The sequence below is a fragment of the Hyperolius riggenbachi genome, chromosome 1 (genome assembly GCF_040937935.1).
Source record: "Hyperolius riggenbachi isolate aHypRig1 chromosome 1, aHypRig1.pri, whole genome shotgun sequence".
NCBI classification, from domain to species: Eukaryota; Metazoa; Chordata; class Amphibia; order Anura; family Hyperoliidae; genus Hyperolius; species Hyperolius riggenbachi.
Genome location: NC_090646.1, coordinates 134,002,849 through 134,074,937, shown reverse-complemented (window position 1 = coordinate 134,074,937; position 72,089 = coordinate 134,002,849). Strand labels below are relative to the sequence as shown.

The 72,089-nt window shown below is 45.4% G+C and overlaps 1 protein-coding gene across 1 annotated transcript; it reads left to right on the top strand.

The window, feature by feature from the left end:
- The first annotated feature begins 41,692 nt into the window (after nt 1–41,692).
- Nucleotides 41,693–67,302, top strand: LOC137561498 (uncharacterized). Its single transcript, XM_068272833.1, has 4 exons — nt 41,693–41,821; nt 62,787–62,948; nt 64,802–64,921; nt 67,149–67,302. Exons 1-4 carry the CDS (start codon nt 41,693–41,695, stop codon nt 67,152–67,154), a joined length of 417 nt encoding a protein of 138 aa, XP_068128934.1. The 3' UTR covers nt 67,155–67,302.
- The last annotated feature ends 4,787 nt before the right edge of the window (nt 67,303–72,089 follow it).

Below are 72,089 nucleotides of genomic sequence, written 5' to 3'. Positions count from 1 at the left end.
ATATTAATTCATTCACACCAAAGTCACCTTATAAAATCTTTAGGATGCAAAAGAACAATTCCTCTAAGTGGCAGAAAAAAATTATCAAACAAAAAGTTGGCAGAAAAATTGATAGGTGTTGAAATTTTTGGCAAACAAAATTCTCCCAGCAGACAGGAAATTTACCTCTAACTGGTAAAGATGGTGGGGAAGTTTTAGATATTGTCAAAACAATTCACTACTCTTGCATGAGAATCTCTTTTCACGGTTGCCTTTTTCACCAAATGACAGTTGTTGGGATTCAGCATCTTGATCCTTTTGTTGTAAAATTATCAATGCAGAACTGGTATGTTCTGCACAAGCTATAGTACAACCTGATGTAATATACCGGAATTGCTAAATATAATTTTGCCTTCTTAAAACAGAAAGTATTTGCAATAATTCAGCTCTTAGTGAGCAAGTACAGTTTCCCATGATGCAGGGGGCAGATGGGACACAGAGGCATGTTCCCTGCTGCAGGACATGCCTCTGTGCCCCCCCCAAATTTTTTTTTTAGCGACAATGATTGTGGCTATTTTGGAGGGTAAGGGAGGAGAGAGGTATTTCCTGTTTATACGCCCACAAGGGGTGCTTCAGAAGGTTTTTCAAAGCTGCCATTGGGCATCTCCCTCTGTCCCTGGCCATGCCCCCTGCCGCTGCCCCGCCTCCTCTGTGAGAGCAGCTCTTCCAGCGTTGTGACTCCAGGGGTCACGAAAATGAAAGCAGAAGACTGCAGGCGAAAGGAGCAGCGGAGATGGCGGCTACCTGATCCGCCCCCTCCCCCCACCCCGGATCAGGTAGCATTGATCTTTTTTTAATTTATATCCCCACCTCGGGTTCCCTTTAAAGCCAGACACAGATCCAGAACCGCTGGAGTATAGTGAGCCTATAGCTTATACACAGGTCCGGATTTACACCATAGGAGCCTAAAGGCACAGATGTTCTGGCACACTACGATTTGCCTTCCACAAACCTACAAACCCCCCACTGAGCCATGCTGCAAATGTGCTGGCTGACCCTGCTCTCACTTCTCCCTTACTTCCCCTGCCTGGTATAGGTAGTGTACCTTTGGCTACTGAGTGTACCTCTGGCTACCTAATAATAAGTAGATAGAGGAGCCACTGACTGATGGGAGTTCTCATCAGTGGAATGCCGAGAGCTGAGTGAGTTACGTCTCATTTATGCTCCACTTGAGACTCTGCATAGGGAAGGAGGCACTCGAGGAAGTGAGTGAGCCACCTCACTATCATCAGTCGCCTGTGTGCATGAGCTTACAGTGCCTTATGGTGAATCTGGCCCTGTTTATACATTTTACAGAGCTACACCAATCCAACATGCATTTAACTGTTCCAGACTTTTTTTTAAAACTTTATATGAATGTATTTTAAAGAGAAACAGAGCCAAAGCCTGGGTTCAGAAACTGATAATTACCTAAGGAGAGGTAGCCTTTAGATTCCTAATAACTACGGCTGTGCTGATGCTTGAAGAGGAGCGCGGCCCCGATCAGATTACTGACAAGCCATTGACGGTAGTCGTTAAAGGGTGTGCAAGTGGCAACGGGGGACTGAAGGATGCCATGGGAAGCTTCATTAGGATCCAGAGGCTTCCCTCTTCTTAAATAAATTATTATTAATTATTATTACTATTATTTTGTACCCGCACTTTGGCTCAGGTACACTTTAAGGTTTATAGTTTTTCACAACTGTGGTCCTTCAAACCATGTTGGTTTTGCAGCAGGAGCTGTCATTACTAACTAAATACTTTTTTGTTGTGTACAGTGTTTTTTTTTAGAATCATTACAATTACAAACTAAAGAATGTGCAGTTTGATCAGAGGTGAATGTCACAGGTCACCTGATATGGTCGTGACCCATCACTGATCCCAAGATAACAGACTAACCAGCAAGCTCATGGTGACCCAGAACTAATTGGAGTGTGTAAGGGGCTACAAGACATCTCAGGCTCACTCCAACCTGAATTATTGCAAATTCTTTCTGTTTTAAGAAAGCAAACTTTTGTTTTTCTTAGCATTTTAGTAAGGGGGCTTTTAGGACCATTGTAGCCCCTCACACACTCCAATGAGTTCTGGGTCACCATGAGCTTGCTGGTTAGTCTGTACCTCTCGGTGTTACAAGCCCTACTTCATAGAGCCAAATTAATCCATGCCATGCACTGATGAAGATCAAACAATCCAAAACAGTCTGTATGCATGTTGGATTATTATGGCTCTGTACAAATTAACAAGCTGACACATCATTGCATTCCAGCGGAACTGGAGGTGTGTTTAGCTTCTAAGGGCGACAATGGTTAATTTCCATATATTCAGCAGTGATGCACTGGGAGACATCTCAGGCTCACTCCAACCTGAATTATCTCAAAGTCTTTCTGTTTTAAGAAAACAAACTTTTGTTTATCCCAAGATAACAATTTGGGAACCACTGCTTTTTTGCATTTATTTGTCAATTCTTTTGAGCCTGGTTTCTTTCTTTATCTGAGTCTATTTTCCTATTAATGGTGTTTTAAAAATAAACCCATATTTAAATAGCTTCCTTTGTTATTTTTAGAAAAATCTGAATGCTTTCCAAAAATAGGAATATCCAGGGGTTAAAAAAAAGCCGACAGATCTCTCATTATATCACCCTGTTACTTTTTTTCTGCAGCAGACAGTGTCCCAGTTTAACAGCCGGAAGGTAGAGATGCAGCCATGTGGTGATGGGGAGGAAGAGGATGGTACACTAATGCCATCTTTCACTGACTAGACTTAGAAAGCAAAATAGTACATGTTGTTGTAATGCACTTTTTGATGGCGTGCAAGGCAGTATCCCAATCGCTATGTGGCCTATCCATCAAACAACTGCAGCCATCAGTAAACAGGAATATCCAAATGGAAGGACAACCAGCCTGATGCAATGACCTGGAAGGAAGTGCTCCTTGTCAACACTCCCGTTTTAACACAATCCAAGCAATGCATAAACATCTGACCTTTGTGTAAATACATTTACAATTATGAGTGCAAGCAAAGTCCATTAAGGACATAGAACTTCCAATTCCTCATTTGTTTTATGACCATTGTTATGTAGTACGCTGGATGTTTACTCCCTGAATCCTACTCTTGATAGAGCTAGCCATACACTAGTCAATGCTGACCTAGGCCAGAAGACGAAGGATATCAGCCAAGAGACTGCAAATCTATTAAGAAATAGGAATGATCTTTCTGCCTTATAGCATTTGATTTCAATCATATTTCAACAAAATACTGCTCTAAATGCGGCAGTATTGTTACTTCTGCCCTCTTCTGATTGAGAAAAATTATAGCCTTTTATGGACAAGGACTGACCAGTATTCAATTCATTTTTTCTCATAAGTTTACTTATACTTTACAGCACTCTGCAGTTGAAATAAATACCAAAAAATAGGTGAAAAGTACTGTCAGAATTATTTTGAGTATTTTCTTGCTTGTTGCTGATGGCTTAAAAGGAATGTATTGATAAGGTGTAAAAATATCACTTAGGAGAAAAATTAGGAGAATAATCAGCCAAAGCCCCTTTGGGCTTTTCAATTCAGTTTTCAACTTAGTTGCTATTTTCACACCTCAGCAATAAAATGATTTGGAAGTCACCAGCAAGCAAGAAAGTACTCAAATTATTTTGACAGTATTTTTCTGCCTACTTTTTGGAACTTTTTAAATTGCAGAGTACTGAAAAGTTATCTTAAACAAAAGATGAAAAAAGTTCTCCTAGGAGAAAACTTAGGAATTAATTATTTAATAAGGCCTAACGTGACTAAAAAATAAATAAAGTGTTTTGAAGCACCTGTAAATTCTGTCTTTGAAAGAAATGAATATTAAAGTGGACCTAAACTCAGAACTCCTCTGTAAGATACACAACAGCATAATAACAAAAACATTTCTTTGCTACAGCTGATACAAATCCTAAAATAAATCTGCGCAGTTTCTACTTCCTGATTCATAGAAGCAGATATGAGTAAACTCTTTAAATACACCCAGGGTGCATTTATGTTATGTTTTCCTTGTGTCCTGTGCAAGAGTTCAGGTCCACTTTAAGTTTATAAAGCTCTTTGTCGGGAGGCTATGTAAACAGTATGGTGACTATCACAAAATAAGGTCAAGATTAGATTTAGCCCAGTGTCTGGAACATTGGCATCCTATAGACTTTCTATCTCTAGTCCACTTCAGCCAACACCACAATGGGAATTGCAGCCTAGAATAACATAGCCATGATGGTAAACAATGGTGATATTCACTAATCACCCATTAATAGGTACAAAGAACATTTATCAAAATTAGGAGCTCATGACTAATGCAAAAACATGCTGCTAAGTTGTACTTCTAAAGAGAGTTTTATCAGTACTTTGTCTGCACTTTGAAATTACAGGAGATAGATGGAGGGCTAATACCTGACTGACTTCTGTCAGTATTATTTCCATAACAGATTTGTGTGGTCCATTGGGATTTTATCTCTAAAGCTCAAGTGATTAAGCTGAGACTCTAATATTACTCCCACAACCAGAAGACCTTTGACATGGATATTCTTAATGAATATGATGATGCTGAGAGGACGTATTTCACTTTCTCCTACTTAGAGATTTATATTTAAATTTTTTGTTTTAACGGGAACCTGAGATCGGGCGATATAAAAAAAATATATACATACCTGGGGCTTCCTCCAGGCTGATGACTCCTCAGCCGTCCTCCTGTGCCTTCTGGATCCTCTGCAAATCGGCCTGTAAAGACCTTTGGTCTGGGGCGTACTGCGCATGTGCATCCTGGGAGTGTTCTGCACCTTGCAGTACTACGGGCGCAGAAAGCTCCCTGTGACAGGAGTGTGATGGGGAGCGCACAGCCAGACTGTGCATGCTTTGAATGGCCCAGACTGAAAGACTTAACGGGTCGAACCGTAGAGGATCCATGCGGTGTAGGAGGATGGCGAGGGAGCGATCAGCCTGGAGGGGGAGAACGCCCCAGGTATGTATAATTTTTTTATATCCCCTGTCTCAGGTATACTTTAAAGATTGTACTCTCTGGAAAGTCAGTAACAGACATTATTACATCTCAACTTTACTATTCTTGTAAATATCAGTCAAGCTGTTCTGATCTTATCTTCAAGAAATCAAGGTGTTGCAGCCTGAAAATATTGACCAATTCTTTATTGTTTGGAGATCAGTTGGTGTTCCTCTGAACTGACTATCGGGAGCTCGCCTACTAAGTACTTAAACAAGAGAATTCCACCTTTTGTAAAATGTCTTTTGTTCAACAGCAGTCTGTTTCCATGTGAGAAACACGTTTATTCTGGATTTAGATTGATTACACAAAGATCCTTGTGTCCTGTGCATTGAGCTGCCTAATAATTAATCAAATGTTTAAAAATCAATTAAAAATTAGATGGCAAGAGCCGCTTTCCTTATGAACTTTTTCACATCGAAAGTTTCATTTTCACTGACCATATAATGGGTTTTCAGAAAAAAAAATAGTGATTTTTCCATGAATGAAAATTTTCTTGAAAATGTTTTTGTTAGTTTAGTTGTCATTGATTTCAATACACGCGGTGAAACCGTGAAAATGTGTTTTCCCATGCTTACCTATATATTTTTTGCACATAATTTCATGCTGATAGACTCCAGTGCATTTTGAAAAGTGAGTTTTCTCTTGCCCACGTATTTTCACCCCTGCTTATCTGAGTGTTTTTCATGCTCATATATTTTTGCAATCATTCTCATCTACTTGAAAATGTATAATTGTCACTAACAATTCTGGCAAAACGGAAATGCCCATATTATTCCCACATTTTATTCAGTTCACGTCAGACAATGTATTTGGCAGGTGAACTCCCTGCTTCCTCTTTTTTTTCTCTGTTAGAATCTGGCCAGAAATGTAGCTGGAGCACATGTGTATCAATTATTCATTGTATTCTATAAAATGCACGATGCATGCATTGAATTGGTACAAGTATGCATGTTTTTCATTTCTTTAAAGGTAATATCTGAGCTGGAAAAAAAATGACACCTACTTACCCAGGGCTTCCTCCAGCCCCTAGCAGACACTATGTCCCTCGCCGCAGCTCCATTCTCAGCTGCTGGCTCCCAGTCCCCGACGGTGCAGAGGCTGACCTCACCCGGTTGTCCTCCACTGCACTTGCGCGAGTGCCGCAGTCAATCACTTGCACATGGTGCGGAGTGTATGGTGCAGGCGCAGAACTACCAGAACTACTGGTTGACAGCTGCGGTCGCGCAGGTGCAGTAGAAGACAACCTGGCGAGGTTGGCATCTGCACCATCAGGGGCCTGGAGCCAGTGACTGAGAGTGGAGCTGTAGAGAGGGACATAGCACCTGCTAGGGGCTGGAGGAAGCCCCGGATAAGTAGGTGTCATTTTTTTTCCAGCTTGGATATTACCTTTAAATGCATTCACATGAAGTTTGTACATTCTCTCTGTGTTTCTGGGTTTCCTTTGAGCACTCCAGTTTTCTCCCACATTTCAAAAACGTATAGGTAAATAGAAGGGATCCAAGCAGTTTTTTTCCTGCACTTTGTCCCGGTTTCTAATAGCTGTAGGAGCTGCCATGTTCCCTCCTCCCCTTCCATCTGCCCTTATTTATCCAGGGGAAGATGTGAATGTAATGTAAGGGAAATATGTGAATGTAATGTAATCAATTGTGACTTCTCTAAACTGTTTGAAGTAGTGTCCTATCTCTCTACCCCTGCTGATGAAAGCTTTTGTTTTCTCATTGCTACTGCTAATTACAGCAGTCCTTATCTGCCTGCTCTTTCCGAGGACAGCAGGCTACGAAGATAGGGCAATAAAAGCCTCTAACAAAAATTTAAATGTAAAAAGAAGAGGTAGATTTTTTCTTTTGTGATCAGCCACATTGCTAGCATACATTTCTATTGTGCTATTGAGATGCCCTGGGGGCTAAAAATGCTGCTCGTTTCACCTTAACCACCCTGGCGTTCTGATTAAATCGCCAGGGTGGCTGCGGGAGGGTTTTTTTTAAATAAAAAAAAAACTATTTCATGCAGCCAACTGAAAGTTGGCTGCATGAAAGCCCACTAGAGGGCGCTCCGGAGGCGATCTTCCGATCGCCTCCGGCGCCCAGAATAAACAAGGAAGGCCGCAATGAGCGGCCTTCCTTGTTTTGCTTATATCGTCGCCATAGCGACGAGCGGAGTGACGTCATCGACGTCAGCCGACGTCCTGACGTCAGCCGCCTCCGATCCAGCCCTTAGCGCTGGCCGGAACTTTTTGTTCCGGCTGCGCAGGGCTCAGGCGGCTAGGGGGGCCCTCTTTCGCCGCTGCTCGCGGCGAATCGCCGCAGAGCGGCGGCGATCAGGCAGCACACGCGGCTGGCAAAGTGCCGGCTGCGTGTGCTGCTTTTTATTTGATGTAAATCGGCCCAGCAGGGCCTGAGCGGCAGCCTCTGGCGGTGTTGGACGAGCTGAGCTCGTCCAGACCGCTCAGCAGGTTAAGTAAAACTAGCCCTAAATGATGGTAGAGACAGTAGACTTGTAATGCACATACATGGTACAATTTTTTCATTTTTTTTCATTAGACAATTTTGTTTTATTATACTGTTAGAATACAGTATTAAGATTTTTCCAACATTTCCGATCAGACTTTTATCGAAAAAATGAGATCATCGTTGACTTTTCTTCATAGAAAAAAAAGATTATTTTCAACTTTCATTTCATTTGATCATTTCGGTCAAATAAACGGGAATACTGAGCATTTTTATAATACTGTGTATGTGCACCATAAAGCCTTCTACAAACATCCAATGACTATCGTCCACCAGGGATCAGGCAACAGTTCCGGGCTGTGTCTGTACAGAGGCATCACTATTCTAGAGCTATGAAGGGGAGAGGAGGGGTGACATCATGGTACACGATAGAGTTGCATGGAGCAGGCGTGGGAGAGCGATGCCTCAGCTACACCAGGCAAATCGCTTCCTGACTCATCAAAGGGAATAGGAGGCCACTGTGCACATGCTAGATGCTTGGCAGAGGCAGTTCCGATCACCCCCTCCCAAATCATCCAGGGTATGAACAAGGCTTAAGGGCCCATTTGAGCCTTTTGCCGGTGATTTTGGCAAAACGCTCAAGCGCTAGCACTTTTTAAAGCGCTAGTTCAATAATACCCTATGGGCCTGTTCTCACTTGGGCGATTTGCGTTAATCGCCAGCGATTAACGCAAATCACCAAACGCAAACGTGTAGCCTGCACCATTTTCAGGCGATTTCCCGGCGATCGCATTTCAGTGCTATAGAAGCGCTAAACGCGATCGCTAAAAAATCGCCAAGTGTGACTGGCGATTTTTTCGCGTTCAACGCAAAAAAACGCCTGAGCAAAACACTAGCAAAAGCGCTAGCGTTTTGCGTTTACCAAGTGTCAATGGGGCCTTAGACTGTTGTAGGAACATTAGATTAATAGCCCACCTGAGAAACTGTTAGTAACACAAATTATTCAATGTACTCTTCTGCACTGAAGAAAGTGTTGGCACAACATACTCGGAATTGCATAGTAATACCCTGTTTTCTAATGCCCACCTTTAATGACCAGTTGCCATTACTAATCTTATTACTTCAAGCCTTTTTTCGTGCCATTAATAGGAAAACTTGAGCTCTGGACTGTGTCCTAACAGCTGGGATTTACCAGGGGTTTAGCAGTGCCTTAATGTTATCTGTCAGTGGCCTGCGTTTAGAAACTGTTGTAGGGCTGTGAACTTTGCAGCTCTCTGTTCCCCAGTGTCACTGAATGCTGCTTGCTTGAGCAGAGAGACCTTTCATGTCATCTCATTACTCCTCCTCAGGGACTTGCTACTACAACCTTTCTTTTCCCAAGCTGCACTAGATGATCATATATATAACATCTTAATACACATAAAAAGACACAAGTTTCAATGGGGTGAATGAAAACTGACACTTAAATTACTCTCTGTGGCTTCTTAATGACACTTCTTAATGACATGTTGAGTCTGTAAAAGCAAATGCAAAATTAAATACCCAGCACCACTTAAAATGCTACATGGAACTAATATACTTAGAAGGTTAAGTGTAAATTATGGTCAGGGCGGCCATTGACTTATGACAAGTATTATTGAGCTTGACTTACCAACATGTACTATGTATTTTACACATTCTCCACTGCGTAATTATTTCATTTCTGAAGATAGTACAATCTCCTCTGTGTAAGGTTTGTGACACTTCATGTAAATGTACATCACTTGCATTTCAACGTGTTTAATTTGTATTTGAACAAATCAACCCTTTGCAATTGGGCCTAGTCATTCCCGAATTCAATGTCAGCAAAGCACTACAAAGGCAGATTATTGGACATGCTTAACAAATGGAATGGAAAGCGTATAAAAATAAATACAAACACAGGTTTACACTGTTGAGTAGGTGTTGCTATTTTGATTTAAAGGGACCCTGAGCAGTAAAAATAAATGCTGCATGCTTGTTTCAGGTGTGTGATTCAGACACTACTGCAAGAGGTCAACAAGACTGTCAGGCAACTGGTATTATTTACAGAAAACCTGTAACCAAAAAAAGTTCCCCTGGGGGTACTCACCTTGGGTGGGGAAAGCCTCCGGATCCTATCATGGCTTCCCCCGTCCTCCTGTGTCCCACGGCGGTCTCGCTGTGCCCCTCCAAACAGTGGGGATGTAAATATTTACCTTCCCGGCTCCAGCCTAGGCGCAGTATCGGCTCTCCGCTCGGAGATAGTCGTAAATAGCCGATCGCTGTCGGCCCGCTCTACTCCGCAGGCGCAAGTCTCCTGTGCCTGCATAGTAGAGAGGACCCGACAGAGATCGACTATTTCCATCTATTTCCGTGCTGAGAGCCGCAACAGCGCCACCCACTGGAGGCAGGTAAGGTAAATATATCAAAGCTTGTCAGGCTTGTCAAGCGAGGATGGCAGGACACTTCGGGAGAGCCAGAACTGGATTGCCTGCAGCTACAGAGATGGGGGAAGCCTCATTGGGACCTGAGGCTTCCCCCTCCCAAGGTAAGTACTCCCCGGGGACATTTTTTTTTAGTACAGGGTCTCTTTAAAAGCAAATAAATATGGCAGCCTCCATATCAATTGTACTCTCATCTCTTTTTCTCTTTCTCTCTCTCTCTCTCTCTCTCTCTCTCTCTCTCTCTCTCTCTATATATATATATATATATATATATATGTATATATATATATACATATTTTTTCTAAATAAATCTAAATTGGATACTGGCAAGTATTCTGCTTATTTGACAGAAATTGGTAGAGGTTTTCCTAAGCTGATTAATCAGCATTTGTGTCCTCTCCTTATTTCACGCAGTACAGCAAGTGTTTCCCTTGAGTCTGTCAACGTTGACAGAAAAAGACCAAAGAAGTCATTATGACTTAAGTGAAATGTCATAACAAGGCTAAGTTGGTAACCTGTCTCTGAAAGATCATCTTCCCAGCAGGAAACCGACTTCTCTGGAACCAGTAAATGACATTGTTGTGATTTCTTCTGAGTGATCGAGACGATGGATCAACAGCACTCACATTTCACGTAATCCCCCTAGACACCAGCACAAGGCTGTGACTGCCCACTTGTATGTCATCCCTACATAATAATTCATTAAGAGGATACAGCTCCAGATAGATTTACAAAGCTCGTTTAAAGTGGAATGAAGTACAAGAGGGAAGTGCATTTATTTATTTAGTTTGAAAAGATACATGAGTACAGAATTCTCTTTATTTTAGGTGGTTGGCATGATTCTCTGCACTGTTTTTTGTAGGGCCAACCACATTGTATTAGGCCCTCTATAATAAAATGCTTTTTAAATCACCAACAAGCAAGTTTAAAGTGGTTAAAGTATGTTCTTGCATGTTGGTGATTTAAAAAGCATTTTATTGACAAGTTTGAAAATATCACTTGACACCTATATCACCTATGCTGGCCAGGAGGATAGTGAGAGAGGTGAAAAATAATCCAAGGATCACCACCAAGGCCATCCTGGTGAATGTAGGCTCTGGTGGTGACAATGTCTCAAGGCAGACAATCCAATTGACACTGCACACTGCTGGGTTCCATGGATGCAGACCAAGGAGGACACCACTTCTCCAGATAAGGCACACAAAAGCTTGCATTGGCCTTTGCAAATGCTCAACTGGACAAAGAAGTAGACTTCTGGTCTTCTGTGTTAGGGTTAGATGAAACAAAAATTGATATAGCAATAAAGGAGAAACAATGGTGGCAGACACCATGGCAGCATGCTAGTAAATGGCACAGTTAACTTAAAGAGACTCTGAAGCGAGAATAAATCTCGCTTCAGAGCTCATATTCAGCAGGGGCATGTTTGCCCCTGCTAAAACGCCGCTATCCCGCGGCTAAACGGGGGTCCCTTCTCCGCCAAATCCCCCCTAGCAAAATCCACGACCAACTTGGTTGTGGATTTTGCTCCTCCTGGAAGCAGAGCTAACGGCCGCAGCCCTGCCTCCAGTCGCGTCTATCAGCGGCGCATCGCCGCCTCTCCCCCGCCCCTCTCAGTGAAGGAAGACTGAGAGGGGCGGGGGAGAGGCGGAGATACGCGTCTGATAGACGCGCGTGAGGCAGAGCTGCACCGGTTAGAAACAAAAATTGAATTGTTTGGTCACAATGATGTTTCCTTCATTTGGCGTAAAAAAGGAGAAGCCTTCAACCCAAAGAACACCATCCCCACTGTCAAACATGGTGGTGGGAACCTAATGCTTTGGGGGTGTTTTTCAGCCAATGGACCAAGGAAACTAATCACAGTAAACCATGAAAAAAGAGCAATACATGAGGATTCTCAACGACAACATCATACAGTCTGCAGAGTAACTTGGTGTTGGGCACCAGTTGACATTTCAGCATAACAATGACCCAAAACAAACAGCAAGAGTGGTGAAGAAATGGTTAGCAGACGGCAACATTAACATTTTGGAGTGGGTGAGCCAGAGCCCTGACTTGAATCCAATTGAGAATCTGTGGAGGGAGCTAAAGATCAGGGTGATGGCAAGAAGACCTTCCAACCTGAAAGATTGGGAGCTCACTGCTAATGATGAATGGGCAAAAATACCTGTAGAGACATGCAAAAAGCTGGTCTGCAGTTATAGGAAGTGTTTGATTGCTGTAATAACAAATAAAGGATTTTCTATTGATTATTGATGCTCTGCATGCATCTAAGAGCTATGAATACTTTCTAAGAGCTGTATTTACATTCCGACCTGAAGTTGGATGTTTGGGCTGATGTTATTCATGCTGTGAAAGTGAATAAATCGACATTTTGAACCATCCTGTGCTGGTCACTTCTACTTTTGGAATCTATACATTTGTGAGAAGCCACGCAGACTAGACCGTGCACTACCAAGGCAAGTGAGGTGTGCTGTCTGAGGAGAACACTGTAAATGCCAACAAATACAAGGTAAAGCTGAAGCAGGCAATTTGGGCGTATGGTCCGGATTAAAACTTGGACACCACCATAGATCACAATAAATGTATACAATAAACTGTATGTATACAATATACTCATTCTGATTACTTTTTTGTCAAGTAAGCAGGGTGTTTGTAGGGAAATAAGATGAAAGGAAAAACATAGCTTACTTACCTTTTTTTTTTAGGTATGGCATCTCCTCCAGTTCCTTGGCGTCTGGAAGTATTGTTCTGGCTTTACAACTTCCTTCCACATGATGGCACTCCTGGCCAATCCCCTCCACCTTCTTGACACCACGCACACCTACACTCTCAACTCAATCTTGGGGTATCTTGGAGGTGTACATGTAAAAAGGACCCAGGTTCAAAAGGGCACCTGAGATAGCTGCGACTATATTATTGGTAAAATTACTTATATTCTATTAGTTAATTCAGATAGTAAAATATTGGAAATCCCCCCTGTGCTGCCTAGCCCTAAAACCCTCCTAGTGGTGCATAACACTAACGACCTCTGGGCACGGCCTAACCCAAACCATTACTGGTGGTGACTAATCCTAAAAATAAAACCCTCACCTTACACTAAGCACCCCCCCTCCTCGAAGGCACCTAACCCTAACCCCCCCCCCTCTTAATCTTGCCCACCAATAATATAACATATCAAGCACTGGTTTGAATAGTGGGTTGCCCTGGTGCCCATTATTTTATTATATTACTGCTGGTAACTGCTAATTGTGGCTAATAACATTGCCTCCTATAGCGGCACCATTTTACTTGCTTGATCTTGGAGGGTGTCTATGCATATGGCCAGCACTGCACTTACCCTCCTATAATTTTACCTGACTCTCCTAACCTCAAATACTAATGAATAGGGCTGCCTACATATTGGGACAGGGTCAGGGGGGCATATTCTTCAAAACCAGGATAAATACAATTAGAGCAAAACAGGTGCAGAGTGGAGCAGTTTCTTAGATCTACCGAGAAGAATCCTTTCACCGAGTATCTCCTCCGCTTTTACTACAAATTTCCTTGCACTGATTTTGATAATCCTGCTATTTGTCATACTTTTCTACATGTGCTGTCTTATTGTGCAGCAAAGGCACCCTAAACATGTCAGAAAGCATAGTAAGTGGAGTCCCTTTCCCCAAGTTGATAATTTCTGCTTACTTTTGACTCATTGCTCTGATGCTAATTGAAATGTGTTATGCTTTTAACCACTTGCCGACCGCCTACTTCATATTGGCGGCGGCAAAGTGGCAGCCCCAGGACCACGTAACGCAGAATGGCGTCAGGTCCTGGGGCACTCTTTGGCCGGGGATCGCGCGCTGGGATGCGCGCGCATCCGCCGGCAATAGGCTCCGCCCACCCGCGACGTCAACCCGCCGGCCAATCGGAAGCGCCGGCGGGTTGTTAACCCGACGATCCCCGGATAGGAAGCGTATAATACGCTTTGTAATGTTTACAAACTGTATTATACAGGCTGCCTCCTGCCCTGGTGGTCCCAGTGTCTGAGGGACCACCAGGGCAGGCTGCAGCCACCCTAGTCTGCACCCAAACACACTGATCTGCCCCCCCCCCCCTGCCCCCTGATCGCCCACAGTACCCCTCAGACCCCCCCCTGCCCACCCCCCAGACCACCATTTGCACACAATCACCCCCCTAATCACCCATCAATCACTCCCTGTCACTATCTGTCAACGCTATTTTTTTTTTTAGTCTCTAAACTGCCCCCTGCTCCCTCCTGATCACCCCCCCACCCCCCAGATTCTCCCCAGACCCCCCCAGACCCTCCCCCCCCTGTGTACTGTATGCATCTATCCCCCCTGATCACCTGTCAATCACCCGTCAATCACCCGTCAATCACCCCCTGTCACTGCCACCCATCAATCAGCCCCTAACCTGCCCCTTGCGGGCAATCTGATCACCCACACCAATAGATCGCCCGCAGATCCGACATCAGATCACCTCCCAAATCCATCGTTTACATCTATTCTCTCCTCTAAACACCCACTAATTACCCATCAATCACCCATCAATCACCCCCTATCACCACCTGTCACTGTTACCTATCAGATTAGACCCTTGCGGGCACCCAATCACCCGCCCACACGCTCAGATTGCCCTCAAACCCCCCCCTTATCGATTCGCCAGTGCATTATTTACATCCGTTCTTCCCTGTAATAACCCACTGATCACCTGTCAATCACCCCCTGTCACTGCCACCCATCAATCACCCCCTGTCACTGCCACCCATCAATCAGCCCCTAACCTGCCCCCTTGCGGGCAATCCTATTCACAGGTCATTTTGCGACATTTGGTTTCAAGACTACTCCTCACGGTTTAGGGCCCCTAAAATGCCAGGGCAGTATAGGAACCCCACAAATGACCCCATTTTAGAAAGAAGACACCCCAAGGTATTCCGTTAGGAGTATGGTGAGTTCATAGAAGATTTTATTTTTGTCACAAGTTAGCGGAAAATGACACTTTGTGAAAAAAAACAATTAAAATCAATTTCCGCTAACTTGTGACAAAAAAAAAAATCTTCTATGAACTCACCATACTCCTAATGGAATACCTTGGGGTGTCTTCTTTCTAAAATGGGGTAATTTGTGGGATTCCTATACTGTCCTGGCATTTTAGGGGCCCTAAACCGTGAGGAGCAGTCTTGAAACGAAATTTCTCAAAATGACCTGTGAAATCCTAAAGGTACTCATTGGACTTTGGGCCCCTTAGCGCAGTTAGGGTGCAAAAAAGTGCCACACATGTGGTATCGCCGTACTCAGGAGAAGTAGTATAATGTGTTTTGGGGTGTATTTTTACACATACAGATGCTAGGTGGGAGAAATATCTCTATAAATTGACAATTGTGTGTAAAAAAATAAAAAAATTGTCATTTACGGAGATATTTCTCCCACCCAGCATGGGTATGTGTAAAAATACACCCCAAAACACATTATACTACTTCTCCTGAGTACGGCAATACTACATGTGTGGCACTTTTTTGCAGCCTAACTGCGGTAAGGGGCCCAAAGTCCAATGAGCATCTTTAGGCTTTACAGGGGTGCTTACAATTAGTCACCCCCCAAAATGCCAGGACAGTGAACACACCCCACAAATGACCCCATTTTGGAAAGTAGACACTTCAAGGTATTCAGAGAGGAGCATAGTGAGTCCGTGGCAGATTTCATTTTTTTTTTGTCGCAAGTTAGAAGAAATGGAAACTTTTTTTTTTTTTTTTTTGTTACAAAGTGTCATTTTCCGCTAACTTGTGACAAAAAATAAAATCTTCTATGAACTCACCATGCCTCTCACTGAATACTTTGGGATGTCTTCTTTCCAAAATGGGGTCATTTGGGGGGTATTTGTACTATCCTGGAATTTTAGCCCCTCATGAAACCTGACAGGTGCGCAGAAAAGTCAGAGATGCTTGAAAATGGGAAAATTCACTTTTGGCACCATAGTTTGTAAACGCTATAACTTTTACCCAATCCAATAAATATACACTGAATGTTTTTTTTTTTTATCAAAGACATGTAGCAGAATAACTTTCGCGCTCAAATGTATAGGAAATTTTACTTTATTTGAAAAATGTCAGCACAGAAAGTTAAAAAAAGTCATTTTTTTGACAAAATTCATGTCTTTTTTGATGAATATAATAAAAAGTAAAACTCGCAGCAGCAATCAAATAGCACCGAAAGAAAGCTGTATTAGTGACAAGAAAAGGAGGTAAAATTCATTTAGGTGGTAGGTTGTATGACTGAGCAATAAACCGTGAAAGCTGCAGTGGTCCGAATGGAAAAAAAGGCTCTGGTCCTTAAGGGGTTTTATGACTGCAGTCCTTAAGTGGTTAATATTTATGTGATGCCCTCATTGGTCAATAACATTTTTGCTAGTTAACGATTTGTGAAAAAAAAAATATTTTTGCTAGTTGTATGTCATTTACAGGAAATAATCTGAGTCACTAATTCCATTGCACATACTTTACATAGGAGGAAGCAGGTCCCTCAATGTGCTTAATATGTGATTAGGATTCACTGATGACTTGTTTGACTTACATGTATAAATTCAACAGTATAGCTTATCTGGGATGCTGTGCTGTACCTCCTTATCTATAGGCCATGACTCTAACAAATCTAAACATTATTACAGTTTACCTCTGCACAGCTCATGTGACAACAGTAGTTGTCATTGAAAGATTGACGGGGCAAGAAATGCTGATAAACTGGATATTACTTAATAGATTACAGAGAGTAGGTTTACCTGTAGTGTACTTTAAGCCTAACTGCCTATCTATACTTCTTTGCCCCACCCAACCCACAAAAATGAAGACATCACCAAATATAATAGACACAATAAATATAGAAAGGTGTACTTAGCAAAACAAGCATAAGTTAAGCAAAAGAAGGGGAGGCAAGGCAGGTCAGGGAGTAGAATTTACCACAAGTGGTGACCATCGAATTATCTTCATCTCCTGCCTCCTTCTCAGTGGTATAGCTAAGGAGCTATGGGCCCCAGTGCAAGTAGTACATTGCCCCCCCTCCCCCCCAAGCACTCTATACATAACAATTGATGTGGTGCACAAAAAAACCTGCCAAGGACAGCCACAGTGTCAGAGGAGTAAGAAGGGGATGGGGAATAGTTTGTTAATGATTACTACTATTCAAAGCATCTATAGAAGTGACCAGTGGCGTAGCAATAGAGGGTGCAGAGGTAGCAACTGCATCGGGGCCCTTGGGCTAGAGGGGCCCCACACCCCTCAAACACAGTATTAGGTCTTTAGTCCTGGGCTGATATTTTTACTTCTATATAATATTATATTCATGTAATATAATATATAATATTCGCTTCTATAATTAATTTGAATAGTAGTGATCAGTAACACACAGTTTTCCATCCCCCTCTTGCACCTCTGACACTGTGGTTGTCCTTGATTTGCTTTGGTGTGCCGTATATAGCATGCTTGGGGGCCCCAATGCTAAACTTGCACCAGGGCCCACGACTTCTTAGCTACGCCACTGGAAGTGTTCATTACCAACACAGGACCAATAGAGAGCTAATACTGTGGTTGAGGGAGGGCTCCAACCTCTACATCCCCTATTACTACGCCTCTGCTCTTTCTTACTAAACTAATGGTGCCCATACATGGTACAATTTTTTCATTTTTTTTCAGAGTTAGATAAATTCGTTTGATTATCCCGTTAGATAAAAAAATCGCATAGTTGTTTTCGAGGTACCATATACGAATGTTTGATTACACTGAAAATCCGAGGAAAATGATTGAATATGCCGAAAATTCAAATTGAGAAAAAAAATCGAGAGAAAAAAATAAAGTATTTGATCTAATGGTTTATTCGATCGGAAGTGACTTTTTTTCAACCGGAATCTCATTTTTTCAGCTCGAGCTGTATTTTACCTAATGTTGTTACCTTTTGTTGTGACACCCAACATTAACAGTAATGAAACATATGTTTTCTTTCAGTACAAACATGCCTATACTCTAGCCATCTTCTACATCTTCATAACATACAACATGGCACCTGTATAAACAGATATTAAACAGATATTATATATCGTACATTGCAACATGCAGCAGACAAACTTAACAGGAATTGTTACAACCATTCACAAAAGTATGTACACCACTGGCAGAAGGGTTCCATAGAGGCCACATAGAAAGGCACAGAGACATTTTAAAAGGAAAATAAGTGAACACAAAGAAAACATAAGCTGCCACAGAGAGAGAGAGAGAGAGAGAGAGAGAGAGAGAGAGAGATAAAGCACACACAAACAAAGAAACAGAGATCGGCCATAAACAGAACTACATAAAAAACTTACAGCAACACACACAGCAGACAGAAACAGAAAGTAGAAGAGAATCCACATTAACCTGCTGGGCGGTCTGGACGAGCTCAGCTCGTCCAGTACCGCCGGAGGCTGCCGCTCAGGCCCTGCTGGGCCGATTTGGCTGAAATAAAAAGCAGCACACGCAGCCGGCACTTTGCCAGCCGTGTGTGCTGCCTGATCGCCGCCGCTCTGCGGCGATTCGCCGCGAGCAGCGGCGAAAGAGGGCCCCCCTAGCCGCCTGAGCCCTGCGCAGCCGGAACAAAAAGTTCCGGCCAGCGCTAAGGGCTGGATCGGAGGCGGCTGACGTCACGACGTCGGCTGACGTCGATGACGTCACTCCGCTCGTCGCTATGGCGACGATATAAGCAAAACAAGGAAGGCCGCTCATTGCGGCCTTCCTTGTTTATTCTGGGCGCCGGAGGCGATCGGAAGATCGCCTCCGGAGCGCCCTCTAGTGGGCTTTCATGCAGCCAACTTTCAGTTGGCTGCATGAAATAGTTTTTTTTTTATTAAAAAAAAACCCTCCCGCAGCCTGCCTGGCGATCTTAATAGAACGCCAGGCAGGTTAAAGGACTTCCGAGGCCAAAAAGAAGAAAATTACACTATACCTTTTAAATATCTGAATCCACGGAGGACGTCCAGCGCGTCCTCCGCACCGTACCGCCGTCATTGCTGCCTTTTTCTTTCCCCCATGGCTCGGCCCGACCCCACTGAACGGGTCGCATGGCTTCCACCAGTAAGATGGCCGCCGCCTTGAGCCGCGGCTGCGCAGTACGCTTTGCCCTTAGTGCGACTGCGCAGCCTTCAGCCCGCCTCCCGCAGCGTACAGATTCCGTAATGCTGCCCAAGCGTATGTCGGGCGCGCTCATCACTGCGAGCAGTGCATGTGAGGCCGCGCCCCCTTGACAGTACAGTATACGGAGACACGCTGGGGGAGCGAGCATTACATTCACTGTTGCAAGCGTGGATAAAGTAAGTTATTACCTTTGCCAAAGGTAATAACTTACTTTATCCACGCTTTGCCAAAGGTAATAACTTACTTTATCACGACATACGCTTGGGCAGCATTACGGAATCTGTACGCTGCGGGAGGCGGGCTGAAGGCTGCGCAGTCGCACTAAGGGCAAAGCGTACTGCGCAGCCGCGGCTCAAGGCGGCGGCCATCTTACTGGTGGAAGCCATGCGACCCGTTCAGTGGGGTCGGGCCGAGCCATGGGGGAAAGAAAAAGGCAGCAATGACGGCGGTACGGTGCGGAGGACGCGCTGGACGTCCTCCGTGGATTCAGATATTTAAAAGGTATAGTGTAATTTTCTTCTTTTTGGCCTCGGAAGTCCTTTAAAGAACTAGAGGGGGAAAACAAAGACATCCACAGGATAAACAGAGATAGACCCAGAAGGGGAAACTAGAGACTACAAGGGAACCCATTGAGAGATGCAGGCTAAAATAAGACACGCAGAGGTGGAGTCAGTTATTTTTTTCCCCCATAATAAGCCTTTCTATCAAAAATATTTCTTTGCTATACAAACACAACATTTTTGGAAAACAAACAAACAAACAAAAAAACAAAACACTACAATGATTACAACAAAGAAATAAGCATTAAATCGTCAATCATATTATTTTTAACAATACAATTAAAGAGACCTTTGAAACATTTCTAACAATCTGAAAGATCTTTTCATACAATTTAACAGACATATACAATTACAACACACAATCATCAACATTTTTCCAGCATGTCCGATCAGATTTTTCTTGAAAAAACGGGATAATCGTTCGAATTTCTTGATCGAAAAAAAAATTATTATCTTCGACTTTCATTTAATTTGATAATTTAGATTGAAAAAATTGGAAAATTGAACGTATTTATTGTACCGTGTATGGGCACCATAAAGGTGCTCATACACTAATTAATTTTCCCTGGCAGATTCAGTTACTTTGATCAAATCTGCTGGAGATAGATGCCCCAACATGGCATAGATTTCAATCAGAGAGGGATCTAACTTTTGGTAAACCAGGTGGCCACCAATTATATTTTCAGAAATACATACCGTATTTGGCGCCGTATAAGACGCACTTTTTCTCCCCAAAAAGTGGGGAGAAAAAGTCCCTGCGTCTTATACGGCAAAGGCAGGGAATCCCCGGCTTACGAAAACGCCCGCCGATACGAACCGCCGACCTGCCGCCATCGGGGATTCCCTGCCTTTGTCCCCGCTGTGCCTGGCTTCCCCCCTGCCTGCGTCTCCTCCCTCCCCCTTGTGTCTCTGTGGCCCCCCGTGCGAGCAGTGGAAACAGCTTACCTCCTTCATCTTGCCCGCACCGATTGAAGACATCCGGCTTCTCCGTGCGGCTTCCTCTAGTGCCAGGCTTCTAATGACGCGTCATCAATGACGCGTCATTAGAAGCCCGACACTAGAGGAAGCCGCACGGAGAAGCCGGATGTCTTCATTCTCCGCGGGCAAGATGGAGGAGGTAAGCTGCTGCTGCCGCTGTTTGCACTGGGGGGGCCACAGAGACACAAGGGGGAGGGAGGAGACGCAGGCAGGGACACGAGCCAGGCACAGCGGTGACACGGGGGCTAACAGGAGGACACGGGGCAGACAAGAGGACACAGGGCTGACAAGAGGACACAGGGGGCTCACAGGAGGACACAGGGGGCTTACAGGAGGACACAGGGGGCTGACAGGAGGACACAGGGGGCTAACAGGAGGACACAGGGGGTTAACAGGTGGACACAGGGGGCTAACAGGAAGACACAGGAGGCTGACAGGAGGACACGGGGGAGTCCAGGACATGGAAGGACAAGGGGGTCACACCAGAGGACACAGGGAGGAGACATGGGGCATACAGGGGGAGACATGGGGCATACAGGAGGACACATGGGGGACACATGAGGAACATAGGAGGACACCATTTGGGGGAGGACATGTACAAGATGCTCCTGATATATAACCGCTCCAGACCAGGTTTCAATTATTTTTTTCCCTGATTTTTGCCCTCTAAACCTGGGTGCGTCTTATATGCCGGAGCATCTTATACGGCGCGAAATACGGTAGATAAGCAAATAAATCCCTATGGAATGAGGGTTCAAGACTTTCCCAACATAAAAGCTCCCACCAACTTCCACCTATTTCATTGGTTATTCCATTTCTTATTTGTATTATGGCTACTATTTAACTATCAGTATGAGGACATGATTAACATTTATACTGTACTAACTGGCGTGATGTGTGCTATTATAAAAACGAAAAATAAATCTTGTTATGCGGTTCTACTGCATTTTGTATTGAGGTGCTATTTTAAAGGACTCCCAAGGCGAAGAGCACTATCTATTTTTACTTATCTGAGGCTTCTTCCAGCCCCTAGAAGTTCTTTGGATCCCTCTAACGCAGTGTGACGAATCAACGTTTATTCGTCCTAAAAAAGTAGTTAGAGCCTTATAAAATATTCCCTGTCGCCACTATTAAAAGTGACAGCAGAGGGAAAGGCTTGGTTTATAAGAAGATCAGGGGAGCCAGGGGTTAATACAGTTCCTCTCCCTGGTCAAATGCTAACAAACCCTGGCTCTTTGGTAGCTTCTAATTACAGCTTTTCTCACCTCCATGTGAAAGTGTTTCTTCAGCATCCCTGGAACTGTTATAGCTCATCCATCAGAGATTAGATGGACAGAAGCTAATAAACCGCCCCTTCCTCCAGACTGCTAGGAACCGATCACAGCAGGGGGTTCTCCCAGGATTACCTCAGCTGAAGGATCAAGGAGATTCCATCTCCCAGCTGACCTTTCTGTGATCTCACAAATATGAAATCCATCTTTTGCCATAAAGATGGCTTTCCAAATAGGCAACGGCCTTAAGAACCCGCTTATTCTGAAATTCGGAACCAACCACATGATTGGATGTTTCTGAATTCAAGGTAAGCCCTGCCAAAGCAGAGATATGCATTTTGGGGTCACCGTTCACTCTAAACCCCCCAAGTTTGGTATCAACGTTCTTGATAAATTCTGACAAACCTAAAAATGTTATTGGATTTAACACAACTTGCACGGTTTGCAGATGAGCACACTTATCATGATTCAGGTAAAATTTTGTCTCTCTGAGAGGGGCAGAGATCTCCCATTCCAAAGAGGTGTGTGATCCACGCCCCCTAACCCCTCCTTGCTGGAGTGGGGGCTATAACCAGACAGAGCCCAGAAAGCTCTGGGTCCTTTACCTTCAATCTGATGCCTAGTAACATCCTGGCAGCCCGCAAGGACTCGGGCAAAACCTCTATCTTTGAACTTTCTAACAAAGGCCTGTTGGCCACATGGCAACCGCCATTTTGGGACTTTCGCCAAAGACTTGCGATTGCCGCATGGACTACCAATAACGGTATTTGAACTGCATATAATCAGACATTCTGTTCTCTTTTCCTCTCTTCTCTCTGTCAATCAATCTGTTCTAAAATAAGCTGTGTGTATGTAGTTTAGAAATAAACTAACGATTTTATCGTTCAGTCTTGTGCCTGTTCTGGTCATCTGATTGCTGCTATAACGAATCTGCCCTCTGAAGAGTCAGTCATACTACCGCAGTGTTTTATGATTTGCTTATAAATTGTTGATTTGCTAGCTAGGTTGTAAATAACCGTTTCTTCCTTCTAGGATTAGCTAGTACCAGATTTCCTGTGCGAAATCGATAACTTTCGTTTCTCGATTGTAAATACAATTCGAGATTGCATCATATAGGGACCCAGTAACCTTTCTTTAACGTCACATTGCTCACAGTCTTTAAGCCGTCGGAAGTGACTATTCCCCGAACGGTGACTTGGGCGTGTTGAACGTGATTGGGCTGGCTACCGTATTATGATAGCGTTGGAGACTGTCCGCTCCATACAACCGGACAGTGGTGGCAGTGTATTTATCCGATTTCCAGCGCGAAATCGATATTTTTAGTTTACAGATTGTATATACAATCAGAATTGTACATGTATAGGCACCTCCAACCAATCTTAACCGTTTACTACGCACACGGTGAATTTGCCTCCAGCAGTCTCTAGTGCATGAGACCTGCATGGCAACAGTGGCCTAGTAATACGGGATTGGTGGATGTTTGTCCCATTACTTATTGTCGGCAGCTGCGCGACCAATCTTTATTGTCAGTCTGTTCACCGTACTTCCTGCGTATGCTAACGGGAGCAGATTAGACGGGATTGGCACGCTCTGTCGCCCTTTTCTTCTTACCTCTGACGATCCAGCAACCGGTCTCGTTGTCCGTCTGCGCCCGTATTTCCTGCGTACGCTAACGGGAGCAGATCTCGACGGGGTCGCGGGGCTGGATTGTCACATTGGTTGGCAGTGGTGGTGATAGCACACCCCAAAACCAGGCATAGCCAGCTTTTGGGAAATCAGAGCGCAAAGATCTGACAAACTCAGTTTTTGCAACCAGAATAATAAGACAGTGGTCACTAAGTATCCTGTCTTGCAGAACCGAAGTTCTGGGCACAAAACGGTACACATTGATAGCGAATAGATTGGTCTACATTTCCTAACTTTTTCTTTGCTATACCCTATTCTTTCTTATACTCTTCTCTTCTGAATGTCTGATTCAGTTCAGTTTCACCAGAATTGGTCAGTTCCTAACTTGCATGCCCTCTGCGAATCGCACGGCATTGCTGCTTGCAGCCCAAGCAAGGCTGAGCTGGTGGCATAACTCCAGAGATGGAATCCTTGTCGCCACCTTGCTTAATGCCTCTATTCCCTGCAGTCCTGATAACCCCGGAGTGGTTGGCAAACCTGACCGGCGAGGATCTGCGCTTGTACCAGGAGTTCCAAGAATGTCAGCGCCAGCATGAGGCAGAGATGCTCCAGCATGAAGCACGGATGCTCCAGCGTGAAGCAGAGCACCAAGAGCGACTGCGCCAGTGGGATCTCCAGGACAAAGAGCTACGGCTCCAGCGTGAATTGGAGTTGGCAAACCTGACCGGCGAGGAACTGCGCAGATACCAGGAGCACCGAGAGTGTCTGCGCCAGCGGGATCTCCAGATCGAAGAGCTACGGCTCCAGCGTGAATTGGAGTTGGCCCAGCTAACCCAATCAAATCAGCACTCTTCACTATGTGTTTCGGTGGAGAGATGCGAACCTCTACCCGTGACCCCCACAGCAAAACTTCCTGCCATGGAAGAGGGCACGGAACGAGACTTTCCTGTGCGCACCTCTGAGAGGGCGTACCATCAGGTTCCTGTACTTGACAGCCAGAGAACCCTGGTGCTGAACAGTCACAGAACACTGTCCCAGGACTTGGAAGGAGGTAAGCCTACTGCATTCGCTCCTCCTGGTCCGGTGAGCTTTGTGCCACTGAGACCTGCAGCTGCTGCTATTGCTGCACCCCAGTCTGACACACCTGCCATTCGCACGTGTAATCTTTGTGGCGCAACTGGCCACATAAAGTTCTTCTGTCCCAAGAGGAAGAGAACGACCGTCCCTAGCCCGAAGATGGCTAGCAACCCTGATCCGTCACCTGCATCACCCTCTGCACTGCCTGTCAGCGTGTCAGAGATGCTCTACGGTTCCGGAAATCTTCACAGTGCTCCAGTGGACGACCAGATCATCTTTTGCTCCAGTGCTCCAGAAGCAGATGTTTCCTTGGTCTGTTCCGACCTTGCCACAGAGGAAGATATTCTCCCACAAAAGCTCCTCACCCTGACTGAAGTCAGGCCCAACCACCACAACCCTGTTATCCCAGGTCCCGAGAAGGCCGGATGGGGGGTGGGTTTTCCAGAGTGGGCTGTTGCTGAGTTTCCCTCTCCTCCTGTGCTTGGCACTGATCTAGGCACGCTTGTGTGCCCTTTGGAATTTTCTGCTGATATGCAGGAGTTCCCAGCAGGACTCCCTGACCACCAGGTACTGTACAAGCCTTTGGGAAAACAGGGAGATGTCAAACCCTTACCTGCTATTGCTACTGTACCTAATGCCACTGGGCGGGAGGTACCCTCAGATTTATATGTACCAGCAACTGACTGTCTTTTATCTTTTTCTGCACCTGTTATTACTAATGAAATTGCATGTGTCAGTGATAATTGTGATAGAAACACTGTACATTCCTTGGCCATTACATGCTCTATGGCCAGCCGCATGAACTCAGAGCTGACAGCAGGGATCCCCTCTGACAATTCTGACTTTCAGGCGGGTGACACTCATGCTAAAAATGACATATCATGTTATGCAAATGCTTTTGATAATGTTGTGCATGTTTGTGAGAGTACGCTGGGTGACGCCTTCAGTGTCACCGGTAGTCTGGACTCAGGACTATCTGGAGAAGTCTCGACTTCCCCTGATATCTCTGACCTTCAGACCAATGTCAATATTGACGTCATTTTGATGTACCCAAAAGGTGATGTTTATTGTAGTGTACCTGTGCAGACAGACACACACAGTACTGTTAACCTGAGCTCAGAGCCTGCAGGCATTCCTGTCAGCTCTGACCCCAGAGAGTTTGATTTTCAGCAGCTGACCTCAGATCGCACTAGGCAGCTGGCTGAGATTTGTAGTCCCACATCCGTGAGGATACTACAGAGCGACTCCAACCTGCGTGCGCTTAGTGGCCAGACCGCTAAGCCGCCAGCAGTGGAAGCTCCACTACAGGTGTACAGGGAGAATGGTAACTACTCCAGTGAACCCATTCCCCATGTAACTGACACCCCAGGTGAAAGCACGGTCCATGTGGATCTGTTAGAAGCCCAGTCAGATAGAACGCAGTTAGTTCTGGGAGAGCACGGCCAATTAGAACAGGAAGACACAGGTCCCCTGCCAGGCTTGATAGCTCCCACACGAGAATTGGCGGATGATGTGAAAGTCACCCCCCACCTCTCGTACTCCCCGAAGGCCTCGCTGAAGCGCACTGCGCCCCCACAGCGAAATCTTCGCAGCAACCCTGGGCAGGATACAGCAGTTCACAGAAGGGACCCGGGGACTTACAAGCCCTTATGGCAGATCCCCTACAGCGCCTCTCCGGAGGTGCAAGCAAAAGTGAAGATGAAGTATGAGGAGATGTTACAGATGTCTGTCCTCCGCAAATCCTCTAGCTCACAGACCACCATGTTCTGTGAGGCCTATAGGATGCCAGACGACATCCCAATAACCGTTGCGTATCCCATGACTCCCCTCGGTGATCTGTTGGATTGGCTGGCATCCGCCAACTACCTAACGATCATAGATCGGAGCTACGGATACTGGCAGATTCCAACCGTGCCAGAGGCGCGCCTGGAATCCACATTCACCCTGCCTTCGGACTTAAACGCCTCGATGCGGATGTCTTTTGGTAGGAGGAATACCCCAGCCACCTTCCAACAGGCCTGGAACGACCTGTTGAAGGGCAAACACGGTTGTACAGTCACGTACCCGGATGAAATCCCTGTGTTCTGCCCGACATGGGAGCAACACTGCGATCACTCGTCCCTGGTACAAGGACAGATGTCAGCTGACAACCTGACCGTTGAACCAGACGCAGATCAGATTGTCATGACAGAGGTACAGGCCCCTCTGGAAACAGCGGGATACTACAGGATGTGTGCTACGCCCTGTAGCCTCCTGACTAACCCACTGACCAATGCCATGGGTAAAAGGCAACCCCCCAAGGTCAGGCGCAACCCAGCCTTTCCGAATGTGGCGTACCAGACCCAGCAGACAGTGGATTGCTTTACTCAGAGTCTTGTTGACTCCTCCCCAGCTAATCTCTTAAAAGGGGGAGGTGTGACGAATCAACGTTTATTCGTCCTAAAAAAGTAGTTAGAGCCTTATAAAATATTCCCTGTCGCCACTATTAAAAGTGACAGCAGAGGGAAAGGCTTGGTTTATAAGAAGATCAGGGGAGCCAGGGGTTAATACAGTTCCTCTCCCTGGTCAAATGCTAACAAACCCTGGCTCTTTGGTAGCTTCTAATTACAGCTTTTCTCACCTCCATGTGAAAGTGTTTCTTCAGCATCCCTGGAACTGTTATAGCTCATCCATCAGAGATTAGATGGACAGAAGCTAATAAACCGCCCCTTCCTCCAGACTGCTAGGAACCGATCACAGCAGGGGGTTCTCCCAGGATTACCTCAGCTGAAGGATCAAGGAGATTCCATCTCCCAGCTGACCTTTCTGTGATCTCACAAATATGAAATCCATCTTTTGCCATAAAGATGGCTTTCCAAATAGGCAACGGCCTTAAGAACCCGCTTATTCTGAAATTCGGAACCAACCACATGATTGGATGTTTCTGAATTCAAGGTAAGCCCTGCCAAAGCAGAGATATGCATTTTGGGGTCACCGTTCACTCTAAACCCCCCAAGTTTGGTATCAACGTTCTTGATAAATTCTGACAAACCTAAAAATGTTATTGGATTTAACACAACTTGCACGGTTTGCAGATGAGCACACTTATCATGATTCAGGTAAAATTTTGTCTCTCTGAGAGGGGCAGAGATCTCCCATTCCAAAGAGGTGTGTGATCCACGCCCCCTAACCCCTCCTTGCTGGAGTGGGGGCTATAACCAGACAGAGCCCAGAAAGCTCTGGGTCCTTTACCTTCAATCTGATGCCTAGTAACATCCTGGCAGCCCGCAAGGACTCGGGCAAAACCTCTATCTTTGAACTTTCTAACAAAGGCCTGTTGGCCGCATGGCAACCGCCATTTTGGGACTTTCGCCAAAGACTTGCGATTGCCGCATGGACTACCAATAACGGTATTTGAACTGCATATAATCAGACATTCTGTTCTCTTTTCCTCTCTTCTCTCTGTCAATCAATCTGTTCTAAAATAAGCTGTGTGTATGTAGTTTAGAAATAAACTAACGATTTTATCGTTCAGTCTTGTGCCTGTTCTGGTCATCTGATTGCTGCTATAACGAATCTGCCCTCTGAAGAGTCAGTCATACTACCGCAGTGTTTTATGATTTGCTTATAAATTGTTGATTTGCTAGCTAGGTTGTAAATAACCGTTTCTTCCTTCTAGGATTAGCTAGTACCAGATTTCCTGTGCGAAATCGATAACTTTCGTTTCTCGATTGTAAATACAATTCGAGATTGCATCATATAGGGACCCAGTAACCTTTCTTTAACGTCACATTGCTCACAGTCTTTAAGCCGTCGGAAGTGACTATTCCCCGAACGGTGACTTGGGCGTGTTGAACGTGATTGGGCTGGCTACCGTATTATGATAGCGTTGGAGACTGTCCGCTCCATACAACCGGACAGTGGTGGCAGTGTATTTATCCGATTTCCAGCGCGAAATCGATATTTTTAGTTTACAGATTGTATATACAATCAGAATTGTACATGTATGGGCACCTCCAACCAATCTTAACCGTTTACTACGCACACAGTGAATTTGCCTCCAGCAGTCTCTAGTGCATGAGACCTGCATGGCAACAGTGGCCTAGTAATACGGGATTGGTGGATGTTTGTCCCATTACTTATTGTCGGCAGCTGCGCGACCAATCTTTATTGTCAGTCTGTTCACCGTACTTCCTGCGTATGCTAACGGGAGCAGATTAGACGGGATTGGCACGCTCTGTCGCCCTTTTCTTCTTACCTCTGACGATCCAGCAACCGGTCTCGTTGTCCGTCTGCGCCCGTACTTCCTGCGTACGCTAACGGGAGCAGATCTCGACGGGGTCGCGGGGCTGGATTGTCACACGCAGCTCCGGTCCGCCTCAGTGTCCCGCTGGCTGCTTGTATGATGCCAGCAATATGTTTAAAAAAAGGTCAGAATGACAAAAGAATAAAAAGGTAGAGTGCTGCAAACAAACAAAACAAAACAACACACCTGGCTAATTAAGTTAATTGAAAAAGATTGGTAAGGGCTATTTTCCACTAAGTGCGTTTTCCACTAAGATCGCAGCAAGATTGTGGCAGAATCACAGTAGTGGAAAATAAAAGAAACATGGCTGCATTGCAGCGTAGGTTTCTTAGGGGAAAACAGACCTCACACGATTGGGTATTATAAAGAAGTCATCCCAGACACACTAACCCATATGCAATTCAGTTTTTCTCCTGAGTTTTCTCCTGGGTGATAATTTTTTATCTTCTATCTAGAATAACTTTTCAGCACTTTTCAATTAGTACCAAAAAGAAGGTGGAGTACCAAAAAGTTTTTTTTTTTTTTTTTTGCTTGGTGGTCATTTAAAGGGCATTTTATTGAGAAATTTGAAAATATCACCTAGGAGAAAACTCAGGCGTAAAAGTGAATTGTATATGGGCCCATGACAATAAATTGCCTTTTAACCACCCTGGCGTTCTATTAAGATCGCCAGGGCGGCTGCGGGAGGGTTTTTTTTAAATAAAAAAAAACTATTTCATGCAGCCAACTGAAAGTTGGCTGCATGAAAGCCCACTAGATGGCGCTCCGGAGGCGTTCTTCCGATCGCCTCCGGCAGCCAGAAGTAACACGGAAGGCCGCAATGAGCAGCCTTCCGTGTTTGGCTTCTCCTGTCGCCATGGCGACGAGCGGAGTGACGTCATGGACGTCAGCCGACGTCCTGACGTCAGCCGCCTCCGATCCAGCCCTTAGCGCTGGCCGGAACAATTTGTTCCGGCTGCGCAGGGCTCAGGCGGCTGGGGGGACCCTCTTTCGCCGCTGCTCGCGGCGGATCGCCGCAGAGCGGCGGCGATCGGGCAGCACACGCGGCTGGCAAAGTGCCGGCTGCGTGTGCTGCTCTTTATTTGAGCAAAATCGGCCCAGCAGGGCCTGAGCGGCAGCCATCGGCGGTGATGGACGAGCTGAGCTCGTCCATACCGCTAAGATGGTTAAAGCACCAGCAAGCAAGAAAATACTGGAAATGCTGAAAATTATTTTTAAGGTACTTTTTCACCTACTTTTTGGTACTTTTTCAGTTGCAAAGGGTTTAAAAGTTATTTTAAAAACAAATCAAAAATTGATCTTTTAGGAGAAAACTCAGGAGAAAAGGTTAATTGCATATGGGCCCCTGAGTCTCTCAGAAATAAATACGGTGTGTGAAGAGGTGCACTACTCCATGAAACACTAGATGGCATATAATGCTACAATCCAAGAATAATGTTCTTCTCTGCAAACAATTTGGTTATGTTATCACCTACAATATATAACCTAATGCAAATATTCAGAAAATATGGAAAAAACTGTATGCAAGGGACAAGCTGCAGTGAGTGTTGGATGGCTTACCTGCTGGGGTCCTCAGGTTTCACTGCATTAAAAACATACATCATTTGGTTGTGGAAATCTCTACATGGGCACAAGAACATTACCAAAAACCACCATTGCTGTACCCACACATTTAAGTTAAAACTCTACCATGCAAATCTGAAACCATGCATGATCCAGAAAGACCGCCACCTTCTCTGGGCTCAGAGTCATTTAAGATGAAGACTGTCTTGTGGTCTGACAAATCAAAGTCTGAAATAATGTTTTCAAATCATTGACACTGCTTATTCCTGTTAAAGAGAAGTTCCATTAAGTTTGTTTTTAGTGCACAGTTTGACGGGCAGGATCAGTGATGGTATACAGTCCCTCTTTTGGAACCAAATCCCTCTGTCCCTCTTTTTACCTAATTTGTATCTTTTTCAGGACTGATTACTCTCATCCTTTAGGGCTCTTAAACAGTGGGACGTTGCGTTGCAGGGGACGTTAAGGTCGCATAAGGTTCCCCTAACGCAACGCATAGTGGGGCTAAAGGTGGACGCTACATAGAGCCGCGTTATGCGGCTCTTGGTGCGCCATTTTCGTTCAATAGAACTGGCAATGATTCATATGAATCATTGCTAGCAGGCAGGGAACCGAGAATGATTCATATGAATCATTGCTAGCAGACAGAGAATGATTCATATGAGTCTTTGCTAGCAGGCAGAGAATGATTCATATGAATGATTGCTAGCAGGAAGAGAATCGGCATTGCAGTGCTAGGCAAAATAGCAGACTCTCCCCTCCTCCTCTCCTGCACACAAAAAACAATAAAACAAAATTACTGAGCATGTGCAAACAGTCTAACGTGGCTAAAACCGTGTATAACGCACAGCATGCTGCACTTTCATAGAACGTGCAGCGTTACAATGTAACGCAACGTCGGCACTGTGAACAGCCCATTGATTTTTCATTACTGTGAGTTGGGCTGCGTTACAGGCTGCTGTAACGTGGGCCTGTAACGTCCCACTGTGAAAGCAGCCTTAACCACTTGATGACCCACCCTTTACCCCCCCTTAAGGACCAGCGTGGTTTTTAGTGATCTGTGCTGGGTGGGCTCTACAGCCCCCAGCACAGATCAGGGTGCAGGCAGAGAGATCAGATTGCCCCCCTTTTTCCCCCCCTATGGGGATGATGTGCAGGGGGGGTCTGATCTCTTCTGTCTGCGTGTGGCTGGTGGGGGGGCACCTCAAAGCCCCCCTCCGCGGCGAAATTCCCCCCTCCCTCTCCTACCTGTTCCCCCCTCGGTGATCGAGGCTGCACAGGACGCTATCCGTCCTGTGCAGCCAGTGACCGGACGTCCCCTGTCACATGGCGGCGATCCCCGGCCGCTGATTGGCCGGGGATCGCCGATCTGCCTTACGGCGCTGCTGCGCAGCAGCGCCGTACAAATGTAAACAAAGCGGATTATTTCCACTTGTGTTTACATTTAGCCTGCGAGCCGCCATCGGCGGCCCGCAGGCTATTCACGGAGCCCCCCGCCGTGATTTGACAGGAAGCAACCGCTCGCGCGAGCGGCTGCTTCCTGATTAATCAGCCTGCAGCTGGCGACGCAGTACTGCGTCGCTGGTCCTGCAGCTGCCACTTTGCCGACGCACGGTATAAGCGTGCGGTCGGCAAGTGGTTAAAGTAATACAGTAGCTTGCAAAAGTATTCGGCCCCCTTGAAGTTTTCCACATTTTGTCACATTACTGCCACGAACATGAATCAATTTTATTGGAATTCCACATTAAAGACCAATACAAAGTGGTGTACACGTGAGAAGTGGAATGAAAATCATACATGATTCCAAACATTTTTTTACAAATCAATAACTGCCTAGTGGGGTGTGCGCAATTATTCAGTCCCCTTTGGTCTGAGTACAGTTATTTCAAAATAAAACAAGGACCAGTCGCGCTGGGCCTGTTGTATAATATACCAATTTACCACTAACAAGTGATCAATATCATTCAGTCTAGTAAAAATAACTTTCAATTTATTCAAAATGCATATACAGTATAATATAGAATTTAGCAGTCAAATGTCACATAGACTAGAACAGTTTGGCTAAAACAATTTGCATGATACAATGAATGTACCACATATATTCCTTACGAGCTCTGTGTATCACATTCATATAGTCACACTCACACAGACCTTCCAATGTGCATACAAATTGATCATTATGAAAAAGTAAAACATAAAAAAAAAATATTAAAAATATTGAAAATAAAAATCTATACAAAAAGGATTTGTTTCTTTGTTGTAAAAATGTAGAAATACTTTTGGAGGAGTAGAATTATATATAAAGATCTCCTTTAAAGTGTCTCAGGTGATTCTTCCAGTGGGATGGACAAGGACGTGACCAGGGATACCATACTGCATAGAACAAGCTGCCCGAAACTTGACCTTGATTTAATAGTCAAGATTTCCCAGATTCCTCATTCCCCTGCTTCTGTAATTGGCTAACTTCTCCCAGACGTCTGCACAGGTCAAGTTCCGGGCAGCTTGTTCTATGCAGTATGGTATCCCTGGCCACGTCCTTGTCCATCCCACTGGAAGAATCACCTGAGACACTTTAAAGGAGATCTTTATATATAATTCTACTCCTCCAAAAGTATTTCTACATTTTTACAACAAAGAAACAAATCCTTTTTGTATAGATTTTTATTTTCAATATTTTTAATATTTTCTTTGATTTTTTAGATTTTTTACTTTTTCATAATGATCAATTTTTATGCACATTGGAAGGTCTGTGTGAGTGTGACTATATGAATGTGATACACAGAGCTCGTAAGGAATATATGTGTATATATGTGGTACATTCATTGTATCATGCAAATTGTTTTAGCCAAACTGTTCTAGTCTATGTGACATTTGACTTCTATATTATACTGTATATGCATTTTGAATAAATTGAAAGTTATTTTTACTAGACTGAATGATATTGATCACTTGTTAGTGGTAAATTGGTATATTATACAACAGGCCCAGCGCGACTGGTCCTTGTTTTATTTTGATATATCGTTTTGTATGGGGTGAGTGGGTCCCCCTACTTTACCAGTTTGCAGCAGGGCAAGATAAGACACGTTTGTACAATACCTACATAAGCGCCCTCCAACTCTAGAGATCTTGAGTACAGTTATTTGCCCATAGACATTGCCTGATGAGTGCTAATGACTAAATAGAGTGCACCTGTGTCAGAGGCGGCCTTAGAGTATGCGGGGCCTGGGGCGAATGTCATATGCGGGGCCTAGAGACACAGATATGCTGTGTGTATGTATACATACATACCTAATGGTTAACACTGTCGCATAGAAGCGCTGGGTCCCCAGTTCGAATCCCAGCCAGATCAACATCACCAAGGAGTTTGTATGTCGTCGTCCCCCCGCATAGGTTTCCGCTAGGTACTCTGGTTGTGAATGATACGATTAGATTGTGAGCCCCTCTGAGGACAGTCAGTGACATGATTATGTACTATGTAGAGTGCTTCAGGAGATGTCAGTGCTATATAAATACATAATACTAATATGGTAGGACATTAGACTATGACTATGGTAGGATTAGATTGTGAGCTCCTCTGAGGACAGTCAGTGACATGACTATGTACTCTGTAAAGTGCTGCAGAAGATGTCAGTGCTATATAAATACAAAATAATAATATGGTAGGACATTACACTATGACTATGGTAGGATTAGAGTGTGAGCTCCTCTGAGGACAGTCAGTGACATGACTATGTACTCTGTAAAGTGCTGCAGAACATGTCAGTGCTATATAAACACATAATAATAATAATATGGTAGGACATTATACTATGACTATGGTAGGATTCGAGTGTGAGCTCCTCTGAGGACAGTCAGTGACATGACTATGTACTCTGTAAAGTGCTGCAGAACATGTCAGTGCTAAACACATAATAATAATAATATGGTAGGACATTACACTATGACTATGGTAGGATTAGAGTGTGAGCTCCTCTGAGGACAGTCAGTGACATGACTATGTACTCTGTAAAGTGCTGCAGAACATGTCAGTGCTATATAAACACATAATAATAATAATATGGTAGGACATTATACTATGACTATGGTAGGATTCGAGTGTGAGCTCCTCTGAGGACAGTCAGTGACATGACTATGTACTCTGTAAAGTGCTGCAGAACATGTCAGTGCTAAACACATAATAATAATAATATGGTAGGACATTACACTATGACTATGGTAGGATTAGAGTGTGAGCTCCTCTGAGGACAGTCAGTGACATGACTATGTACTCTGTAAAGTGCTGCAGAACATGTCAGTGCTATATAAACACATAATAATAATAATATGGTAGGACATTATACTATGACTATGGTAGGATTAGATTGTGAGCTCCTCTGAGGACAGTCAGTGACATGACTATGTACTCTGTAAAGTGCTGCAGAACATGTCAGTGCTATATAAACACATAATAATAATAATAATAATATGGTAGGACATTAGACTATGACTATGGTAGGATTAGGTAAAGTAAGTGTCAACACCGCTCTACCCACCAATCACTGGAGTGTGCTCGATCAGGTGAGCAAAGCCCACGATATGCAACAAAAGGTCCGCACCAAACCAGGATCCCAGACAATGGCTTTTATTTAGGACATATCCAATATAAAAATATGCACATGTACATGCTTCAAAACGCTGACATGTTTCGAGCTATCTCAGCTCTTAATCATAGCTAGTTACAAAATGACAGAAAGTCCTGTAAATAGGAGGACATCCTGTGCTGGCCACTCCCGACCCCACCCCAAAATAGGGGGGGAGAAAGGTAAAGAGGGGGAGTGGTTTGCATGTGATAGACAGGTAATTACCTGTGAACACACTACACAAGCAAAACACTGTACACATGTGTTAAAACAGTATAGAATACACAATACAGAAAACAAATACTGTACCAAAGTGAATGCTGTTAATAAAATATGGCAAAGAGCAGCGCGGTTGATCACAACATCAAATATAAGTATATGAAACACATATGGCAAATAAAATCCCTGCCCATGTAAGAAGGGACGACACATGTACACATATATGAGTAGACAGAAGTACCCCACTAACGTAGATGGAACATGTGGGGGGATGTGTGTGTGTCGAGAGGAGAAGGAGGGGAGGGGGGAGGGGGGGGGGGTTGGAAAGAAGTAGAACAGGCTAGTGCATGATGAGTGCTAGGTCCAACCTTGCATTAAGGCCATGGGGTAGCCTAGATCCCAAACGATGAATCCACATAGCCTCCTTCTTACGAAGAATTTTATACAGGTCTCCCCCTCTTGTCGGTGGATTGACTCTCTCTATTCCCTGAAATTGAAAACCCATCATATTGCCCCCGTGTACCTCTCTAAAGTGTTTGGCCACATTCGAAATGTTTGTGGTTGACCACCCTGCTCCTAGATAGTGTTCGGCTATTCTCTGCCTCAGGGGCCTGGTGGAACACCCCACATATTGTACGGAACAAAGGGTGCAATCAATCACATAGACCACATGGTGAGTACCACAATTAATGAACTGCCTGAGATTATATCGTTGGCCATTGTGGGCAGAGACTACCGTCTTAGTGTTGTTATGTAGGTGACAATATCTACATGTAGCAATTCTACACTTATAGGATCCCCTGACTGTCAACCAAGTGTCCGTTGTGGTGCCAGACTTAAATAAGCTAGGAGAGAGCATCTGTCCTAGGGTGGGGGCCCGTCGACTAGAGAATCTAACACCATCTTTCAGGACAGGCGAGAGACCTACATCTCCTTCCAGAATCGGCAGATATCTAGAAATAATATTGGTCACACTCCTATATTCTGTTGAGTAGGTAGTTACAAAGGTTGGCTTTTGTCGACCTTGGATCATCTCACCATCATTCTGTAGTAAGTCAGACTGTGACCTCTCCATGGCCCTAAGTCTACCTCTCTTGATTAGCCTTGGCGGATAACCGCGAGCTTTCAAACGTCTTTCAACGATGTCTAGCTCACCCAGTAGATTATCCTCCCTTGAGCAGTTTCGTCTGGCTCTAATGAACTCGCCCACAGGGATACCTCGAATAGTATGTGCTGGGTGGCAGCTATCTGCCCTAAGAGTTACGTTACCGCTACACGGTTTCCTATAGGTTGTGGTGCTAACAAGCCCGGTTTCATGGTCCCCACTCAGTGTAACATCTAAATAGTTGATGGACAGAGCATCAACCGTATATGTGAACTGTAGATTTAAGTTGTTTTGGTTGAAATACTCTACTAAAGATGCTGCACTAGAAACCTCACCCCTCCAGACAATCAGGAGGTCATCGATGTACCTCCTGTACCACACAACACTCTCCAGCAGACGGCAGTCCCCCCCAAAGACCCGGTGTTCCTCCCACCACCCCATGTATAAATTAGCAAGGGATGGTGAGAACTTGGCGCCCATGGAGGCGCCCCGTCTCTGGAGGTAGAAACTGCCGTCAAACATGAAGTAGTTGTGGGTCAGGAGGTACTCGACAGCCATAAGAACGAAAGTACGGAGATCTTCCGAGTAGTCAGAGTATCTGGAGAGGTGAAAGTCCAGAGCCTTCAGTGCCAGATCGTGCGGGATGCAGGAGTACAAGGATTTTACATCTACTGTGATCCAACTATAACCGGTCCTCCACTCCATACTTGCCATGCTGGCTAGTAGATGTTTGGTGTCCTTTAGATAACCCGGAAGGCGTCTGACTAGGGGCTGGAGCAGGGAATCGACCCAGGATCCCAGGCGCTCCCCCAGGGACCCAATGCCGGCCACAATAGGCCTGCCCTCTGGGGGAGAGCCCGGCTTGTGAATTTTAGGCAAATGATGGAAAACGGGGATGGCAGGGGATTTAATCTCCAGAAAATTTCTCAGTCTTGAGTCAATGACCCCCATAGTTTCCCCGCATGAAAGGAGACTGCACAGTCTATTTTCAAATTCAGGGGTGGGATCCTTTCTTAAACCCAAATATGTGTCCACATCCCCCAGCTGCCTGAGGGCCTCAGCCCGATATGCGTCCCTATCCAAGATCACCACCGAGCCTCCCTTATCTGCATTGCGTATGACAATGTCATAATTGTTCTGCAGTTTTTTTAGGGCAATACGCTCTTCAGTGGTGAGATTGGAGGCGACAGTACGGGATGACCTCCCAGACAGCTGTAGAAGATCCCTCTCCACCAACTCCTGAAAGGTATCAACACAGGGGGACCTAGAGGCATAGGGATAAAAGTCCTGGTTTCTCACCTGGACAGGCTCAACATCCTCTGAAGTGACCAGGCCACTATTTGTTGATGAGAGCGTATCCAATACCCATCTGCAGCGGGTGTCTCTAAAATCACCAATATTAGGTATGTTGTTAATATAAGACAAACTCCCACCCTGCTCTGTATCCCCAAAATGCTTCCTCAAGAGTAGGGATCGAACAAAACGATTTACATCAAGTATAGTGTTAAAGACATTCAAGTGATGAGTGGGAGAGAATGACAGTCCCTTGGACAGTATCTTTATTTCTAATTCATTAAGAACATATTTGGACAAATTAACAACATTGGTCACCTGGTCAGAGTCAGATGAACAATAGCTCAATCTGCGGTTCTTGGTACCTGCCCTCCTCGTCCTCCTCTTCCCCCTCTGCCCCTCTTGTTGTGGCGTCTTGGTTTCTGATAATAGGTGGGCTGGTCCCTCCCGTTTTTTGGAACAATCACCCCACCACCCTCTGCCCCTCTGACCAGTGCCTGACCAACCTGGACTTTCACCTCTCCAGATACTCTGACTACTCGGAAGATCTCCGTACTTTCGTTCTTATGGCTGTCGAGTACCTCCTGACCCACAACTACTTCATGTTTGACGGCAGTTTCTACCTCCAGAGACGGGGCGCCTCCATGGGCGCCAAGTTCTCACCATCCCTTGCTAATTTATACATGGGGTGGTGGGAGGAACACCGGGTCTTTGGGGGGGACTGCCGTCTGCTGGAGAGTGTTGTGTGGTACGGGAGGTACATCGATGACCTCCTGATTGTCTGGAGGGGTGAGGTTTCTAGTGCAGCATCTTTAGTAGAGTATTTCAACCAAAACAACTTAAATCTACAGTTCACATATACGGTTGATGCTCTGTCCATCAACTATTTAGATGTTACACTGAGTGGGGACCATGAAACCGGGCTTGTTAGCACCACAACCTATAGGAAACCGTGTAGCGGTAACGTAACTCTTAGGGCAGATAGCTGCCACCCAGCACATACTATTCGAGGTATCCCTGTGGGCGAGTTCATTAGAGCCAGACGAAACTGCTCAAGGGAGGATAATCTACTGGGTGAGCTAGACATCGTTGAAAGACGTTTGAAAGCTCGCGGTTATCCGCCAAGGCTAATCAAGAGAGGTAGACTTAGGGCCATGGAGAGGTCACAGTCTGACTTACTACAGAATGATGGTGAGATGATCCAAGGTCGACAAAAGCCAACCTTTGTAACTACCTACTCAACAGAATATAGGAGTGTGACCAATATTATTTCTAGATATCTGCCGATTCTGGAAGGAGATGTAGGTCTCTCGCCTGTCCTGAAAGATGGTGTTAGATTCTCTAGTCGACGGGCCCCCACCCTAGGACAGATGCTCTCTCCTAGCTTATTTAAGTCTGGCACCACAACGGACACTTGGTTGACAGTCAGGGGATCCTATAAGTGTAGAATTGCTACATGTAGATATTGTCACCTACATAACAACACTAAGACGGTAGTCTCTGCCCACAATGGCCAACGATATAATCTCAGGCAGTTCATTAATTGTGGTACTCACCATGTGGTCTATGTGATTGATTGCACCCTTTGTTCCGTACAATATGTGGGGTGTTCCACCAGGCCCCTGAGGCAGAGAATAGCCGAACACTATCTAGGAGCAGGGTGGTCAACCACAAACATTTCGAATGTGGCCAAACACTTTAGAGAGGTACACGGGGGCAATATGATGGGTTTTCAATTTCAGGGAATAGAGAGAGTCAATCCACCGACAAGAGGGGGAGACCTGTATAAAATTCTTCGTAAGAAGGAGGCTATGTGGATTCATCGTTTGGGATCTAGGCTACCCCATGGCCTTAATGCAAGGTTGGACCTAGCACTCATCATGCACTAGCCTGTTCTACTTCTTTCCAACCCCCCCCCCTCCCCCCTCCCCCCCTTCTCCTCTCGACACACACACATCCCCCCACATGTTCCATCTACGTTAGTGGGGTACTTCTGTCTACTCATATATGTGTACATGTGTCGTCCCTTCTTACATGGGCAGGGATTTTATTTGCCATATGTGTTTCATATACTTATATTTGATGTTGTGATCAACCGCGCTGCTCTTTGCCATATTTTATTAACAGCATTCACTTTGGTACAGTATTTGTTTTCTGTATTGTGTATTCTATACTGTTTTAACACATGTGTACAGTGTTTTGCTTCTGTAGTGTGTTCACAGGTAATTACCTGTCTATCACATGCAAACCACTCCCCCTCTTTACCTTTCTCCCCCCCTATTTTGGGGTGGGGTCGGGAGTGGCCAGCACAGGATGTCCTCCTATTTACAGGACTTTCTGTCATTTTGTAACTAGCTATGATTAAGAGCTGAGATAGCTCGAAACATGTCAGCGTTTTGAAGCATGTACATGTGCATATTTTTATATTGGATATGTCCTAAATAAAAGCCATTGTCTGGGATCCTGGTTTGGTGCGGACCTTTTGTTGCATATGGTAGGATTAGATTGCGATCTCCTCTGAGGACAGTCAGTGACATGACTATGTACTCTGTAAAGTGCTGCAGAAGATGTCATTGCTGTATAAATACATAATAATATGGTAGGACATTAGACTATGACTATGGTAGGATTAGAGTGTGAGCTCCTCTGAGGACAGTCAGTGATATGACTATGTACTCTGTAAAGTGCTGCAGAACATGTCAGTGCTATATAAACACATAATAATAATAATATGGTAGGACATTACACTATGACTATGGTAGGATTAGAGTGTGAGCTCCTCTGAGGACAGTCAGTGACATGACTATGTACTCTGTAATGTGCTGCAGAAGATGTCAGTGCTATATAAATACATAATAATAATATGGTAGGACATTAGACTATGACTATGGTAGGATTAGAGTGTGAGCTCCTCTGAGGACAGTCAGTGACATGACTATGTACTCTGTAATGTGCTGCAGAAGATGTCAGTGCTATATAAATACATAATAATAATATGGTAGGACATTAGACTATGACTATGGTAGGATTAGAGTGTGAGCTCCTCTGAGGACAGTCAGTGACATGACTATGTACTCTAATGTGCTGCAGAAGATGTCAGTGCTATATAAATACATAATAATAATATGATAGGACATCAGACTATGGTAGGATTAGATTGTGAGCTCCTTTGAGAACAGTCAGATACAATACTATGTACTCTGCAATGTACTGCAGAAGTTGTCGGTGTTGGGGGGGGGGGGGGGGGGGGGGTGTTACAGACTGCAAGACAGGTTAGAAATGAGAGGGAAGAGAACACTAGATGGCTGTGGGAGACAGAGATAGAATGTGATGGTGAGGATGGAAAGTGTAGAAGGAAAAGAGACATTTTTCTTCCCAGGATTGCAGTTTGAGTTGTTTGTCTTGCTGGGGGAGGAAAGACGTATATAATCAGCAGCAGCCCCCATCCCCTCTCCCTCCCATAGGCAGGGCCGGATTTGTACTTTTTTCCACCCTAGGCCCAGTATCACCAATCGCCTCGCTAGGCTGCCTAGGCTACGAGGGGCTGGAGGAAGCCCCTGGTAAGTAAATTAAAACTTTTTCCCCTGTCTCAGGGATACTTTAAAGGAAAATGATGTATACTTACCTGGGGCTTCCTCCAGCCCTCAGTAACCAGTTTGCTTGATCACCACCATTTTCAGACAATGAAGCCGCAATCCAGCCCAGTCGCACACCAGAGTGCATGGCCCTGACGAAATACAGGTAGTCTTCGGTTAACGAACGAGATAGGGACTGTCGGCTCGTTTTTAACCTGAATCCTTCCTTAAGTCGGGACTACCTGTTCTGTTGCCATTTTTAGTGCAGAGTTGGCGCAGCGTAAAGTAAATAAATAGAGGACATCTCACCTGTTCCATGGCTGTAGAAGGTCCCATCGTGCTGCCTGGAAGCTCCGCTGGCTGTCCTCTCGCTCCCTCCACTGTCCTCCTGGCAGCTTCACATGCGTCGCATAATGACGCATTTGCAGGCGCCGCCACTATGAGGCTTTTCCTGATTGCGTCATTATGCGACGCATGTGAAGCTGCCGGGAGGACAGTGAACGAAGTGAGAGGACAGGCCACGCAGCTTCCAGGCAGCATGCTGGGACCTTCTACAGCCATGGAACAGGTGAGATGTCCTCTATTTACTTTACGCTGCACCAACTTTGCATTAAAAATGGCAGCAGTACAGGTAGTCCCCGGTGGCGAGACGTCATGTTGCCGGGCATTCGTAAGTCGGTGTTCGTAAACCGGGGACTACCTGTACCCTTCAGAGCCTTTTGTGCAAGCAGTTAGTTAGCAAAATGGGCTGCGCAGAACATTCCCTGTCCGCACACCACACATACGCTGTAAAGTGTGAGACAGAGTGTGGGCTGGACAGGGCAGACCATTAGGGGACTACATTCAGCAAAGACAGGATGGGGGCTGGTAAGAAGCCCTCAGAATATATAATTACCTTACTAGTATACATTAACAAATAACATTTAGCTTCTAAAGGGGAGGGGGCCCTCAGTAAAGATCATCACCCAGCTATTGTCATCATTCAGAATCATTTTACACATTTGATTTATCCTGAGACTGACAGTGAGGAAACACACAGACATCATGCTGCAGCCAGGCCTGCAGCAGAAACTTACAGTCAAGTCTGCAGTCACAACAATTTCAGAAATCTGGAGCCAGCCGGCCAGGGATGTGCGCAGCAAATTAGGAAAGGGGGACTCATTCTGCAGAGCGCCTGCGCACTGAGGCTCTCGTAGATCCATCAGCCCCAGCGGCACCGCGAGACCCTCAGCTTAGACAGTGACTCCTGGCAGCGCTGTGCGTGCTGTGTGAATCACTGATTGACAGCGGGGGCGCCCTATTGAAAGATGCGCTCTGCTCTCCCAGCCGCATGTTTGTCTGAAGGTTGGAGCTGTGCTGGGACTGAGGGACAGGGACTCGAGCGAAAGTCTGCCTTGTATATACTGGCAGCAGTGGCCGGTGGCTGGTGATGACTGCCTGCCAATGCCAGATGCAGGCAACCGGCTCGCTCGAGTCCAGGGCGGCCAGGGCACACCACACATTAACAGCAGCATGCCATTGCATGGCTCCGAGTGAGCCACTCGGAGTACGATCTCCTCACAGTCCTCCTCCTCTGGGATCCCGCCCCCTGTCCGTCCTTGATGCCAGGCAACCGCAGCCGCTTCCACCTGACTTTGCTCACATGATCGCACACAGAGCAGATCGGCAAGCGGGGCGGGCAGCTGCGGACACTAGCGGGCGGCTCAGCCTACGAAGGGTGACAGGTCACAGTAGGTGAAGTCAGTTAGTTAGCCTGTCACCCGTGGCCGCCCCAGGAAGGTAGCATAATTAATTTGCCCTAGTCCTGTGCCTTGGGGGCCTGCCCACAAATCCGGCCCTGCCCATAGGTCAGCTTATCTTTATTGCAGCTATTTGGCTGTAAATATCTTAATAATGGTTTAGTAGCCTGTGTCTTCTTCCCCATACACTACTGCTAGCATCTTACATCTCTCAGCGAGTCAGCGGTGAGCTCTTGAATCTCCCGGCATGTTTGTGATCAGCAGCCCGGAGAGGAAGGGGGCGTGGCTGCAGGTCACAGTGCCCTACAGAGAGAGGAGGAGGAGGAGGACTCGGGGAGCGACAGGCATCAGCGTGAGCGTCACTGTGAGTTGAGCCCTGTCGCTTCCTGCAATTCCTAATCCTGACTACTAGACCCAGCCATCCGCGCCTGCCCACAGCAAACGCAGATGTGACAGGCTTGTTGCCTTCTTTTGTAGCCCAGTGTGCAGCGCAACTGCCGCCCTGCTGCTCCATGACAAGAAACTGTCATGGAGAAATCCGAGGCTCCTGCTGAGGGTGCGGGGCCTCTTCAGGTGCGGGGCCTGGGGCGAGTGCCCCACTTGCCCCCCCCAAAGGCCGGCTCTGACCTGTGTGTAATCTAATGTCAGTACAAATACAGCTGCTCTGTGACGACCTCAGAGGTTGTCTAAGAGAATATTGGGAGCAACAACACCATGAAGTCCAAAGAACACACCAGACAGGTCAGGGATAAAGTTATTGAGAAATTTAAAGCAGGCTTAGGCTACAAAAAGATTTCCAAAGCCTTGAACACCCATGGAGCACTGTTCAAACGATCATTCAGAAATGGAAGGAGTATGGCACAACTTTAAACCTACCACGACAAGGCCGTCCACCTAAACTCACAGGCCGAACAAGGAGAGCGCTGATCAGAAATGCAGTCAAGAGGCCCATGGTGACTCTGGACGAACTGCAGAGATCTACAGCTCAGGTGGGGGAATCTGTCCATAGGACAACTATTAGTCATGCACTGCACAAAATTGGCCTTTATGGAAGAGTGGCAAGGAGCAAGCCATTGTTAACAGAAAAGCATAAGAAGTCCCGTTTGCAGTTTACTTGTGGAAAACTAACACTGCACATCACTCTGAACACACCATCCCCACTGTCAAATATGGTGGTGGCAGCATCATGCTCTGGGGGTGCTTCTCTTCAGCAGAGACAGGGAAGCTGGTCAGAGTTGATGGGAAGATGGATGGAGCCAAATACAGCGCAATCTTGGAAGAAAACCTCTTGGAGTCTGCAAAAGACTTGAGACTGGGGTGGAGGTTCACCTTCCAGCAGGACAACAACTCTAAACATAAAGCCAGGGCAACAATCGAATGGTTTATAGAGACTCTGAAGCGAGAATAAAACTCGCTTCAGAGCTTATATATACATGCCCCTGCTAAAACGTCGCTATCCCGCGGCTGAACGGGGGTCCTTTAACCCCCCAAATCCCCCCTTGCAAAATCTACGACCAACTTGGTCGTAGATTTTGCTGCTGCTGGAGGCAGGGCTAACAGCTGCAGCCCTGCCTCACAGCGTGTCTTTCAGCGGCGCATCGCTGCCTCTTCCCCCCCCCTCTCACAGTGAAGGAAAACTGAGAGGCGGAGATACACGCTGACAGACGCGTGTGAGGGCAAGGCTGCGGCCATTAGCCCTGCCTCAGCAGGAAGAGATCCCCGGGCACCACGGAGGGAATTTGGGAGGTAAGCGACCCCTGTTCAGCCGCGGGATAGCGGCGTTTTAGCAGGGGCACACGTGCCCCTGCTGAATATAAGAGCTGAAGCGAGTTTTTTTCTAGCTTCAGACTCTCTTTAAAACAAAACATATCCATGTGTTAGAATGGCCCAGTCAAAGTCCAGATCTAAAACCAGTTGAAAATCTGTGGCAAGATCTGAAAACTGCTGTTCACAAACACTGTCCATCTAATCTGACTGAGCTGGAGCTGTTTTGCAAAGAAGAATGGGCAAGATGTGCAAAGCTGGTAGAGACATACCCTAAAAGACTGGCAGCTGTAATTGCAGCAAAAGGTGGTTCTACAAAGTATTGACTCAGGGGGGCTGAATAATTACGCACACCCCACGTTGCAGTTATTTATGTGTAAAAAATGTTTGGAATTATGTATGATTTTCGTTCCACTTCTCACGTGTACACCACTTTGTATTGGTCTTTAATGTGGAATTCCAATAAAATTGATTCATGTTTGTGGCAGTAATATGACAAAATGTGGAAAACTTCAAGGGGGCCGAATACTTTTGCAAGCCACTGTATATTTCTCACTTTTAAATGTTATGAAATAAAAGTAATGATGATAGAAAGGACCAGTGTGGTTTGAATAACAAAACTACATCGTTTGTGTATGATTTCTTTGTGATATGCGTGACTAGGAACATTATGACAAATTTTTAGTTAGCCATTAAGTACAAATGGTTTTGCAAAATTCTTGTCATAAAATGAGAGGCTTTCATTGTAAAAAATACTGATTTGTCTTCATTTAAACCTGATCCAGTCAGTGTCACAGAGAACTGTTCTTGGTGACTAGTTTCTAGGTCAGATGCCCCCTGGCCTCTGGTGACTTGCTGCCACATGTAATCTGAAACTTTGTTGACCGCTTGAAATGGACAAAACAAAGATGTATTGGGCAGAGTAATGAGGCCATTAAAACGATTTGCATGCAATAAATGTGAAAGGTAATATTTGAGAAATGAGATCTGTCGCACACTTTAAACCTCTGGAGCAAACATGGTGCATTTTACTGTCAAAGTTTAAATCAAAGGCCATGACCACTCTGCTGTGAGGGAATGTATTAATTGCAGAGCCCTTCCAGAATGACAAGGAAGTGACTAACAACAATCTGTCACTGGCACACAGAAGGCTGCTTCAATGGTATATGGTATATGTATAAATAGTGGCGTAACTAAGGAGCTTGGGAGCCCAGTGCAATTTTTACAAGTGACCCCAAGAGCTCAATTGATATGGAGCCTCAAAACCTACCAAGGACAGCTGCAGTGTGAAAGAGGTGTAATCAGAGTATGGAAACAGTTTATTAAGGATTACTACTATGCAATGCACATAGGGAGGTGTTCATTACCAGCATAGCACCAATAAAAAGCTAATAATATGGATTGCTCAAAGAGAAGGAATGTCCAGGAGCAACGTGCTGTATAAATAAAGCATGCTTCTCAAAACTTTAATAACTTCTTCATAAAGGCAAAACTGGTGAAAAGGCTGCTGCACTCACATTTGTAGCACCTATGGGAGCAGGGAAGTTCCAGCCAAGTATCCAGAGAATCCAAGAAAAATCCCGCAGCACCAGATGATGGGATGTAATCAAAAAGACCTATATTTATAATCCAACATCAAAGTTGCAAGAAAAAGCTCACACGTATCGGAGCAACGGCTCCTTAACCACTTGACGACCAGTGGATTTCTGTCTGATCTGTGCTGCGTGGGCTCTCCAGCCCGCAGCACAGATCAGGATTATGCCAGGGCGATCAGACTTACCCCCTTTTTTCCACACTAGGGGGATGTCCTGCTGGGGGGGTCTGATCGCCGCCGGCTTGCTGCGCTTTGCGGGGGGCTCTTCAAAGCCCCCTCCGCAGCGTTTTTCGGCGCTCCCTCCCTCTCCCTTCCCCTCTGAGCGGCGCAGGATGGATATCCGTCCTGCGCATTGTAGGATAGGCTTCAGCCTCTCATATGCCGACGATCCCTGGCCAATCAGAGGCCGGGGATCGCCGATCTGCCTTAGGGCGCTCCTGCGCAGCAGCGCCGTATGATGTAAACAGCGGGGATTTCTTCCCCGTGTGTTTACATTTTGCCGGCGAGCCGCGATCGGTGGCTCTCCGGCTGTTAATGGAGACACCCTCCGTGAACTGACATGGAAAGGCCGCTCGAACGAGCGGCCGTTTCCATGGAAACCCGCAGACGACCAGTTTACGCCAATCGGCGTTAGCTGGTCGTCAAGAGGTTAATCATAGCTCATATGATCATAGCTACGATTAAGGAGCCGTTGCTCCGATACGCGTGAGCTTTTTCTTGCAACTTTGATGTTGGATTATAAATATAGGTCTTTTTGATTACATCCCATCATCTGGTGCAGCTGGATTTTTCTTGGATTCTCTTCTTCATAAAGGCATAACAGCAGGTAAAAAACGTATACTTATCAGCACATGTAGCTTTAAGAGAGGTGCGGAGAATCGTCGACGATTGTTTCGCCCTGAAATGTGGGCTTTCTCAAGACCGTCTTGAGAATGTATGTGAAAAAAGTATAGGCTACAATTTCTGACCATTTATAAAGTGTAGTGTAGCAATATATACTGCCTGAACAGGATTTTTAGGCACGCTATTATGCACTGTGGAAGTTGTTAATATATGGACTATTCTTTTTCAGCACTTTCCAGTTGGCACTGAATCAGTCAGGAACGGAAAGGCTATTGTGGCTTCCTTTTTGTTTCTTGTTTATATGCATCTAATGGCACAGTCACACTGGAAACATTGAAACATGGTAGTGTTAACTGGGCTGAAAGTGCTTTTAGAAGCCACTGAATGCAGCTTTATAGGAGTTGACTGGCACTTTTAGCAGGCATCGACTGGCACCGTAAGCAGGCAGGTATTAGGTCAAGCTTTGTATTTGTTAAAGAGGAACTGTAGTGAAAATAACATAATTCATAGAACTGCTTATTTTTTACAATATTCACTTATAAATTATATGGTCAGTGTTAGCTCATTGTAAAATCTTTCCTCTCCCTGATTTACATTCAAAAAATTTATCACAGTTGGTGACATCTCTAGTCCTGTCAGGTGATCTCTGCGGAATGTTTGTTACTGAGAGTTCTATGCACAGAGGGAGACATTACTTGCTTGGCATTTGGAAAAAGACGTTACTTCCCACAATGCAATCAGGTTCACTGACAGCAAACTAACAGGAACATTATTATTATTTAGTATTTATATAGAGCCGACATCTTCCACGGTACAGAGTATATTGTCTGAGTATATATTGTGTTGTCACTTAACTGTCCCTCAGAGGGGCTCACAATCCCTACCTTAGTGATATGTCTATGTATGTATCATGTAGTGCATGTATAGTAGTCTAGGGCCAACTAACTTATCTGTGTGTTTTTGGGCTGTGGGTGGAAACCGGGGTGCTGGACGAAACTCACGGAAAACACGGGGAGAACATACAAACTGCTTGCAGATGTTGGGATTCTCAAGATTTCTTATATTTTCAGAAGCATTGCTTGAATGGCATTGACACAGTCCAACTGCCAAAATACCATACGCATGAGCAAGCAGACTGGCTGGCATCTGTAAAAGTCCTTACAAGGGAGCGCTTTAGAAACAATTAAAAGACATTTTGAGAATCCCCACATGAAGAGATGGACTAATCCAAAACCTGTCGGTAAGAGGTTCAGGTTATAATTCAGGTTGTCGGCTGGGTTATAAAACTGCAAGTGTCAGATACATAGAAAGTAAAAAATTGACAGCGCATTTACTCTTGAACAAGTGAATGTATGTGTACATATGTGCTTAAAATGTTACAGTTTTTCACCATAGTGCCCCTTTAAGAACACGATTTTGATACTGTGGGAAACACAGAATATTGAGCCATGAGAACAGCTTTTGATTTTGTTCACTGCATTCCACATCATCTCACTGCTTGTGATTACGCCTGTTTGTTCCTGTTCATATTGGTGCACACAATAACAGCAAAGTGCAGGCATCATCACCCTTCATTGTTACACATTAAATGCTTTGTTTAATTATTTATTTCTGCTTATGCAAATTTGTTTTTTTGTTTTTCCCAAAACCTATTCCTAATTTGAACCATGTATTTATCTTGATATAAAAATATATCAATACATTTAACAATATGTATTATTATTGGATGCATCAATAAGTCATATAAAGTATTTAAAAATGAATAAGCCAACTTTTTTCACACCCAAATTTTAGGTGAAAAGTGGGGAGGGTAGGCGTATCTGCAGGTGATATACTATATATGTATATTTTCCACGCATGCGCAGACCTGTCACGCCGGCCGGCGTGATGACGCGGATCAGCCGGCGTGATGACGCTATGTGTCATTAACCAGGAAGAGGTGACCTGACACCCGGTCCGTGTGTCGTTGGGTGACGCCGGTAACAGGGGCTTGCGGAGGCACTAGGAGAGGATCCCGGGGGACCTCGCCGCCTATGGTGAGCTGGAAGAAACCACAGGTAAGTGTAATCTTTTAATTTCAGCCACTGCTCGGGATCCCTTTAAAGGAATGGTCCAAGCTGGGAAAAAAAAAAGATCCACATACGTGGGGCTTCCTCCAGCCCGTGGCAGCCGTCCTGTGCCCTCACCGCAGCTCCGGTGGCTCCTGGTCTTCTCCGCTGGCACAGCCGGGTCGGGTTCCGGGTCGGCTTCTTCTGCGCTCCACCGCGCGGGTCACGTGGCCTCTCCAACGTCATCATACGGTGCTGCGTAGGTGCAGAAGCAAGAACATACTAAGAATAATTTTAACAGTAAGTTTTCAGCTACTTTTTGGTACTTTTCAATTTGTGCTTAAAAGTTATTTGAACTAGAAGATGAGAATTATCTCCTAAGAGAAAACTTAGGAGAAAAATGTAATTGTATCAGGCTCCTTTTTGCTTAGATTCGTTACTGAAGAAGCTTATGCTAGGGCCGCATGTCCAAATAAAAAATAATGTTGCCTCAGAAAATTGGATTATCAATGGCTAGGTGAGGGTGAGAAAAAGTATTGAAAACATATTTTTTATAGGTTAAAAAAAATCTCGCCATGCAAAGTAGGTGAACAGCTGGCACTAGAAAATTTTTAATTAGCTGGTAAAATATTACTTATATAATTACTTCTATAGTGAATCGTGGAGATGTACAGACAGCGTAGCTGCTCTTGGGCCCAAGTTCTCAAAGGAACATTTGTTTCTTGTTATTCAGACATCTCCTCTCTGCATCATTATCTCCAGTGACTGTGGTGTGACATCTAGGATAGTGCTTCTGATTGATAACTACTTCAGCTTACTAATTGCTGCGGCCACCAAGTTAAACTGATTAATGAGAAGGGATGAGGATGTTTTGTCATGTTGTCTTCTGTCAGTCACTTGTTCTACCAACACAATTTTCCTAAGCCTTGGGTTAATGTTGCTCCTAGTTGTTTATGTGTTACATTTCAAGTACACCGTGGATGGGCTCAGGAGATGGGCTGGTGACAAGCTCCCACATCCCGAACACACAGGAACATCGCTTCCCCTTCCTCTGCCAGGGTGGCATACACTTACTACAGCTCTCCAGGAAGGCTTTGCTTGCACTTGATGAAGTTTGCCTGTTTGTTTTACATAATGTGTTGAAGAACAAATGAGAAGAATTGATGAAACTGCTCAGGAGCCAAGCTGTGCATGTCAGTGGATGAAGATGGAAAGGGCACTCCGTGGTTGTTTTTTTTTGGTCAAACTCACAGCATTTCCTAACAACACACAATAGGTGGTGCCTGACAGTACCTGGACTTAAAAAGAACCTGTACTGAGTAAAAATATTTAAAATAAACACATGAGGTAACTTCAAATGAACATTACATAGTTACCTTGCCATCAGTTCCTCTCAGAAGCTCACCATTTTCTTCTGACAATAATCCTTTCCAGTTCTGACAATATTTTGTCAGATCTGAAATATATCAGTTGCTGTCAGTAAAATATCAGTTGCTGTCAGTTACAGCTGAGAGGAGAACTGATGTACCAGGTAAGGGCCCGTTCAGACTACAAAGTGCGGACCGCAACGCATGCGGACCGCAACGCGTACGAACGCACGCCATCCGCGTTCGTATGCGTTGCGTGGCTGATCCCATCACTGAAAAGTGAATGGGACAGCCGCGCGTTTTTGTAAAATCTGCGTGCAGCATGCGTTCCCGGACCGCACAGGTCCGGAACGCATGCTGTGTGAAGATCAGACATTGCACTCTATGCAATGTCTGATGTCCTGCGTGTCGGCCCCCCCGCACGCGTTTCCAAAACGCATATGGAAACGCGTGCAGTGTGAACGGGCCCTAAATGTCCATGTTTCCCTATGGCTCAAGTGGGCAATGTTACAGTTTAACTGTGTGCTGACCAGAAAGCTGTTATGGGTAACGGTCATTTTCAAAATGGAGGACGGAAAATTCCCTTGATCACAGTGAACAAACAGGACGCGGGACAGGAGAAAGACACTGAGGAGTAGACTACATGGAAGGTAAGTATGACTTGTGTATGCTTATTTTGACTTTTTATTTTCAGTTCAGGTTTTCTTTAAAGCTAAGCCAATCTCTACTTACAGTGTTGCTGAAGCTGAGGAACTGTACTACACTGGCATACATTTGAAAACGCTGTCCTAATTTGGGCGCTGGCATAACCGAAAAAAATGATTAACCACTTCCCGACCGCCTAACGCACAGAGGCGGCCGGGAAGTGGACGCCGCAAGGACCGCCGTATAGACAAATGGCGGCGGTCCTTGTAGGGGCATGGGCGGAGCGATCGCGTCATCCGTGACGCGATCCTCCGCCTCCGCCTGGCGCCGCTCACCCGCCGCAACATCCCGCCGGCCATACGGAAGCGCCGGCGGGATGTTAACCCGACGATCGCCGCATACAAAGTGTATAATACACTTTGTAATGTTTACAAAGTGTATTATACAGGCTGCCTCCTGCCCTGGTGGTCCCAATGTCCGAGGGACCACCAGGGCAGGCTGCAGCCACCCTAGTCTGCACCAAGCACACTGATTTTTCCCCCCCCCTGCCCCAGATCGCCCACAGCACCCATCAGACCCCCCCCCTGCCCACCCCCCAGACCCCTGTTTGCACCCAATCACCCCCCTAATCACCCATCAATCACTCCCTGTCACTATCTGTCAACGCTATTTTTTTTTTATCCCCCCCCTGCCCCCCGCTCCCTCCTGATCACCCCCCCACCCCTCAGATTATCCCCAGGACCCCCCCCCCCCAGACCCCCCCCCCCATGTACTGTATGCATCTATCCCCCCTGATCACCTGTCAATCACCTGTCCATCACCTGTCAATCACCCGTCAATCACCCGTCAATCACCCGTCAATAACCCCCTGTCACTGCCACCCATCAATCAGCCCCTAACCTGCCCCTTGCGGGCAATCTGATCACCCCCCCACACCAATAGATCGCCCGCAGATCCGACATCAGATCACCTCCCAAATCCATTGTTTACATCTATTCTCTCCTCTAAACACCCACTAATTACCCATCAATCACCCATCAATCACCCCCTATCACCACCTGTCACTTTTACCTATCAGATCAGACCCTAATCTGCCCCTTGCGGGCACCCAATCACCCGCCCACACGCTCAGATTGCCCTCTGACCCCCCCTTATCAATTCACCAGTGCATTAATTACATCTGTTCTTCCCTGTAATAACCCACTGATCACCTGTCAATCACCTGCCAATCACCTATCACCCATCAATCACCCCCTGTCACCCCCTGTCACTGCCACCCATCAATCAGCCCCTAACCTGCCCCTTGCGGGCAATCTGATCACCCACCCACACCATTAGATCGCCCGCAAACCCGCCGTCAGATTACCTCCCAAATGTATTGTTTACATCTGTTATCTTCTCTAAACACCCACTAATTACCCATCAATCACCCATCAATCACCCCCTATCACCAACCGTCACTGTTACCTATCAGATCAGACCCTAATCTGCCCCTTGCGGGCACCCAATCACCCGCCCACACGCTCAGATTGCCCTCAGACCCCCCCCCCCCTTATAAATTCGCCAGTGCATTAATTACATCTGGCCTTCCCTGTAATAACCCACTGATCACCTGTCAATCACCTGCCAATCACCTATCACCCATCAATCACCCCCTGTCACTGCCACCCAACAATCAGCCCCTAACCTGCCCCTTGCGGGCAAACTGATCACCCACCCACACCAACAGATCGCCCGCAGATCCGACATCAGATCACCACCCAAGCGCAGTGTTTCCATCTATTCTCTCCTCTAAACACCCACTAATTACCCATCAATCACCCATCAATCACCCCCTATCACCACCTGTCACTGTTACCCATCAGATCAGACCCTAATCTGCCCCTTGCGGGCACCCAATCGCCCGCCTACACGCTCAGATTGCCCTCAGACCCCCCCTTATCAATTCGCCAGTGCAATATTTACATCTGTTCTATACTGTAATAACCCACTGATTACCTGTCAATCACCTATAAATCACCCATCAATCACCCCCTGTCACTGCCACCCATCAATCACCCCCTGTCACTGCCGCCCATCAATCACCCCCTGTCACTGCCACCCATCAATCAGCCCCTAACCTGCCCCTTGCGGGCAATCTGATCACCCACCCACACCAATAGATCGCCTGCAGATCCGACGTCCGATCACCTCCCAAGTGCAGTGTTTACATCTGTTCTCTACCCTAAACACCCACTAATTACCCATCAATCACCCCCTGTCACTGCTACCTATCAGATTAGACCCCTATCTGCCCCTAGGGCACTCAATCACCCGCCCACACCCTCAGAATGCCCTCAGACCCCAGCCCTGATCACTTCGCCAGTGCATTGCTTGCATCTTCCCCCCTCTAATCACACCTTGAGACACCCATCAATCACCTCCTGTCACCCCCTAGCACACCTACCCATCAGATCAGGCCCCAATTTGCCCCGTGTGGGCTCCTGATCACTCGGCCAAACCCTCAGATCCCCCTCAGACCCCCTTCCGATCACCTCCCCAGTGCATTGATTGCATCTATTTTCCCCTCTAACCACCCCCTGAGACACCCATCAATCACCTCCTGTCACCCCCCTAGCACTCCTATCCATCAGATCAGGCCCAATACAACCTGTCATCTAAAAGGCCACCCTGCTTATGACCGGTTCCACAAAATTCGCCCCCTCATAGACCACCTGTCATCAAAATTTGCAGATGCTTATACCCCTGAACAGTCATTTTGAGACATTTGGTTTCCAGACTACTCACAGTTTTGGGCCTGTAAAATGCCAGGGCGGTATAGGAACCCCACAAGTGACCCCATTTTAGAAAAAAAGACACCCCAAGGTATTCTGTTAGGTGTATGACGAGTTCATACAAGATTTTATTTTTTGTCAAAAGTTAGCGGAAATTGATTTTTATTGGGTTTTTTTCACAAAGTGTCATTTTTCACTAACTTGTGACAAAATTTTTTTTTTCTATGAACTCGCCATACACCTAACGGAATACCTTGGGGTGTCTTCTTTCTAAAATGGGGTCACTTGTGGGGTTCCTATACTGCCCTTGCATTTTAGGGGCCCTAAACCGCGAGGAGTAGTCTAGAAAACAAATGCCTCAAAATGACCTGTGAATAGGACGTTGGGCCCCTTAGCGCACCTAGGCTGCAAAAAAGTGTCACACATGTGGTACCGCCGTACTCAGGAAAAGTAGTATAATGTGTTTTGGGGTGTATTTTTACACATACCCATGCTGGGTGGGAGAAATTTCTATGTAAATGGACAATTGTGTGTAAAAAAAATCAAACAATTGTCATTTACAGAGATATTTCTCCCACTTAGCATGGGTATGTGTAAAAATACATCCCAAAACGCATTATACTACTTCTCCTGAGTACGGCGGTACCACATGTGTGGAACTTTTTTTTACACCCTAAGTACGCTAAGGGGCCCAAAGTCCAATGAGTACCTTTAGGATTTCGCAGGTCATTTTGCGACATTTGGTTTCAAGACTACTCCTCACGGTTTAGGGCCCCTAAAATGCCAGGGCAGTATAGGAACCCCACAAATGACCCCATTCTAGAAAGAAGACACCCAAAGGTATTCCGTACGGAGTATGGTGAGTTCATACAAGATTTTATTTTTTGTCACAAGTTAGCGGAAAATGACACTTTGTGAAAAAAAACAATTAAAATCAATTTCCGCTAACTTGTGACAAAAAAAAAAAACTTCTATGAACTCACCATACTCCTAACAGAATACCTTGGGGTGTCTTCTTTCTAAAATGGGGTCATTAGTGGGGTTCCTATACTGCCCTGGCATTTTAGGGGCCCTAAACCGTGAGGAGTAGTCTTGAAACAAAAATGACCTATGAAATCCTAAAGGTACTCATTGGACTTTGGGCCCCTTAGTGCAGTTAGGGTGCAAAAAAGTGCCACACATGTGGTATCGCCGTACTCGGGAGAAGTAGTATAATGTGTTTTGCGGTGTATTTTTACACATACCCATGCTGGGTGGGAGAAATACTTCTGTAAATGACAATCTTTTGATTTTTTTACACACAATTGTCCATTTACAGAGGTATTTCTCCCCCCCAGCATGGGTATGTGTAAAAATACACCCCAAAACACATTGTACTACTTCTCCCGAGTATGGCGATACCACATGTGTGGCACTTTTTTGCACCCTAACTGCGCTAAAGGGCCCAAAGTCCAATGAGTACCTTTAGGATTTCACAGGTCATTTTGAGAAATTTCGTTTCAAGACTACTCCTCACGGTTTAGGGCCCCTAAAATGCCAGGGCAGTATAGGAACCCCACAAATGACCCCATTTTAGAAAGAAGACACCCCAAGGTATTCCGTTAGTAGTATGGCGAGTTCATAGAAGATTTTATTTTTTGTCACAAGTTAGCGGAAATTGATTTTAATTGTGTTTTTTTCACAAAGTGTCATTTTCCGCTAACTTTTGACAAAAAATAAAATCTTCTATGAACTCACCATACTCCTAACGGAATACCTTGGGGTGTCTTCTTTCTAAAATGGGGTCATTTGTGAGGTTCCTATACTGCCCTGGCATTTTAGGGGCCCTAAACCGTGAGGAGTAGTCTTGAAACGAAATTTCTCAAAATGACCTGTGAAATCCTAAAGGTACTCATTGGACTTTGGGCCCTTTAGCGCAGTTAGGGTGCAAAAAAGTGCCACACATGTGGTATCGCCGTACTCAGGAGAAGTAGTATAATGTGTTTTGGGGTGTATTTTTACACATACCCATGCTGAGTGGGAGAAAGATCTCTGTAAATGGACAATTGTGTGTAAAAAAAATTAACAAATTGTCATTTACAGAGATATTTCTCCCACCCAGCATGGGTATGTGTAAAAATACACCCCAAAACACATTATACTACTTATCCTGAGTACGGCAATACCACATGTGTGGCACTTTTTTGCAGCCTAACTGCGCTAAGGGGTCCAAAGTCCAATGAGCACCTTTAGGCTTTACAGGGGTGCTTACAATTTAGCACCCCCCAAAATGTCAGGACAGTAAACACACCCCACAAATGACCCCATTTTGGAAAGTAGACCCTTCAAGGTATTCAGAGAGGGGCATGGTGAGTCCGTGGCAGATTTCATTTTTTTTTTGTCGCAAGTTAGAAGAAATGGAAACTTTTTTTTTTTTTTTTCTCTCACAAAGTGTCATTTTCCGCTTACTTGTGAAAAAAAGAATATCTTCTATGAACTCACTATGCCTCTCAGTGAATACTTTGGGATGTCTTCTTTCCAAAATGGGGTAATTTGGGGGGTATTTATACTATCCTGGAATTCTAGCCCCTCATGAAACATGACAGGGGGTCAGAAAAGTCATAGATGCTTGAAAATGAGAAAATTCACTTTTTGCACCATAGTTTGTAAACGCTATAACTTTTACCCAAACCAATAAATATACACTGAATGGTTTTTTTTTAATCAAAAACATGTTTGTCCACATTTTTCGCGCTGCATGTATACAGAAATTTTACTTTATTTGAAAAATGTCAGCACAGAAAGTTAAAAAAATCATTTTTTTGCCAAAATTCATGTCTTTTTTGATGAATATAATAAAAAGTAAAAATCGCAGGAGCAATCAAATAGCACCAAAAGAAAGCTTTATTAGTGACAAGAAAAGGAGCCAAAATTCATTTAGGTGGTAGGTTGTATGAGCGAGCAATAAACCGTGAAAGCTGCAGTGGTCTGAATGGAAAAAAAGTGGCAGGTCCTTAAAGAGGAACTGTAACGAAAAAACGGCCCCTGGGGGGTACTCACCTCGGGTGGGGGAAGCCTCAGGATCCTAACGAGGCTTCCCACGCCGTCCTGCGTCCCTCGGGGGTCTCGCTGTAGCCCTCCGTACAGCGGTGACGTAATATTTACCTTTGCAGGCTCCTGCGCAGGCGCTCTGGCTGCTTTCGCTCCGAAGGAGGCGGAAATACCCGATCGCCGTCGGGTCCGCTCTACTGCGCAGGCGCAAGTCTGTGGCGCCTGCGCAGTAGAGCGGACCCGACTGAGATCGGGTATTTCCGCCTCCTTCGGAGCGAAAGCAGCCACAGCGCCCCCGCTGGAGCCTGCAAAGGTAAATATTGAATTGAACAGTCGGCACAGTCGCCGGCTGTTCGGAGGGCTGCAGCGAGACCTCCGTGGGACAGAGGACGGCGTGGGAAGCCTCATTAGGATCCTGAGGCTTCCCCCACCCGAGGTGAGTACCCCCCAGGGGATCTTTTTGTTGTTACAGAGTCTCTTTAAGGGGTAGAAAGCCCTAGGTCCTCAAGTGGTTAAGGGAGCATTTTATAGTGGTAGTAGGATATAGGTAAATAACCGATATTCTGCAACCTAATTGATATTGTAAAATATAGGCAATATTTGCACAAATTTCACTATGAGCTAACCTCTCCCTACTCTCACACAGAGCCCTCCCCTGGTGGGCAACTAATAATCCTCCCCTGGTGGGCAACTAACAACCCTCCCCCCAGGCAACTAATAACCCTCCTACTGGGCAACTAATAACCCTCCCCATGGGCAACTAATAACCCTCCCCATGGGCAACTAATAACCCTCCCCATGGGTAACTAATAACCCTCCCCCTCCTGTGAAAAAAAATGTCCGCCCACTAAATAGATACATCACTTCGCGCCCGCTATTGATAGCTGCAGTTCCCATAATGGGCTGCCCCGGTGCCTGCTATTTAGCGCGCACCAATTTTTGATTGTGATTCAATTAGCTGCTCTGCTGCAGCGGGGTAAATTATGGACCATGGAAAGTTAAAGCTCTGGAACACTATCATGAAAAATTTTAAAATGTAAAACACATATAAAATGTACATTTCTCACAAAGTAAAATGTACTATAAATGACTTTTTTTTCTGGCTACCAAACAAAAAGGCTCACACTAACTACTGTATCTGGTGGGGATGGGCAAAAAGGTTACTTTATACATGTTTTGGTGTGTAGGGGGGTAAGAATACGACCATTTTACTATGAGGCGTAGTGATTTCTAGCTTTGTGCTGTATACAATCCAATGTTTCTGCTGTTCAGTTGTATATCATAGCAGCAGCTTTTGTATAAATCAGGAAAAGCATGCTACATTCACCACCTGCCGAATGGAAATATTAGGTATTATGTATCACATGGAAAATGCCATATCTATCTGAATAAACAAAAATAAAACTAAAAGATTGTTAGCAAATTAGCAATGAACATATAAAATAAATAATATTCCACCTACACACTCTCAGATAATACGCACTTTGATAACAGATGCTTAGCTCCCGGAAGCAGGGGCTGTTTGTGTCAGCAGCACACCACATTACTGCAATGATGTATAGGATCAGCTTGCGTCTAGTCAGTGGTATAACAGCCTGTAACCCTTCCGATAAATCAGGAGTCATGTGGCCCCTCACTTCCCCTCATTTCCTGAGGTGTTATCATACTAAACATAAGCTGTGGGAGTTGCAGCTTTTCCCTGGAAACAATTGCTAGATATCACCCGCCTGCTCCATTCTGCTGATAATACTGCCAGAGTGGGTACAACTGAGAAGTGCAAATGATAATGTGGCAGACATACTAACACTGCACAGAAGATCAAAACAGCACACTCACCTCCTAATGAGGAGTGAAGGAGAAAGTGAAAACACGCTGAATGCAATATCCCATTGTCCAATGCAAGCCACACCAAATTCAGAGACAAACATAACATTTAAAAATAAATAAAAAATGGACATTTGGCATGTGTCTGAATATGACAGAGCAGATGTAATAAGTTTTACTGCCGATTCTGTAAAAGACACGATGGTTGATGCATGAAATTGCGGTTATATTGCCATGCATAGATATCTCAATATTATTATTACGTTTTTATATTGTGCCAACATCTTCCACATCGCTGTACAGATTATATTGTCCTGTCACTTAACTGTCCCTCAGAGGAGCTCACAATCTAATCCCTGCCATAGTCATATGTTTATATCGTGTACAGGGCAGTTTCTAGGCAAAATTGTACTCAGGGCGAGGGTGTTAAAACTGCACCCCGCCCTTCCCCCGTGATCTGGCGAACCTATACTACGCCCCAGTATAGATAGCCAGGCGTAGGTACGTCCAGTATAGGTAGTCAGGCGTAGGTACTTCCAGTATAGGTAGCCATGCATAGGTGCTCCCAGTATAGGTAGCCATGCATAGGTGCTCCCAGTATAGGTAGCTAGGCATAGGTGCTCCCAGTATAGGTAGCTAGACATGGGTTCCCCTGGTATAGGTAGCTAGGCATAGGTGCCTTCAGTATAGAGAGCCAGACATAAGTTTCCCCAGTATAGGTAGCCAGCTGTGGGTGCCCCCAGTATAGGTAGCCAGCTGTAGGTGCCCCCAGTATAGATAGCCAACTGTAGGAGCCCCCAGTATAGGTAGCCAGCTACAGGTGCCCCCCGTATAGTTTAGTTAGGTATAGGTGCCCCCAGTTTAAGTTAGCTAGGTATAGGTGCCATCAGCTAAGGCTAGCTAAGTATAGGTTCAGCCAGTATAGGTTAGGTAGGTATAGGTTGACCCCAGTATAGATTAGCTATGTATAGGTGGCCTCAGTATAGGCCAGCTAGGCATAGGTGCAGCCAGAATAGTTTAGCTAGTTATAGGTGCAGACAGTATAGGTTAGCTAGGTATAGGTGTAACCAGGTAGGTGCCCTGTATGGGGTGATGGAAGGGGGGGGGGCTGCAGCCACACTAGCACTAAACCGCAGTGAGGGGGGCCCTACTTCTCTCTTTCTCCCTCCCCCAGGGATCCCCTCCGTACTGCCCCTCTTAGAAGAGTATGCGCAGCGGATAGCAACACAACTCACCTCCTTCCTGGCTCCAAGCGACGATCACATCAGCCGGGATTCTCTGTCTTTACCACCACTTCCCTTACTCTCTCTACTTCCTGCAGATTTAGTTCAGAAAAATGCTGCACTATAAAGACCTTTGTTCTTTCCTCATTGTTTCCAGTAACATCCCTGTGATATAATGGTCATGACTGTTATGCCAGTAAAGCATATTGACTAGATAGAAGACCGGTGATGTCATTACTTCTACCCCCATCTTCTATTTTCCCTTTCCAGTGGAAGACCATGTGTAGGACACTCTAACCTTCGCCACCTCCGAAGCAGCCGAGGAGGATGGCCAGGCACCTGACCATCATTGTGAGTCACTTATGGACACAGAACAGAGTGATTGTAACATCCGCAGTAATGGTGGCTGCGGGCACGCAGGGTGTCTCCGCAGCCGCCTTGCCTTCCTGTTCAGGGACTTCGCCCGTGCCTCTGGCGTCTAGTACGCCGAGGACGGGTTTGTCTTTTGCACATAGGGTTGCCGTATCGCGCGGGTGCGCGCGGAGACAGGACCTTTATGCGAGGAGGAGGCGCGTCAGTTGACCAGCCGGTCGGCTGACGTCAGAGGAGACTAACGGCGCTCCGGATTGGCTGATTGTTGTGGGTGCGGCCGTGGGGTCTCCTCTGCTTCATAAGCCTTCACTGTTCATTCGCAACTTGTCTGCTGTTGCGAATACTCACGTGTTAGCGCTCAGACCTTAGATAGTATCCGGTGTGCTTTGATCTGGGAGGAAACCAGGGATTTCACACAAGACTAGGATTATTGTATTACTGTATTTTGATATTCTGTGTATGACTCTGGCTACCCTCTGACTCTGCTCTTGCTTATCGTTTCTGTACTTCTGCCCATCTGACTCTGTTGCTGAACCTTGCCTGATATCTTACTACTCTCTTGCCTTCCTATTCTGTACTGTACCTGCCCGCCTGTTACTGATCCTAGCCTGTCTGACCTTTCTACTCACCAGTGAGCCCTTGTCACTGGTGAGGTGCTCTTCTAATAGTACCCACCAGCTCCTCTGGTGAGGTTTTGTCAAACTATTCAGTTACTGTGTTCTAATAGTACCCACCAGCTCCTCTGGTGAGGTTTTGTCAAACTATTCAGTTACTGTGTTCTAATAGTACCCACTAGCTCCTCTGGTGAGGTTTTGTCAAACTATTCAGTTACTGTGTACCAATAGTGACCACCAGCTCCTCTGGTGAGGTCTAGCTAAACTATTCTGTTACTGTTGCACCAAGCACTACATACTTTGTATTCTGCCAGCTATACTTGTATTGTTGGTGATACTGCAGATCACCACATAATCAGGTATAGCGTCTGTATTATTGGTGATTCTGCAGATCACACATACTCAGACGTCTGTGTTGCTACACCAATCGTTACAGTGATGATGAGGATTCCACCAGCAGCTCCAGCTCTAGCCATACCGTCATAATCTTTACTGCTGTGATTCCATCTGAAGAGGACCAGCTTCACCCAAGATCTTGCTGTTTGTTCCCAGGATGGCTTTGAAGAAGATTCGGGACGTGGTGTCAGCATGGATATGTCAACCTTTTTGTCAGGAAATACCAACGTTGTGTAAGTGACCTTGCGGCCCATCAGTTTACCTTTACAGAACAACTTAGACGTTCTACTTGGTAAGTCACTTTATAGGCAATTTAAGACATTCAAGGGACACCAGTCTTTCTGGCGTGCACCTTTATCTCCAGAGGAAGAGGGCATCACATCACTTCATAACTTTGTAAGCATGGCTAAGTGTGCCATCTGATAGAGGAATGTTCTTGCAGCAGACATCAAGTGGGGTAAAGACCACTATTACACACTTACATTTTTGTAAAAAAAAGATTATTTATTTGTGTCAATAAAAATAACGGGGTGTTTTTATCACATTATAGTCTATGGGGTAGCCAAATGTCCGGCACCCTTCTTGCCTTTCTCGCTCTTTAAGACCTATTGGGATGAAAGCAATAAACTGTCTTAAGCAGAATTATGTGTATAAAGTCTTACTGCATAATGAGTAGAGCAAAATGCAATACATTACATGCAGTGCATTATGCTTTACTCATCATTTATGCAAGTGATTCTGCTTAAAACAGTTTATTGCATACACCCCCTTGTGTATTACCCCAGTCAAATAGTGTACTCTGGGCAGACTCCATCTCCCTTCTTGTCATGCCTTTGGGCCAGGAAGAGAGAATAAAGCTTCCTAACATGAATATAGACTATTTAACCCTCAAAACATTTTGGAAAAGTAAATTAATATTCCTTTTCATTGAACTTGTAGAAAACATCACTCCAATGGCTTCAATGTCATCTCTTGGTGCCCCTGCAGTGCATCCTGCTGATCTGCGGGAAACATCACAAGGGTCTCCAGCACATGGGTATGATCAACTGCCAGAAGATCTGAAGCTAAGGTTAAGATGGTCCCTTCTAGTAAGAGATTTTGTTTCCACATTTTTTCAATAGGGATTCACATAGATGAGCGCCAGCAATGGGTAACTATGTCACATGAAGAAGTTTTACTTCAATTTAGTATCTGCAAAACGCTGCTGAAGGGGTCTAAGAAGAGCCCCTTAGTACTGTGTCTCATTAGCCAAAGGTAAGAACTCCATATGCTTACTCTTTCCTAATTCTGTATGTTACAGGAACATTTCCAACAGGCTTTTCATCAGCAGAAGCTGGAGGAGGAGCAGCAGCCGGAGGAGGAGCAGGGAGAGGAGGAAGAGCAGCTGGAGGAGGAGTCCCAGCCAGAGGAGGAGCAGCTGGAGCCATTACCTAGCACTACTGGAGAGATGACTGGAAAGAAGGTGTGGCAATGTCTTTCTGAAAGAATACCTAATTGGGACCACCAGCAATCAGGAGACAAGAGGAAGCTTACATTCATGTCTCTCTTTGTCCTGGTACCCAGATGTCTGTTTTAAGCCATCATTCAGCATATGCTATTACCTTCTCCTTAAAGAATACTTGAGGTGAAAGCTATATGGAGGCTGCCATATGTATTTCATTTTAAACAATACCAGTTGCCAGGCAGTCCTCCTGACCCTGTGTCTCTAATACTTTAAGCCATAGACCCTGAACAGGCATGCAGCAGATTAAGGACTGTGAGTCACCTGACTCAGGTTTTACTGGATTAGCCATATGCTTGTTCCAGGTTTTTGACTCTAGACACTACTTATGCCAGAAGATCAACAGGGCTTCCAGGCAAATTACATTGTTTGCAAGGAAATAAATATGGCAGCCTCCATATACCTTTCACCTTGGGTATCCTTTAAAGTGTACCCGAGAGATTTTATTAAAAAAAATAATGGGCTATTTACATAAGAAAATGGAAGCCTCTGAATCCTGCAGAGGTTTCCCACGTCCTCCTGGCCCCCACCGTTGCAACAAGCGAACCACCACAACCCCAGCAGTTTCTAGTCTGTTTGTGCTCACAGGGTGAGGGTGTACAAATTGTGCCCTCCCTCCACCCCAGAGTGCACCCACTGTAAGGTAATCAGATTTCCCCGAATGTTAGCCAGACTGCCACCACTGTAAGGTAGCCACTGCCAGCATGCCCTGTAAGGTAGCTAGAGTGCCCCCACTGTAAGGTAGCTAGAGTGCCCCCACTGTAAGGTAGCCAGCATGCCCTGTAAGGTAGCCAGACTGCCCCCACTGTAAGGTAGCCAGACTGCCCCCACTGTAAGGTAGCCAGCATGCCCTGTAAGGTAGCCAGACTTCCCCCACTGTAAGGTAGCAAGAGTGCCCCCACTGTAAGGTAGCCCAAGTGTCCCGTAAGGTAGATGTGCCCCCACTGTAAGTTAGCCAGAATGCGGGGGGGGGGGGGGCGCATGCAGATATTGCACAGTGGGAATGTTTAAGATTACTCACCAGCACAGCAAAATTTAACGCTACCCAGCATCTCCTTTCTGGTCTTCGGTGCTCTATCACACTGGTAACAGCGCCCCCTATTATGACATCATAGGGGGGCGGTAAGACAAGAGCGACAGAACGGCGACAGCCTCTGAAGTTATATGTTTGTTTGGGGTTTTTTTGTTTATTGCCGCCAACTTTAACCAAAACCAAAAAGTTGTGATCGCCCCTCCTCAAATACACCCTAGTATCTGAGGTCCCTCAGTGTACTCTTGGTCCCCTCTGTTGTGCCACTGTCACCCCATGCACTGTCCCAGCCTCACTGGCCTCTTCAATCGAGTGGCTGGGAGCATTCTGCACATGCACAGTTTGTAAAATTTGCAACTGCACATGGCCAACTATCCCAGCCACAGGAGCACAATAGAGGAGGCATGCAGCTGGGACAGCACAAGCACCATTGTCACAGACTTTAGTTGGGGGACAGTGGCACAACAGAGGGGAATGGGTGGACACCTAGGGACTTCAGATACTTTGGAGGGGGGGGGGGGGGGGGAGTAGCTGACAAAAAGTAGCTGACATTGGTAGGAAATAATATATGTCTTTTCTGTGGTATAGTCTGCCTTTATTGTGCTAATAAGCATTTTCTCCATCCGCACAGAGGAAGCAGGAGACAGAGAGGGTGAGGCAAGTAATGCACTGCTTATTTCTGCTTATTTCTATTATACATATATCTATTGGTTTTCCTATATTTATTGTAACATATAGCCTCTGTCAGTCTTGATATTATTGTAAATTTCTGATCTCCCTGCAGATGACTTTCGTGCAGCCACCACTTTCACCAGATCTGCATCAACCAGTGGCTGTGGGAGTGCTGGACGTGTCCCCTCTGCAGGCGTCACATCACCACACCCCATCCCGCCATGATAGATATGTGAGCGCCGGTGAACAAAAAGGCCTTTTTTTAATAGTTCTCTTTCTTTCTGTCATAGAAACTAGGGATACAGGGACCAGGGCAGGCTTGGTCAAACTATGGCCCGTGGGCCATTTCTGATCCGTTTCCTTTTTTAATTTAGCCCATTGATGCAGGACCAGATTCCCAGCTGCTGGGGGAGAGGCGTCCCACTCACCTTACCTAGTGCCTGCCTACCCAATGAGTGGTACTTTTGGCTAACTATACTGGGGGGGGGGGGAGGGGGCTCATCTGTCAACGGACTGGGGATCCATTTGGCTTCCAGTACTAGGGGAGGCACAACTAGTACCTATACCGGGGGGGCTACTGGGGGGCACACCTGGCTACCTATAGGTCGTGATTTACACCTAAACTGGGGGCGTTCATAAGACTGGGGCACATTTGACTTCCAACAGGGAGGGGGATCTATCTACTGCCTATACTGGGGGCACATCTGCCACCCATACTGAGGACTACTGAATACTACCTAAACTGGAGGCCTACCTGAGATTGGGGGGGGGGGGGGGGGGGGAAGGCACATTTGGCTTACAATACTAAGGGTGTGGTGAGGCACATCTGATACTTTTACTGGGGGGGATGCTAGAGACATATCAGCTTTATTCCCTTTTAAAGACTAAAACCTGTTGTGTTTTGATGTTTACATTTACATTATATTAAGTCACAAAACACCCCATCCATCTGCTCTTGGTCTGGCACCTCAAATCTAAGAACCCATTGTGGCCCACAAGTCAAAAAGTTTGCCCACCCCTGCACTAGGGGAAAATGTAAAATCCTGAGGGTGTTGATCCAGGGATTTTATCTGATCACCATTTGGAGTTGGGAAGGATTTTTTTCCCTTTTAAGGCTAACTGGCCCAAGTCTTGTAAAGCTACATACACATGAGGCACGGATGTCTGCAGTTGCATGGAGACAAGCAACAGTTGAAAGTCTCCAGCAACGACAGTTGTATACAAGCAACGATTGTATACACGCGGCAACAACCTGTCTGCAACATAGCGTAAACTGTTGCTCAGCAACTTCTGTCGCAGGTTCAATGAACTGTCGGACTCACAAAAGTTGCTAGAGACTAGCATACACTCGACTGCACCGACTTGAGACTAGGGACGGTTGCTGCAACAGCTGTTGCCGGGGATTGAACAAGTCAATCGCCTGGAGACAGCTTTGACTAGCAACAGTTGCTTGCGCGCGCCTCATACACATGGAGGACCTGTTGCCGCAACATGTGCGCGCCATGTGTTTCCAGCTACAGTTGTAGCCTGTGTGTATGGGCCTTTAGGGTTTTTCGCCTTCCTCTGGATAAACTGGAATATGTGAGGGTACAGTACAGTTTTGTACATTTTGTTTATTTATTAGGTTTAACCATCTATTTGTACTTCTTTTTATATAATATATTTATTAAGCTTCACCTGTGTTTTTATTCCTCAGATAAAAGTGTGTTTCCTATAGGTACAAATGATGTATATATTCAAGGGTAATGCCACTAATATCACTACCACAGTCTATGGCCATTCTGGGGGGAGGATAGAAAATTAGTCTACCAATTTTTGATACAATCGGACTACACAAATTTTGTGTAATCATTATCAACATCTATGTAATATAAGATATCTGAAACAAAAAATATAAGAAAAGACCAGGATCCCTGTATAGTGTGTCTGATGATAGGAAATCGTATACAAGATTAAAAAATGGAGTACTCACAAACTTGGGATGCCACCAGCAACCAATGTAGTAGTAATCAATCGATATATATACACAATCAATGCATTCACTCTCCTCAAAAAGTTCACTTATACAGTATAGGGAAATTGTGAACTAAAACCAAAATACCCAACATAAAACAACCTCCATAAGGGTTGAAGCATCACCAAATGTATATAAAATGGGTAAAAACTGTTAAAAGGCAAGAAAATTTACCTCAAACATAAGATAAACCAAGAAATAAAAAAAATTCAGATACTTGGTCTATCTCCTGTTTGAGGTAAGGTTTTTTGTTTTAAAAAATATGTGTAATGAGGATCCATGTACTGAGTATAATTACGATTATTCCAGTGAAGTTTTTTTACTCTACAAGGATGCCATTAGGATTGTAAGTGTATGTCAAAAGAGCCTGTTATCAATGGCACAATATATGTAATTTTTGGGGGAAAATGTGTTTGGTGTTTATGCAACTGTATTGTTCTTCTAGGTTTGATCAACTTCTGCAGATTGTTGACTCAGATTTGACCAAGCAGGATACGAGGTTTCGCAATGCTATTCCTCCAGTGGAGAGACTGTTGTTGACTCTGATGAGTGCATAGCTGTAACTATACATGAAATACATTATACGAAAAAAAAACACAACAAACAGGATAACTTTGGAAGTATGCTTCCATTTATTTGTAAGTAATCTTATAACGTATTGAAATGTTACCGAAAAGTTGACTGGGTAACTTACTTAGGAATGTACAAAAAGACAACCGTGTGTAAAATGTAAACAGCATAAAAAAATAAAAATAAACGTTAGCAACCTGCCACATACAACAATTTTCCCTGAGCTGCACTCAATGGTACCTCAGACTTGCTTGTAGATGTGGGTGACCATAGTCACCCCAAATGTAACATGTCATCCTCTGGCGGCTGTGTTCAGCAACACAGTCGATCCTCTTCCGTTGCTGCAACTCCAGTCATCCAGCACCAATACAGAACAGTTTCCACAATATGTGTGACATGGAGAATGGCAGGAGTTGCAGCAGCAGAACAGGGGTGCACAGTCACTGCACAGCCACCAAGGGGACACACATTAAATTTGGGCTAGCGGACACCTCTTCATACTGTAAAGACTAATGAAAAATAAATGTAAGCAGCGTGCCACATACAACAATTTTCCCTGAGCTGTAGTGAGCCTACCAGTGGTATACTAATTCTCATCGTAAAACAAAAATCTGGTAGAGGAATATTCACTTTGGTGGTGACCTGTTGCATTGTTTTGGCTTTCCAAAGTTTTGTGCAGATCTTTAATCATTTGATGCAGCACTCTGGCGATCAAAAGGGGGATGTCTATCACCTTGGGTTTGTAAATGAGAATACACATTGGATGACCCTTGGGATTGGGGTGTAGAACTTTGCCGATCAAATACATTTCTTGGAATTGGGACTGAGAATAAACATAAGAAGAGACCTGAGAGTGGGTGTAGAAGGTTGTTTATTATCAAAATTTTGCAGTGGGGCAGAATCTATAGGTGAATTGTGCAATGCATCACCAAGTCTACGTTTATCCCTAGTTTTTGGTTAAAGTTATGAGATCCATGTGAAAATCAGGAAAGAAACTTGGATCAATGTCTGCCATATATGGTAGTACAGAGGTGTGTAGTTTATATCGCTCATTCTGTTCAGCTGCACGCTGACTTTCCCTGGTCTCAGACTGATGTCTCCAACGTAATGCGTGTTGTAAAGGTGCTGTCACTCCATAAAGCTTGACAAAAGCCTTGTATAGATGTCCCCAGAATAGGTAGTCAGGTCTATAGGTGTCCCCAGAACAGGTTTCTAAGTCTATTGGTGTCCTCAGAACAGGTTTCCAGGTCTATAGGTGTCTACAGAATAGGTAGCCAGATCTGTTGGTGTCCCTACAATAGGTAGCCAGGTCTATAAGTGTCCACAGTTTCGGTAGCCAGATCTATACAGTAGGTGCCCCCAGTATAAGTAGCCAGGTGTATAGATGTCCCCAGAATAGGTACCCAGGTCTATAGGTGTCCCCAGAATAGGTTGCCAGGTCTAAAGGTGTCCCCAGAATAGGTAGTCAGGTCTATAGGTGGCCAGGACTTTATGGTCCCCAGGAGGAGGGGTGGCAGCGCATTGAAGGGGGGGGGGCAGCAGGCACAGCGGTGGTGAAGGGGGGACATCTCCCCCCTTCCCTCACCTGAGGCTCTCCCTTCCTCACTCCCCCCTCCATAATTAAGCTTTGTGGATGGCTCCCCAGCGGCCAGGGAATGACTTACCTCTGCTTGTTCCAGGCGTGAGAGGGAGCTTGTCTGGTCTAGACCAGAGCAGCGGCACACAGAGCTCCCTCCCGCGCTTGGATCAATGCAGAGGTAATTCCCGACCCGTAGCCAGTCGCCCACCAAGCTTAATTCTGGAGGGGGGAGCCCCAGGGTGAGGGAAAGGGGGAGACGTCCCCCCTTCCCCGCCACTGTGCCCACCGCACCGCCTTCACTGCGTTGCCACCCCTCCTGCTCACAGGGCGGAATTCATGGGCAGCTAATTTTGCATTTAAATGTACGGTTGGCCCGCAAATTTACAGATGTTTGGCAACACAGGGTCCAAGGTAGGCAATTCAGAAAACCTGGCGATGGGGTCATCAGCATCTAAGACTCATTGATATGGGTGAGGGACAAAGGCCATGATCCTCAGAAGAGATACTGGTGCAGAAACTATTGAAAAATCTAATGCTGGCCATGAGACAAACCTGCTGACCACATACCCCATATGCTTCATATACTGACCAGTGACCTCACACACATTACTACTTCCAAAAACATAGTTACATAGTTTTGGGTTGAAAAAAGACATACGTCCATCAAGTTCAACCAGAAAAAAAAGTAAAACACCATCCTGCTCCTTCACATATCCCTGTTGATCCAGAGGGGTACACCTGGCTATTTATACTGGGAACACCTATAGACCTGTCTACCTATACTGGGAACACCTATTCTGGGGACATCTATACACCTGGCTACTTATACTGGGGACACCTATAGACCTAGTTACCTAAACTGGGGACACCTATAGACCTGGCTACCTATTCTGGGGACACCTATAGACCTGGCTACTTATACTGGGGACGCCTATAGACCTGGCTACCTATACTGGGGGCACATATTTTGGGGAAACTGCTGCCAGATTATCTGTATTTTTGAGGAACCGCTGCTGCCAGATTGTGTATTTTGGGGAACAGCTGCCAGATTATCAGGGCTGTGGAGTCAAAGTGAGAGCAATTTTGGGTACCTGGAGTCGTAGTCGGTGGTTTCAAGGTTCTGAGGATTTTTGAACCAAATCCATAGCCTTTGTAAAAATTAAACTAAGTAGTCACAGCAATTTTGGGTACCTAGAGTTGGAGGATTTTTGTACCAACTCCACAGGTCTGCAGATTATGTGTATGTTGGGGGAGCCGCTGCTGCCAGATTACGTGTATTTTGGGGAACCGCTGCCAGATTACGCATTTTTTGGGGAACCTCTTCCAGATTATATGTATGTTGGGGGAACTGCTGCTGCCAGATTACGTCTATTTTGGGGGAATCACTGCCATATTATCTGTATTTTGGAGAAACCTCAGATTACGTGTATTTTTAGTGAAATGCTGTCAGATTACATCTATTTTGGGGGGAAACACGGCAGACCTTTTGCTCCACTGCTAAGGTCCGAGTTTTTGGCAGTAAAAAAATTTCTTTGTCAGTAAATTTTTAGATCTTTGTCAGTAAAAAATTATGTGAAAGGTTGGCAACACTGCTTGGACCACTTTTGCTTTTGGAGATTCTATGTGCCAGTCATCTTCCCATCACAATGACTAGGTGGTGTTTGGCTACAGGCTACATAATACCTGAACCCCATGCACCAGATCACTTGCCTCCGCTATGTTTGCCATTAATCATGGTTGTTTCTGTCTCTCCACAAATATCGCCTTTGTCTACTTCCAGTGCTAAATTGTCCATGGGAGCTTCTATAGCTGCAATTAACATTGCAGACTATGGCAGCACACAAATTTACAGTGGCTGCAGCTCTGGTAACCAATGACCATTAACCAAGAACATCCCACAAACAGTCCACACCACCATAAATTAAATGATCAGAAAATCTTTATTAATAATTCCACAGTAATCAAATATTGATTATGGAATCCACAAGAAAATGTTAAAATCAACACAATGTTGTATCGTAATATGCATGTAATGGTCTACAGTATAAAGTAATGGTTAACCTGAGATGTACTTTTTAAATATGGTGATAGTCACTGAAGTGCTGTTAAATAATGGCTATAGTGGTGATCCACCATTTATGTGACAATTATTTAAAGTGAACCTAAACTGATCATGACAAAGAGTTTCACTTACCTGGGGCTTCTACCAGCCTTCAAACATCCTGAGCATGCGCAGTAGGTATTTTCTTGTACTGTGCCTGCGCAGGACGTTCCCGGCGGTGGGAGCGTGAACAAGGACGCACGTGGCCAGGGCTGTGCAGGAGCAGTTGCCAGCGACTGGCTCTGTCGCAGAAATTGAAACTCAGCCCCTGCAGGGGACCAGATGTTTGTTCCAGGATGGCGCAGGCACAAGGTGGCTGCAAGGGGCTGGTAGAAGCCTCGGTAAGGGAAACTTTTTTTTAATGATCAATTTAGGTTCCCTTGAGGCCTTGTTCACATTTAAAATTGCAATCGCTGACACCAGCGATTAGCGATTTTGTGCGCAATTTCCCCCCCTCTCTGTGCTCCACTATTTTTGATAAAGCGCTTTTCTAAGCACTTTTGCTGAGCGTTTTTTTTTTTTTTTACTTCATGGCGCAAGTCAGACTACCGTTCAGCCTCTAGTTTGTCACGGGACACAGGTGCCATAAGAGAGAAGAGACAGGGAGGAGCGCCCAGTGGCTATGGAGAAAAGACATGCACTGGCAGACAGGTAAGCTCCACTGCCAACACTGCATGTCAGTCATCCCAAGATCCAACTCTGCTTCCACCGTACTCTCGACCTGTTGCCGATAAAGCAATATCTTCCATCCAGGGCGATTACCCGATTTTGGCCAGAAATCACTCGGGCATCTACAGTATCTCTAGCAGATTTGATGTACTGGGTGGATATCTGACACAGGAGACTAGAGTTCAAATCTGGGGTCTTCCTGTTCAGTCGGCAAGCACCTATTCAGCAAGGAGTACCTAGGCTAGACTCCCTAAAACTGCTACTGCCTACTGAGTGCACCCTAGTGGCTGCCGCTCCAGTGCTTTGAGTCCGCCAGAAGAAAAGCGCAATATAAATCGTATTTGTCTTGTTGATCAAGATCAAATTATGACAGTTTAGTAAAGATTATATATTAACTCTAGAGATGCCACAACGTTTTCAATTTACAAAAAAAGAGTTCAAAATTTTATTTGCACAAAATACAAAAA

What these genes read in the sequence shown, in the direction of transcription:
- LOC137561498 (XM_068272833.1), top strand. Translation starts at nt 41,693, where the DNA reads ATGAGGCTTTTCCTGATTGCGTCATTATGCGACGCATGTGAAGCTGCC. An exon ending in CTTCTACAGCCATGGAACAG is followed by an intron (nt 41,822 to 62,786) that starts GTGAGATGTCCT and finishes TGTATGTTACAG; the next exon opens with GAACATTTCCAACAGGCTTT. An exon ending in GAGAGATGACTGGAAAGAAG is followed by an intron (nt 62,949 to 64,801) that starts GTGTGGCAATGT and finishes ATCTCCCTGCAG; the next exon opens with ATGACTTTCGTGCAGCCACC.